The sequence below is a fragment of the Sapajus apella genome, unplaced genomic scaffold (genome assembly GCF_009761245.1).
Source record: "Sapajus apella isolate SASKATOON/1434 unplaced genomic scaffold, GSC_monkey_1.0 scaffold20, whole genome shotgun sequence".
Classification (NCBI taxonomy): domain Eukaryota; kingdom Metazoa; phylum Chordata; class Mammalia; order Primates; family Cebidae; genus Sapajus; species Sapajus apella.
In genome coordinates, this window is record NW_022436960.1 from 22,662,691 (window position 1) to 22,734,779 (window position 72,089).

Consider the following 72,089-nt stretch of genomic DNA (forward strand, 5'->3'; position numbering starts at 1 on the left):
GAAAAATACAACTTCTAAAACTGACCCAAGAAGACTACATGGGATGAAAAATAGTTATTAGGAAACTTGAATTAGAAATTAAAAATCTTCCCACAAAGGAAGCATCAATCTCAGATGGCTTTATTGGAAAGTTTTACTAAATTTTCCATGAAAAGATAATTCTAAACTATGCTAACTCTTGAAGAGTACATACAATATTCCGTAGTTCATCTTGAGATGAATATTACCTTAATATTGAATACTAGACAAGTTTCATTAGTAAACATGAATACAAATGATATTATTGTTAGTTAACATAATATCAAATATAATTAAGTGATGTAAAAAAGAGATAATTATGACCACCGTGGGTTTATTTCAATGATTATCTAATATCAATTAAATAAATTATTGCATTAACAGATTAAAGGAGAAAGTCAAATTAGTTAATAGGTTTAAAAGCATTTAGTAAAACTCCTATCCGTTTAAAACAAAAACTCATAACAAATAGGGAATAAATGGCACTTTCCTTAATCTAACGTAGCTATCTATAAAAATCCTATAGTAAGCATTATATTTAAATGTAAAATGTTGGATATATTTCCTTTTATACAGGATAAAGTCAAGGATTGCTTACTTTGAAAATTCTAATGATTCTATACATATTTTATACAATTAATATGAATTTGGCAACATTGCCAGATACGAAAGTTAGTATATTAAACTTTATTGTTATGTATAATCATGTAACTACATCATGAAGTCTATGAGGATTAAAAGCAATAATATATAAAGCACTTATCCCTTGGAGCTTAAATAGTGGAGTTGTTGTTGATATGAAAGAGTCAATTGCACTCTATACATCAGCAACAACTAGAAAATATAATTTAAAAATAGAGTCTTAGCTTGGGTCCCCTCAGAGGCAGAGCCTGAAACAAAGGCTTTTTTGCAGTTAGGTAATTCAATGATGTGATTATAGGTAATAATTCTGAGGAATGGGGGGATACACAGGAAAGAAAAGAAAGCCAAGATAAATCTGTATTATTGATCTAACCATGGGCCTTCTAAAAGCTATGGAAGGCCTCTCAGAAATGTCCTTCTGTGGTAGGAAAGGAGGACGCATCTATCCATATGCTCTTGTTGCTCAGTGCTCAGGGATGGGATCCCAAGTGCTAACTCCCTTGCACCTCCAGGTTGCATAAAGATGAATGTGGATGAGCTTCCATGGGTGTCTCCCACGTGCTAGAGAGGCTCAGGGGCAGGCACTAGAAGACATATTAGATTGACACAAAAGTTATTTCGGTTTTTGCAATTTAAAAGTAATAAAATTAATAGTATATGATCAAAGGTACCACACTGTAAGGGTGCATGGAATAGAGCTGGACAAATCTGTTAGACAGGATCACAGCAGCAGAGCTGGAAAAAGGGCTGAAGCCTAGAGTTTGTGAAATGATACATAAGAGATATTGGATACAAAAGTCCTATTTTAAAACATCAACAACAAAAGAAATGAAAGTAAAGAAATCAAAAAAAGGATGTTCTAAATTTCTATGATAAAACATGTTAAGGTTATTGAAAAATAGTATATCAAATAAATCAAAACACTTCAGTAATGTTCTTGGTTAGAAAGAAGGGTCCATGGTATAAAGTTGTCAGTTTTCTTCAACCTGATCTATACATTACAAGGAATTCTCTACAAAATCTCCATAAGGTATTTCTTGCATTGCATTGTTTTGCTTTTACGGAACTAGATAAATTGGTTCTAACATGGATATGACAGAGCAAATGCCCTAGGAACTAAATTCCACACTTCTAAAGAATAAAGCTGTTGTGTGTGTGTGTGTGTGTGTGTGTGTGAGAGAGAGAGAGAGAGAGAGAGTATATCTTGCTCTGCCACATGCCAAGACTAAAAAAGACTGTAACAAGAAAATATAATCTATACAGCATTCCTCATAAATATTGTGGATTCGGTTCCAGACTACCATAATAAAGCAAATATTGGAATAATGCAAAAGTCACACATTTTTTTTTAGTTTCCCAGTGCATACAAAAGTTTTATTTACACTGTACTGTAGTCTATTTAGTATGCAAAAGCATTGCATTACATCTAAAAAAAGCAATGTACATACTTTAACTAAAAATACTTTGTTGCTAAAAAATGATAATGATCATTTTTGAGCCTCCAGCAAGTCCTAATCTTTTTGCTGGTGGAGGATCTTGCCTCAGTGTTTGCTGGTGGAGCGTTGATGGCTGCTGACTGAGCAGGGTGGTGATTGCTGAAGGTTGAGGTAGCTGTGGCAATTTCTTAAAATAAGACATTAATGAAGGCTGCCACAGTGACTATTTCTGTCATGAAAGATTTCTCTATAGTATGCAATGCTGTTTGATAGCATTACAGTAGAACTTCTTTCAAAGTAGAAATCAATCCCCACAAACCCTGCTGCTGTTTTAGCAACTAAAGTTATGTAATAGCCCAAATCTTTTGTTGACATTTCAACAATGTTTATAGTATCTTCACCAGGAGTAGGTTGCATCTCAAGAAACTACTTTCTTTTCTTATCCATAGGAAACTACTTCTCTTCCATTCAAGTGTTATTACGAGATCACAGCAATCCAGTCACATCTTCAAGCTCCACTCCTAACTCTAGTTCTCTTGCCATTTCCATCACATCCACAGTGACTTCTTTCATTAAGGCCTTGAACCCCTCAAAGTCTTCTATGAGAATTAGAATCAACTTCTCCCAAACTCTTTTAAATGTTGACATTTTTATCTTCTTCCATGAATCACAAATGTTCTTAATCTAATCTAGAATGGTGAATCATTTCTAGAAGATTTTCAATGTACTTTGTCCAGATCCATCTGAGGAATCAGTATCTGTGACAGTTACAGTCTTATGAAATGTATTTCTTAAATAACAAGACTTGAAAGTCAACGTTACTCCTTGACTTATAGGCTTACAGAATGGATGCTATGTTAAGAGGTATGAAAACAACATTAATCTCTGTACATTTCCATCAGAGCTTTGGGGTGATCGGGCGTATTGTGAATCAGTGCTTTTTTGAAATCTTTTTTTTCTGAAGACTAGGTCTCAACAGTGGGCTTAAAATATTTTAGTAAGTCATACTAGAAACAGATACACTGCCATCCAGGTTTTGTTTTTCATTTAGAGAGTACAGGCAGAGTAGATTTAGTGTAATTCTTACAAGCCCTAAGATTTTGGAATGGTAAAATGGTAAATGAGCATTGACTTCAATTTAAAGTCACCAACTACATTAGCCCCTACAGAAGAGTCAGCCTGTCCTTTGAAGTTCTAAAGCCAGGCATTGATTTCTCCTCTCTAGTTATGAAAATTTGAGATAGCATCTTCTACTGTAAGGATTTTCATCTACATTGAAAATCTATTGTGTTGTGTACACATCAATGATCTTAGCTAGATCTTCTGGAAACTTGCTGCAGCTTCTGCATCAGAACTTGTTTCACTTTGCACTTTTATGTTATGGAAATGGCTTTTTTCCTTAAACCTCATGAACAAACCTCTACTACCTTCCCACTTTTCTTCTGTAGTTTCCTTACCTCTCTCAGCCTTCATAGAATTAGAGAGTATGGCATTGCTCTGGGTTAGGCTTTGGCTTAAGGGAAGCTTATGACTGGTTTGATCATCAGTTCAGACCCCTAAAACTTTCATTAATCAAGCTGTTTCACTTTCTTATCATTTGTGTGTTCACTGGGGCAGGAATTGTAATTTTCTTTAAGAAGTTTTCCTTTACATTTACAACTGGCTATTTGGTGCAAGAGGCCTAGCTTTTGGCCTATCTCATCTTTCAACATGCCCTCCTCACTAAGCTAAATTGTTTCCAGCTTTTGATATAAAAGGAGAGATATGTGACTCTTCCTTTCACCTGAACACTTAGAGGCCATTTTAGGGTTATTAATTGGCCTAATTTTAAAATTCTTGTGTCTCAGGGAACAGAGAGGCCAGAGAAGAGGGAGAAAGAAGGGGAGTGGGAAAGATCATTGCTGTGTGGAACAGTCAGAACACACTGAACATTTATTAATTAAGTTTGCCATCTTATGTGGATGTACTTTATGGCACCTCAAAAGAAAACAAAAAAATGGTAATAGAACCATCAGAGATCGCTGATCACAAATTATCCTAAAAAAATAACAATTTGAAAAATTTCAAATGTTATGAGAATTACCAAAATGTGACACAAATACTTTAAGTGAGCATAGGCTGTTGAAAAAATGGTGCTCATAGACTTTCTGGAAGCATGATTGCAACAAACCTTCAATTTGTAAAATGTCCAATGTCTCTGAACACAATATATGAAGCACAACAAAACAAGGTATAACTGTATGCAGGGATAGATTTACTGACAAACAGAAAGGAGAGTCCCCACATAACCTCATGCATGGATAGAAACAATTCATTCAATGATGAACCTTTATGTCAGTGATTTTTATGTGAAAATGATACAATGAATTGAATCCCTACATTATACCTTATACAATAAAAAAAAAAGAAAGACAAATGCCCATGTAAAACTAGAGAATTTATTCACCATCAGGAAAGCAGCATGGGGGTGTAACCAGCCCCATGATTCAGTTACCTCCAATTAGGTCCCACCCACAACACATAGGAATCATGGGAAGTACAGTTCAAGATGAGATTTGGGTGGGGGCACAACCGAACTATATCAGACCCATTCCTACATGCCTCAGCATGGATCAACACAAAACTTCACATTGAGAGGAAAATAAGCATAAGCCAGAATAACATGTGCAGCATGATTCACTCATATAAACTTTAACACTAAACAATGTATTATTTAGGGAAACCTACATAGGCAGTAAAACTATAAGAGAAACAAAGATATGATTAATATGAATTCAAGATATTTCTATCCCATAGGAACTTCTGAAATACTGCTAATTCTTAATTTCTTAACTTTAGTGCTAAGTGCATAAGACTTATTAGTGTTGTTTAAAATAATGAGTTGTGTTTAATCTACCAATTTATTAAATTTCAACCTAACAATAAAAGAGTTTCAGCGACAGGAAGTTCTCATGCATCACCCATTGTAACTTTGGATGTGTTTGCCTTATAATCTGTTTCTTCATGTTAAGGTGAAATATTCAGCATGTCTTTATTAGGACTATAAAGTTTCATAGAAAATCTAATCCCTTTTACATGAGAGCCTTTTAAGAACTCAAAGACAGTTGTCTTGTCTCCCTTTGGGTTTCTTCTTTTCCAAGAATCAACCATCCCCAACCTTAAATCATGGTTTCCAGACACTTCACCATTTTGGCAGCCTTCCCCTGGAGCTGCAAACAGAACCAAGCTCAACATTCCAGTTTGTTCTGGCCAGTGAAATGTCTGATGGGACTATTAACTTTTCTGTTCAAAACATTGCATTTATTGATATAGCCCAAAATTGACCTAAGATTTCGTAGCCTTGTACACCACATTAATTTGTATGGGGCTCCTCATGATTTCAGTCCTTTAAGGCTTTTTCACACAGAGGTATATCTCATCATAGACTTGAGAGGCTAGTTTTTCTAAACTATGTTTGGGACCTTACATTTACTCTTAATGTTTCATCTTGAAATTTGGTTATAAGGTTTTAGCCTGTTGAGATATTTTCAGTCTGGATTTGATGTACTGACTTTTCTTCCTTGATTTTTATCACTAGGAAATCTGCATTTATTTGACTAAACAAACATTTCCAAACTACCATGTATAAATATGTTAGGTAATGTGTGTTCATCTCAATAATTAGTAAAAATATTAAAATGGAGAGATTCAAAAGTTTTCTTTCTAAATAGTCAATACACTCACAATCAAAGATATGTGAAGGTTGATGTAAATTGGAACTTACATTTACATTTCATATTTCCTCAATATTTTCCTTTAAATTTTTCCCCACTTGGAGTAAACTGTTACATCTTTGGCAAGTTTGCAATAGCAAAATATGTACTTTCAGCCTTGACTGACTTTTCATTTCTGATTGACCCCTATTTTGCTACCTTGATCTCCACAAAGCTAAGCTATATGCAGGATTTTATTTTTGCCAAAATGTGCCCTTTCCCCTTTATTGTTATCCATGTTAATTCATGGCTTTAACATCTTCTCAGACTTTTAGTCCTTACAAATTTGAAGTAGCTCTTCTTTAATTTAAAAATCATATTGCTTCTTAGTATAGAGGAATGCAGACAAGTGTGATTTTTTGAAAGAGAAAAATTAAAAGTATAAAGATAAAAGTTAATAAAATAACCCCTAACCTCAACATCCAGAAGTCTTTATTTTATAAATTGTTTATCCTTCCAGTCACCGTTCTCTGAACTAGAGAAAGAAACCCAGTTACTATCCGCTTATCTGAATGAGCAAAAGTTTTTATGGTTAATGTGCATGTGTATAACTAAACGAGTAATCACAAACCAAACATCTATACAACCATCACTCATATCAAGAAACTGATTATTGCAAACACCCAGGTGACCCTTCTATATATCTTCTTCGTAACTATCTTCTCTCACCTCTTGAAGCACTGCTACTGTGGCTTAGAATGTTACAGTTTTGTTTTGCTTATTTAAAAAATTACTTAAATGAAATAATATATGTATTTTCCACATTCGGCAAATTCTTTTCTTCTGCGTTATGTTTGTGAGGTATAATCCTATTTTCATTATTGTATAATATTATATTGAGTTAATATTCTACACATGATTTATCCATTCTACTGATGACAAGAATTTGTGTTTCGCAGGTTTATGGAAAACAACACACATTTGTTGGATCATTATAAATAGTGCTGCTGTAAATATTACTGTGTATATGTGCATGTATTTCTTTTTGAAATATACCTAAACATGGAATTCATTAATAGGAAATGTGTATACTTAACTTTAGCATACAACGTAGTTCTTCCAATGTGTATATTCAACTTTAGCATGTAATGTAGTTCTTCCAATTTACAGCCTACCTGCAGTGTATGAGAATTTTAGGCATCCCACATTTTCACCAACATTTAATATTATCAGCCTTGTTATTTTAGTCACTCCAACTTTTGTTGATATCTTTTTGTGATTTTGACTTACATTTTCCTGATGTGTCGTAGTCCCTGGCATCTTTTCACCTGGAGATCTTTTTTATGTTATATCTATCTAAGTCTCTGAAAACATCTTCTTTCAGCTAGTAGCTTCCCTTTTCACTCAAAGTGTCTTTGATAATTAGATATGCTTCTTTTTAATGTCTTCTCTTTTGCCACGAGTCCTTTATATATACTGGTTAAGAAATTTTTGCCTACCTCAAAGTTCTGAAAATATTCCTCTATAGTTTCTTTTGGAAGCCTCATTGTTTTATTTTTCACATTTAGATCTATCGTATACACATAATTAATTTTGTGTATTATATGAGGAATATGTTCTTTTACAATATGCCTATCTAGATGACCCATCTAGACTGGTTATTGGAATGACCATCCCTTTGTCATGAATCAAATGTTTGTACATGCAAAGATGTTACTGAATTGCCTCTTACGTTCTATTTGTCTAGGCATATGTTCTGTTGAAAATACCATGCTCTGTTAATTACTGGAGTTTTAAAATAACTATTGACATCTGTTAAGTCTTTTAATTCTGTTCTTCTTCAGTGTTGTCTTGGCAAATTTTTGCCCATTTAGTTTTTCTTGCATTTCAGAATTAGCTTGTCAATGTTTACCAAAATACAAACAAATAAAAAAAAATAAAGAACCCCACGAACATCTTCTAGATTTGACTGTGAAGAATTTGAATTAAAAAATCAATTTGGGGAGAATAGATATTGTATATTTACGACATAATATTTATGTCATAAAATTGACAAAATTATGATAATATATTTTATTTCTCTGATTATTTAGATCAAGGATTACAGTCTATGGGCTAAATATGGTCCTTTGCCTTTGAAAATAAAGTTTTATGGGAACACAGTCATACCTATTGGTTTTCACATTGTCTATTTCTGTGTTTGCATTATAATGCAGAATCGGGCAGTTATAATACAGACCAGCAATATAAAATATTTATTGCTTGATCCTTACAGAAAAAGTTGGCTAGACCCTGATTTGGATGCTTATTTCTTTCCATAATGTTTTATATTGTTCTGAATAGAGATACTTTACATGCTTTCTTAGATTAATTCCTAGAAATGTAATATATTTGGGTGCTATTATAGATGATGTCATTTAAAATTTCATTTTTTGTTTATCAATGTGTAGAAAAATACTACTGATTTTTGCATATTGACCTTATATCCAATCTGGAAGTTATTTTTTGATTTTCTATGTGCAAATTCTATCCATCTGTGTTTCTTCCTTGCTATTTATCATAGATTTTATTAAATTGTGACTGAGTCAAACTAAAGCAGCAACCAAACTGTCACCCTGCTCAATTAATGATTAGTTCAAAAATAGCCAGCCATCCACCCTGCATGCTTGATAAAGGACAAGGGATGCTTTTTATGAAGGAACATAACATTTACTATAGTCCCTATCGTTCTTTCTGGAATAAATGAAACAATAAGGAGACATATGAAGAAGGTGAAAAATGTGATCCATAATTAAAGGTAAATATATAGCCCAATCCCCAGATAATCTAGATATTGGAATTAGCAGCAAAGATAATAAAATGAATATAAAATTTGTTAAAGCAGAAAAAAATCACAATCTTGATAAAAAGAGGGCAATTTCAACAGATAAATACAGCCTATAAAAAATTTCCAAGTGAATATTATGTATATGAAAAGAAAAGCAATATCTAAAATTAAGGACTCATTGGAATGGTTTAACATTAGATTGTACCTACTGGATAACGTTGAGGAACTCAAAGACAAGTGAATATAAATTACTGAAACAGAGAAAAATATGAATGAGTATGGAATTCAATAAACTAGATATATGATGGCTGTCTGAGAAGATTATAATATAGTACTGTAACTATCTTTTCTATGTTTAGATACAAAAATATCATTGTGTTGCAGTGGCCTGCAGTACTCAGTACAGTAAAATGCTATACAGCTTTGTAGCCTAGAAGCAATAGGCTATACCATATAACCTAAGTGTGCAATAGGTTATATCATTTAGGCTTGCACAAATATACTATATAATGTTTACACAATGGTGAAATTATGTGATAATGAAATTTTCAAAACATGTTTTCCTTTTGTTAAGTGATGCATGACAATATATATAAATGAAGTCTCAGAAAGAAAGGAGAAAGAGTGAGACTTAAGCAACAATTGTAGAGATAATAGGCAAGAGATAGAAGAGGTTCAGCTAACTCCAAGCAAAATAAATATAAAGAAAAATTATGAAAATCAGACATTGAGAAAATCCTAAATGAATCATAAGGGAAAAAATTAAAAAAAAAAGTTTAAATCACATTCTGTTTCCTTCACTTAGTGAGACCATTAAGCTCTATTTTGGTGCCCCGTTCTGTATTACAGCTTTGAAATTGCCTCTAAACACAAGCTGGTACAAGCATAAGGTTTACCTTGTTTGTATATTTGTTGTCTTTTAATTCAGGATGATAGCCCTACATCGCCTGTTCCTCAACACCTGAAAATCAATTTATATATATATATATAATATATATATAAATTTATATATATTATATATATTAAATATATCTATACACTTTTTGCTTTCCATTTGTTTATGGTACAGCGGTACAGCGGTAAATCTGGTTCTTATTTCTGTATCTTGGATAGAAACAAAAGTTGTTATTGTTTCCTCTTCAAATATACTGCTTGAGCTCATAAGCTATGACATTTTCATCAGGTTTAGAATGTTCTTAGCTCATTATTTGTCCCCTTATTCTAGGAGTCCAAATGTGTCAGGCCCTCTTAGTGTATCTTTTAAATATTTTGTTCTTTTACTTTTTTGTATTTTTTTATGCTTTTAATAATATATGCTTATCCTGAACACTCTTTTCCTATCTACTTGTCTTCCAAATCACCAATTCTGTCTTCAGCTGCTTTGAGATATAGGGAAATTAAGCATTAGGATACAAGAAAAAAAAGTATTTTTTTTCTCACATACCACTTAGCACAGAATACTTTTGTGGCCTCTGGTCACCAAAATATGTGGGGATTTCTCCCTACCAGCAACCAATTGATTGTGTAGTATATTCTTCAGCAGACAATAGCTGGTACCTTCTTATTCAATTCAATTCTTATGCTATCTACCTGTAGATAGCATCAGATCCTATAGGTTGACGACTTAGTCCTACAAGACCTCCCTGGCTGCAGGTACTAGTTGCAAGTAGTAGTTTGTAACCAGGGCATCTGATGACCAGCTATAAACTGGGGGTTCCCATGACCTCCTTTTCTGGGAAACTATTTACATTTACCAATTTATTATAAAGGATATTTCAAAGATTAACAGCCAGATGGAGGTACATAGGGCAAGGCATGTAAGAAGGGATGTGAAGTTGCTATACTCTCTCTGAGTACCCATCTTCCAGGAACTTGCCTATGTTCCACTGTTTCAAAGCTCATCTGAACCAAGTAACTTTAGGTTTTGATGGAGGCTTCGTTGCATATGGATGATAGATTACATCACTGGCCATTAGTGATAAACTCAATCTTTAGCCGCTTGTACCTCTGCAGAGGTTAGGAGGTGGGTCTGAATGTTCCATCTTTTAATCACATGGTGAATTGCCTCTGGCAACCAGCCCCTATCTTAAGGCTATCCAAAAGCCCACCAAGAATTGCTTCATTAGAAGAAAAGATGCTCCAATCACCCAGGATATTCCAAGAGATTGGAAGGAGCTCTATGTCGGGAACCAGGGGGCAAAGGCCAAATGTTAGAACAGAAGGTTCTCCCAGCACAAAGGTATCAGGAGCTATGTCTCAGGAACCAGAACAGAGATCCAACATTAGAACAAATAATTCTAGCACCTCTATTGCTCAGGACATTATAAGAGTTTTAAGAACTATTTGCCAGGGACTTTGGACAGAGACTGCTATGTATATTTGTTATTATTTTACAGTTGTAACTTAATCTAAATATGATATTTAGATTAATACAAATTTGTCCTTAAATTTATCTGTTAGATTCTTAATTTTGATTATTGTATTTTTGCTCTTCAGAATTTTGATCCGATTCACTTCTTTTGTGATTTCTGAGAATTTTTTAGGAAAATATTTTTGATTTTGATTAATTTCCTTCTACCTATTTGGCATAGTTTTCAATAAGTCTACTATCTATCTAGTTAGCTGGTTCAACACTTAGTTTTGATAACTTTATTATCCTGATATTTGATTCCTTTTTTTCTATTATCTAATTTCTCTCTTTCTTTCTCTCTCTCTTTCTCTTCTTCTTCCTTTCCCTGTCTCTCTCTTTCTCTTTTCTGTCTGTCTTGTTACAATTGTCTGTCTCTGTTTTGTCTCTATTGTTTTTGGTTGAGCACAAGATATTGTATATAAACAATTCTGGAATAATAAACTAAGATAATATTTTTCTTCAGTGAAGCTTTATATTTGCATCTGGCAAGTGGCTAGGAGCACAAACAATTGAGATAGCCTTAATTTCAGGGCTTGAGATTATTGAACTTTCTTCATTTTTTTTTGAGGGGTGGTATATTACTGAGTTATCCTTGCTCTTAAGGTACAGCTTGTTGGGTTCCTAATATAAAGCACTGGAATCTTGGATTTCAAGTTTTGTCTTGAAAACTGCCAGGACAGTGTAAAAGGGAACTGTGACAAATCACCTGGTATTGTGACAGTAAGGTACAGAACAATAGGACTAAGAAATGTACAGGAAAAATAAGGTTAAAAATGTATAAAATCAGAAGCTCATTACTGGAAAATCCAGACTTACAATTCTTATATGAAAGAAAATGTAACAATCATAATAAAATTTTACATTGCCTTATTGCCTTTAATGGGTTGCAGAGTTGAAATGAAGTCTCCTAAACAGTCAGTAAGAAGAACATTATTCCTATTTGCAGATTTACAGAAAATGCTATTATCTTTTTGTTCTTTCTATAGAAGATGATATGACAATATTATTGTATTATGAAGAGGTGATTGAAGAAAATACAGTCAAAAATTTAAGAAATGTATAGGTAATTAATTTAAAAATATTGTGTGATTTTTTTTTTCTGGGCTTCGTGATGTTTGTGGTACTTCCCAGGATTTTAAAATTTGTGAATAACTATACACTTTGTACCTAATTTTTGTATTTATAAGTGTATAATGCTTTTTTTTCTTAAAGAAGGTCCCCAAATTATAGAAGGTCTAGGCCACAGAAAATCTGGATTTTCCTCTATGTTCTTCCATCTTTTATGTTATTTAGGAATCATTGGTGGAGGAACTCCAATTTGTAAACCAAAATCCTCAGATCTGCAAAGTAAACAAAACTCAGAGCCCCTGAGAATTTTACACTCAGTAAGAGTAGTGCTCCTCACTTACTTTTTGGGCAGGATGGGAAGAGGAGGAGCAATCCTAGCATTGTGGCAGGTGAAACTGCTTGCTTGAGCCTTGCAATGACAAAGATTGCTTGCCTCTAAGGCTGGGACAGTCTCATTAATCAACCAGTGCTTGAACTATTAGCACTGTCAGCTTCCACTTAAGAGACAATAATTCAAGGGTAGCTTCCCTCATCCACTGAAACTCCCTCCATCAGAAGAACAATACCCTTAATCAGAAGGAGGGTCAGGAATGCCTATCTCTGGCAAAAAGAACTGGTCCCGCCTACTTTTGTCTACACGTCTTGAACTTATTTTTGCATGTCTCTGAATAAGATCCTCAGTAGAAGCCCTTGACTTGCTGGTACAGGAGTTGAGGCAGGGTTCACATCCTTTGCTTGCAAGGGAGTGGCTGTGATGCCATGAACAGGAAGGTTACAATATTGCCTGTATGATGTCTGATGAAAAGGAATAATCATGAACACATAGATATATATATATATATCTATATATATATGGATAGATAGATATATATATCTATATATACATAGATAGATAGATAGATAGATAGGTAGATAGATAGATATATTTGCGCATGCATTATCCTTGTAGCATTGGCAGAAATGAATTGCTGGCTGAGTGTATCAGAAATGAAAGTCAGCCATTAAGCTTTGCCTTCACTTGGTAGCAGGAAGAAAGACTGTAATTGGCTGTCTTTGGGAGTTGTGAGGACTATTTAGATCTGAAAGTAGGGTTGTAATTTTTTGACTCTAAAATAAATGGAATATACATCTAGAGAGTATCATGTAACCCCTGGTATTATTAAAAAAATATCAAGAATTTACATAATTTGAAGAGAAATCACAATGCAAGCAGACACTTCATAGTGTCCCAGCCACTAAGATGGCTGTCATTTCTACAAATATTCCCAGAGATTTATGCCACTGATGGATAATTTTTTTAAAAAATTGGGTGCTTATATAGTTTTTAAATTTATTTTGAAAATAAAGGGCTGAAAATCTGTTTCCCAAGTTTCTATTTCTCTTAAAGGTTATGGTATCTTATTGTAATGGAGCGCCCCATGACCAATGTCACTGAGTTTCATCTCTGTAGAAAAAACAGAGATTTCTCTTTTGGGGTGAAAACAGGGGAAAGGCAAATCAGTTGGCCTCTTTCTAAGTCCTTTTCTCTTACCTCCACTCCTAGATCACCCAGGGAATTAAAATTCTGCCTGTTGACCACTTAAATTAATGAAATTGCTCATGTCTAATACAGAAACGTTGCCTCTGTGTGCTCTAGATACATATATGAATAGCACTTCTGTGCATTCCTCCCTGCCCTGGGCATTGTGGTAATCCATGTAAATCACAGATTGGCTTTAAAATTTTCATCACCAGAAACCCACAGTGAGAACTGATGAAGAGATATAAAACATGAGCAGGCTATCCTTTGGCTACAAAATTGGCTGATTGAAAATAAACTCCCAATTATTCTTTTTAAAAAAGCCTGTCTTTTATGTGAGGAGGGGTCCTTGTTGGCCTGCTTTACAACTTCATTGTTTTCTTTAAAGCAAGACCAATGTAACAGAGAGTTTAGTCCCCTGCTTTTTTTTCTTAATTTATCCCATTTCAGCCAATTTGTTGTACTAATTAGTATTAATATGTATTCCAAATGATGGGGATAATTTTGTTCACCAGGGGACACCTGACAATATTGGAGACATTTGTGATGGTCGTAACTGGGTCAGGGAGGGGTGGTGCTACTTACTGGCATCTAGGGAAGAGAGACCAGGGATGCTGCTAGACATTCTGCAATGTACAAGACAGCCTCAGATTATCCAGCCCAATATGTCAATAGTGCCTAGTTAGAGAAACCTGCCAAAAAATAGTGTACATGAAGTAGAAAGAGTGAAATCTTTTTGATAATAATATGTTGAAAAAGTTTTACAGGCAATTGAAAGCATAGCTTTTCTACTATGAGTTCCTAGGTCTCTTGTGTCATTGTTAATTGTGGATATATCAACTGGCTTGAGTGAAACAGGTTCTGATTGTGGAATCCTATTTTTATTTTTACTTAAGAAAGAGAAATGAGTTGAATGGACAGCCTCACCTCTCTTGGCTATCCTAGGATGGAGTAATACAGTTGTGTTGTAGTAATCAATATAAAATCTGCCAGAGCTTAGAGCATGGAACAGTATCTGTAATTTTCATACCTTTTTTAAATAGACTAGAAGTCATGGTGTCCTCTGCACGTGTTGTTATGCAAAAGTCCTGTTTATTCTCCCTTAGGAAATATTTGTTGTTTCAGTTTGTTATACAACCTTATAGATTAAATTCTAAATATAGAAGTCACAGATGATTATTTAATAATTCCTCGAGAATCTGGATGACTAAAAGCTACTTCATGGGCTTGCTAGGAATGCATCTGGAACATATAACCACTCGTGATAGATTTTGATGAAATTAAGTGTTTTTTTAAGTTGAAGATTCAATACTAATCTTGAAAATCAAATAACCACATCCACCTCATTCAATATATATCTTAGTCTCTCCATTATATACATGTCTTGAAAAAATCAGTTTATGCAAATCTTGGGACCATTCCTGAGTTTCATAACTATAGTGGGATATCAGAGGAATACTAGAAAGATGATTGTAATGCCGGAAATCGGTCTTGTAAGAAAGAGACCAAATGAAGGAGCATTATTCAGCCTGTGAAATGTAACAGGGATTGGAAAGGGCAAAACCAAACTAATACCTACTTCTGAAGAGGGCAGGGCAAAAGGAAATGGATAATTTATTAATTAGAAGAAATATTTCTCTAGAGTGAGGTGGTCAAATGTTGTTGTGTGTGATAGTTAATACTGAGTGTCAACCTGAGTGGATTGAAGGATGCAAAGTATTGTTCCTGGGTGTGTCTGTGAGTGTGCTACCAAAGGAGATTAACATTTGAGTTGGTGGGCTGGGAAAGTCAGATTCACCCTTATTCTGGTGTGCATCATCTAATCATCTGCCAGCAAATATAAAATGGGCAGAAAAACATGAAAAGGTGAGACTGGCCTAGATTCCCAGACTACATCTGTCTCCTGTGCTGCATGCTTCCTGCTCTCAAACACTGGACTCCGAGTTCTTCAGTTTTCACACTCAGACTGGCTCTCCTTGCTCCTCAAGCTTGCAGACAGCCTATTGTGGGACCTTGTGGTCATGTAAGTTAATACTTAATAAACTCCCCTTTATATACATATGGGGAGTATATTGTGTATACTGAGTATATTGAGAGTGTGTGTGTGTGTATATATATATACTCAATACACTCAGTATACACAACATGCTTCCTTTTAATATATATGTGTGTGTGTGTATGTGTGTATATATATATATATATATATATATATACCAATGAAAGAACTCCATTCTTAATATCCTGTTCCTTTAGAATCACACCGGGTACCAAAATCTATATTAGTCAGGGTTCCATAGAGGGACATAACTAATTGTGTGTGTGTGTGTGTGTGTGTGTGTGTGTATACACATATATGTGTGTCTATTATTCTGTCTACTACAATATGTGAGAGACCGAATAGTGCACTGTTACTGTTTTAGTGTTCCACACCAGTTGTGTGTTTAAAGTGAATAAAAATTAAAATGTGAAAAATATATATGTATGTGATACACACACACACACACACACACACACACACACACACACAATTAGTTATGTCCCTCTATGGAACCCTGACTAATATAGATTTTGGTACCTGGTGTGATTCTAAAGGAACAGAATATTAAGAATGGAGTTCTTTCGTTGGTTTGGGGGTTTCTGGAGTTGGCTGCTTAATATGATTAGAACTAAAAATGCTAAGTACTCGACTTCTAATAGTATGGAGAGCATTGATAGTCCTTGGCATGAACTGTTTAGAGAGTTATGCCAAATAAATGCATTTGACACTCCTGATTCATGGCTCGTGAGAGTCAAGAGTTTAGTGACTCTTTACATAATACCTTTGACCATATATGGAGAACCAAGGAACATAATAAAGCTGGTTGGTTGCTCCTAAGTTCAGTGGACAAAGTGATGAAAGAAAATAATGAACTCAGGGATTCTAACCCTCAGCAACAGAAGCAGATACTGAGACTCGAATCTGCTAAGATGGCCCTGAGTGAGAGTCTTATCTCTTCTAGAGAAAGAGCTGAAATTGAAGAAAAACAGACACAAGCTCTTATTATACAAGTGGCTGACCTGCAATGAAAGGTGCATGCGCAGCCTCGCCAGGTGTCTACTGTTAAAGTGAGGGCATTGATTGGAAAATAAAGGGACCCTGCAACTTGGAATGGGGATGGTGGGAGGACCCTGTGATGCTGGGGGCACTGAGTTTGTAAACTCTGATGAAGCTTTTTTGCCAGAAAGAACAGCTTCCCCATCCCCAGTAGTGGCAACCTCCCCTCCCTGACCTATGCTGCTATTAGCCTTTCTACCTTTGTCTGAAAAGAGAAACTCTGTGCTACTTAAGGCAACAGTGATGGCCTCCTCTGAGGCAGCTGGCAGGCAAAATAACATTGATTCTCCTCAGGAGCCACCCCCAACACCCCTGTTTTTTTCTAGACCTACAAATAGACTCAGAGGGCCGCTAGAGGTGAGGTTGAGAGTGTGACCTATGAGGAAGTACACTATATTAAAAAAGAACAGTTTTAGTTCTCTAATTTATGTAACCATCAATCTGAAGAACAGGCATGGGAATGGATATTAATGGTATGAGATAATGGGGGAAGGAACGTAAGAATTGGATCAGGCTGAATTTATTGATATGTGTCCACTAAGTAAGGACTCTGCATTTAATGTTGCAGCTCAGGGAGTTTTAAAAGGTTCTCCTAGTTTATTGGCTTGGTTAGATGAAATGTGGATTAAAAAAAGACCCACTGTGAGTGAGCTGGAAATACCTGATCTCCCTTGGTTTAATGTAAAGAAAGGGATCCAAAGGCTTAGGGAGATTGGGATGGTGGAGTGGATTAGTCACTTTAGACCTACTCATTCCAGGTGGGAGGGTCCAGAAGATATACCTTGCAAAACAGATTTGTGACAGCAGCACCTGCATCTTTGAAGAGCCCTATAATTGCTGTTCTCCATATGTCAGGTCTAACAGTGGGAACCATAGTCACTCAGCTACAAAATTTAAGTACATTGGGAATAATTGGATCCTGAGGTGGCAGGGGCCAAGTGGCAGCACTCGGCCATCAAAGACAAGGTGGGCATAGCTATTGTAATGGGCAGCAGAGACAAAGCACCAATCAGAATAGTCTGATTTTTGTAGAGCTCTGGCATTGGCTAATTAATCACAGTATTTCTAGAAGTGAAATTGGTAGGAAGCCTACTGCCTTCCTATTTAATTTATACAAGCAGAAAATTTCTAGGTCGATGGGACAAAGGACTAATTTGAATGATAAAATAGACAATCACAGCCCCTCAATCAATTTCCAGATTTGAGCCAAAACCCCCTGAATGAAGGGGAGGCTGGGTCCCCTTGAGGGAGGACCCCACTACATTACCAACAATTTATGCAGTGAATCTTTCTCCCATCCTTCCCCAAGGAAACCTCCAGTCTTTTATCAGGGTAACTCCGCACTGGGGAAAGGGAAATGGTCAGACATTTTGGGGACTGCTGGACACTGCATCTGAACTGATGTTGATTCCAGGGAACCCAAAATGTCATTCTGGTCCTCCAGTTAAAATAGGATTTTATTGAGGTCGGGCAATTAATGGAGTTTTATCTCAAGTTCAACTTACAGTGGGTTCAGTGGGTCCCCTAACTCATCCTGTGGTCATTTCCCCAGCGCCAGATTACATAATTGGCATACACATACTTAGCAGCTGGTGGAACCACCACACTGGCTCCCTGACTGGTAGGGTGAGGGCTATTATGGTGGGAAAGGCCAAATGGAAGCCAGGGGAGCTGCCTCTACATAGAAAAATAGTAAATCAAAAACAATGTTACATCTCTGGAGAGATTGTGGAGACAAGTGCCACCATCAAGTACTTGAAAGACAAAAGGGTGGTGATTCCCACCACATCCCTGCTCAACTCTCCCATTTGATCTGTGCAGAAGACGTGGATCTTGGAGAATGACAGCGGATTATCATAAGCTTAACCAAGTGGTGACCTCAAACGCAGCTGGTGTACCAGATGTGGTTTAATTGCTTGAGCATATCAACACATTTCCTGGTACCTGGTATGCAGCCACTGATTTGGCAAATGTGTTTTTCTCCATTACTGTTCATAAAGCCCACCAGAAGCAATTTGCTTTTAGCTAGCAAGGCAAGCAATATGCCTTTACTGTCTTACCTCAGTGGTATATCAACTCTCTGGTTTTTTGTGTCACAACCTTATTCAGAGAGACCTTGATTGCCTTTTGCTTCTGAAAAATATCACACTGGTCCATCACTGGACTTATTGGTGAGACATTTGTGTGTTAGAGGATGGGAAATAAATCTGACTAAAATTCAGGGACCTTTTTACTTCAGTAAAATTTCTAGGGGTCCATTGGTGTGGTGCCTGTAGATATATTCCTTCTAAGGTAAAGGATAAGTTACTGCATTTGGCCCCACCTATATCCAAGAAAGAGGCACAATACCTAGGGGGCCTATTTGGATTTTGGAGGCAACACATTCCTCATTTGGGTGTGTTACTCCAGCCCATTTATCAAGTGACCCGAAAGGCCAAGTGGGGTCCAGAACAGGAGAAGGCTCTGCAACAGGTCCAGGCTGCTGTGCAAGCTGCTCTGCTGCTTGGACCATATGACCCAGCAGATCTAACGGTGTCTGAGGTGTCAGTGGCAGATGAGGATGCTGTTTAGAGGCCCCCACAGGTGAATCACAGCGGAGGCCTCTAGGATTTTGGAGCACAGCGCTGCCATCTTCTGTAGATAACTACTCTCCTTTTGAGAGACAGCTCAAAGTTAGTGGGCTTTGGTGGAAATTGAACGTTTGACCATGGGTCAAGTCACCATCTGACCTGAATTGCCTATCATGAACTGGGTGCTTTCTGACCCATCCAGCCATAAAGTGGGTGGAGCACAGCAGCATTCCATCATCAAATGGAAATGGTATATACGTGATCAGGCTGAGCAGGTCCTTTAGGCACAAGTAAGTTACATGAGAAAGTGGCTCGAATGCCCATGGTCTTCACTCCTGCCACTCTGCCTTCTCTCCCCGAGCCTGCACTGATGGCCTCATGGGGAGTTCCCTATGATCAGTTGACAGAGAAGAGAAGACTAGGGCCTGGTTCATAGATGGTTCTGCACCATATGCAGGTACCACCCGAAAGTGGACAGCTGCAGCACCACAGCCCCTTTCTAGGACATCGCTGAAGGACAGCAGTGAAGGAAAATCTTCCCAATGGGTATAACTTCAAGCAGTGAACCTGGTTGTGCACTTTGCTTGGAAGGAGAAATGGCCAGATGTGCGATTATAAACTTATTCATTGGCTGTAGACAATCATTTGGTTGGACAGTGAGGGACTTGGATGAAACATGATTGGAAAATCAGTGAAAAGAAACTTGGGGAAGAGGTATGTGGATGGAACTCTCTGAGTGGTCAAAAACTGTGAAGTATTCCATACGAGTGCTCACCAATGGGTGACCTCAGCAGAGGAGGATATTAATAATCAAGTGGAGAGGATGACCCATTCTGTGGACACCATTCAGCCTCTTTCTTCAATCACCCCTGTCATCTTCCAATGGGCACATGAACAAAGTGGCCATGGTGGCATGGACGGAGGTTATGCATGTCCTCAGCAGCATGAACTTCCACTCACCAAGGATGACTTGGCTACAGCCACTGCTGAGCTCCCAGTTTGCCAGCAGCAGAGACCAACACTGAGATCTTGATATGGCACCATTCCTTCGGGTGGTCAGCCACCTACCTGGTGGCAGGTATTATCTTGGACCTCTTCCATCCTGGAAAGGGCAGAGAGGTTTGTCCTCACTGGAAAGACACTTACTCCAGAGATGGATTTGTCTATCCTGCATGCAATGCTTCTGCCAAGACTACCCATCCATGAGCTCACAGAATGCCTTATCCACCATCATGGTATTCCACACAGCATTGCCTCTGACCAAGGCACTACCTTTATGGCTAAAGAAGTGTAGTGGTAGTCTCATGCTCGTGGAATTCACTGGTCTTAACATGTTCTCCATCATCCTGAAACAGGTGGGTGGATAGAATGGTGGAATGGCCTTTTGAAGTCACAATTACAGTGCCAACTAGGTGATCACACTTTGCAGGGCTGGGGCAAAGTTCTCCAGAAGACCATGTGTGCTCTGAAAAAGCATCCAATATATAGTAGAACTGTTTCTCCCATAGCCAAGGTAGTCATCAGTACCTACTATGACCAAGTGACTAGCTGCAGAAATGAGGACTGTAAATGTCATGAGTATTTCCTCCTTCTTTTGTTAAAAATGTCTGTGCATGTATACACTTGTACTTCGATAATATCTTCATTTTATTTCCTTTTCCTTTATCATGTGACATAAGATTTATTGACTTCATATCAGCATTTAAGTATTGCTAACTTCATGTAGTAGTATTTGGTTTGGGGATTGGTGCATGTCCAGTTGTACAAAGGAGAGTTGTATTATGTTTGGCGTAATTATGACCTTATTGTTGTCTTCATTTGAAGGCTGTGTATAATCTCAGGAGATGTGTGTGGATTCAAGTTGGCAAGGGGTGGATTTGTGATGGTTAACGCTGAGTGTCAACCTGATTGGATTGAAGGATACAAAGTATTGTTCCTGATGTGCCTGTGAGGGTGCTGCCAAAAGAGATTAACATTAGAGTCAGGGGGCTGGGGAACGCCGATCCACCCTTAACAAGGTGGACACAATCTAGCCAGCTGCCAGTAAATATAAAGCAGGCAGAAAAACTTGAAAAGGTGAGACTGGCCTAGCCTCCCAGCCTACATCTTTCTCCTGTGCTACGTGCTTCCTGCCCTCAAACATCAGACTGCAAGTTCTTTTTTTTTTGTTTTTTTTTTGAGTTAGAGTCTCACTCTGTCACGAGGCTGGAGTGCAGTGTTGCGATCTTGGCTCACTGCAACCTCTGCCTCCCAAGTTCAAGTGATTCTCCTGCCTTAGCCTCCCAGGTAGCTGGGACTACAGGTGCATGCTACCACTCCCAGCTAACTTTTTGTGTTTTTAGTAGAGATGGGGTTTCACTGTGTTAGCCAGGATGGTCTTGAACTCCTGACCTCATGATCCACCCACTTCAGTCTCCCAAAGTGTTGTGATAACGGGTGTCAGCCACAGAGCCCAGCCTGGACTCCCAAGTTCTTGTTTTGAGACTCAGACTGGCTCTCCTTGCTCCTCAGCTTGCAGACAGCTTATTGTGGGACCTTGTGATCATGTAAGTTAATACTTAGCTCCTCTTTATACACATCTATCCTATTCTGACCCTCTAGGGAACCCTGAGTAATACATAGTACATTGCCAAAGGAAAAAAATCTAAACTCTCCTCTTTAGCTTTTACGAAACAGGAATGCTTAGCTTGTGTTCAACAGTTTAAATATTCTTCAGATTGCATCCTGTATTAGTTTCCTGTGGCTGCTGTAACAGATTATTAAAAATTGAAGAGCTAAAGATCCTAAATATATATGCACCCAATACAGGAATACCCAGATATATAAGACTTATAAAGAGACTTAGACTCCCACACAATAATAGGGGGAGACTTCAACATCAATATTGACAGATCATTGAGATAGAAAGTTAACATCGATATCCAGGACTTGAACTCAGATCTGGAAGAAATAGACTTAATTAACATTTATAGAACTCTCCACTTTAAATACACAAAACATACACTCTTATCAGTACCACATCACATTTATTTACAGGTTTAAAGAAATATTGGTTGGCTGCTTGTTAGTTATTTTCTTCCTTCCTTTTTTTTTTTTTTATCATGTCTCTATTATTAAACACAATTACAGGCATATGCATTTTTAGATTGCATTCTAGCCTGGGCAATAAAGCAACACCCCTGTTCTCTCTCCCTCTCCCTCTTCCTCTTTCTTCCTCTTCTTCATTCTTTTTTTTCTTTTTCTCTTTCTCTCTCTTTCTTTCTTTCTTTCTTTCTTCTTCTAAAAAAAAAAAAAAAAAAAAAAAAAAAAAAAAAAGAAGCATTCTATCTCAAGGGAAAAACATGACCCAGGGCACTGGCCCCCAGACAGCTGTTTGTTGAATGTCTGATGGAGTTCAGTAGCGTTTGTAAAAAAAAAGAAAAAGAAGAAGAAAAATTGATTGGCTTAAAAAACAATGAAAATGTATTCACAGTTCTGGAGGCCAGAAGTCTGAAATCAGCATCACTGGGCCAAAAGTGGTTTTCAAGTCTCATTGTGTTCCATCTTCTCATTGTGTCATGTGTCTCTTATCTCTCTACCTGCATTTTATAAAGACACATGAGATGGCATTTAAGGACCTTGAGATAATCTAGGAGAAGTTTCCTTTTTCAAGATTCTTAACATAATCACATCTGCAAAACAGTCTTTTTCCAAATAAGACAACATTTGTAGGTTCCAGAGGTTAGGATTTAGTATCTTTTGGTTGGAACTGGTGGAATTTTTTAGCCTTTCACACAAATTGAGAAATAAACTAATTGATTGCTTCATGGCCACTTCCAGCATAAGAATTATGTTATTCAAAGATTGTGACCTTTGGCAATTTGCTTCACCCTTTCCTGAGTCTTGTATATATTTCTCATTTATAAAATGAGCCTAATAAGCGTAGTTAGGCCATAAGATTGTTAAGATTACATGACTTAACGCTGCTAAAATATTTAGACAAGTGGCAGGTATATAATAAGTTCTCTCTGAAAGTCAGCAATCATTACCTGTTGGTGTCGTTTGTGTTGATATCATTATTATACATGGAGGATTATGTGAGAAGATAATTGGGCACTTGCTCCGTGGCCTGTGATATAATCCTTATTTCTTTACTGTTACTTTGTTTTGATACATTTAATCAAGATGGGTCACAAAAGTGATTAAAGTAGTGACTTGGTGTCTAAACAATGTGTTTAATCTGCTTTGTGGATTTTATTTAACTTTGTCTACAACAGGGACAGGCTAAGCCAATCCCCAAATTGAGAAGGTGACTTAGAAACCAAGTCTTACAAAAGATTCCCTTAAGAATAGTAGCCTTAGGAGTCGCAGACATATGCTGTTCCCTCAGAGAAGAAATTACACTCTACTCTGAAAATGTGTAATTTGCCTTTTCAACTTTTTATAAATATAAATAAGAGCTCAAACTTTTAGATTGTATCAGAATTCCTTTCCTGCTGACCTGAACGCCATACCTAATATAAATTTAGTTAAGTTCGTCCCTGGTTAAGATTGCCTTTCTACCTCTAAAACTTTAAATTATCCCTTTCCTCCCATTACTGTTGTAGTATAATTCACTCACATTTGTTAATAACAACACAATATATTGCCTACAAAATCTTTTCTAGCCAGAAGTTCTACTGAGCTTTAACATGCTATGTTCTAACATATATTTTAAGTGTAGTCATTTTGAAGAAGGCACTATTGTGCCTGACATACACACTAATTGGTAAGGTCTGTAACTTCATCCAGGGACTATATATTAAGCCAATGACACAGTCATTGATGGGTGAGACTGAAAATATTATTAATGGGTTTTTCACTATTAGTATGATACAATTTTTAAAAAATAACATTTCAAATAACAATGTCAAACACATACCAATGGAAACAGTATTTCCAGGCTGGGCATGATGGATTATGCCTATAATCTCAGCAGTTTGGGTGGCAGAGGTGGGAGGATCTTGTGAGCCCAGGAATTCGAGACCAGCCTGGGCAACAAAGTGACAGCCCATCAGTATAAAAAATAAAATAATTAGCCAGACATGGTGGTGTGCCTCAGTAATCCCAGGTACTCAAGAGGCTGAGGCAGGAGGATTGCTTGAGTCCAGGAGTTTGAGGCTACAATGAGCTAAGATTGTGCCATTGCACTATATGAATCCTGGACAATGAAGCAAGACCCTGTCTCAAAAAAACAAAACAAAACAAAACAAAAAGAAAGAAATAATACTTCATTTTTCCTCTGTGCATTTCACCAATAAATAATCATATATAGCTCAAGTAAAATGGCAATCTGTAGACCTTTTTCTATTTAAAATTAGCAAATAGTTAAGCCATATGAAATTGCTGTTTTTGTAGGTTAAGAAAAATTCAAATGTGGTGGTTTCATATGGTACAAGGTAAACAGCATCCCTGTAAAGAGATTCAATTTTTCAGAGCTATTAAATGAAAGTCACTAAATAAAACATTCAAGTATATAGGAAATTTTTGCATTTTTTAGTTACTTATATTTCTCCCAATAAATACAAACCTAGTCTTGCTTCCTGTCCTTTAATGTCAATGATTATGGGAACACACATTATTAAAAGAAGGAAAATAAGCAAAAGAAATTCATAGTGGGGAAGGTTAGGTAAATGGAAAACAACGGAAAATGCAGATTGTTACAAACTTCGTAATCATTTCTGTTTGACAGTGTTTATCTCTTTCAATGTTTATTTTCTTACCCATTTTTATTTCATTTTTATGTGTCTCATAAAGTTGGATATCACTCAATGTTTAGCTCTTTGGTGTCTGATCATAGAAAGCAGATAGCCCTGGCATTTTTATGTATTGTAGGAAAAGAAAGTCATTTTCATGTATTGAGATTTATTATTTGAATATGTTTTTCAATATAGCAAAGCACACCTACAAAATGTAATGTACATGCATATGCAAGCGTGCTATACTTGTAGAGAGCATCAGGTAAAATTTTATACCTCCATTGGAGAGAATGCAGAGAATCAAATAGTTGCACACGCTTCCCCTCTCCCACCTTCCACCTCTCTTTTAGTGATCGGTGATATGGGCAAGGGTATTACATTTTCCATAAAAACCTCTGAAGCATCCATTCATCACTTTTGGGCTTGGGGTTGTTCTGGAATGGTAAGTAGTTGAGAAGATGACAGATCACTGATGAAAGAGATTATTACTTGTAGGACGAGGTCAATGACTCAAGGAAGGGGGATGACTTTAGAGAATAAGGTGCACAGATCTATTATGAGTTGCACTAAGAAGTTAAGTTTATAGTCCTACAATATTTGTTTTTATGGTAAATTGCTTGTTTTTCGTAGCAATGAAGTTTCATTATGAGAAACTCCTCCTTAAGAAACACATTGGTTAGGTATTGATTACCTCCATCAATTCTTATCGTCTACTTCTGTTTTATCACATTTGTCGGATTCTTATGACCAGGCTGGCAATTTCTTGTCATACCTTGTAGCACATTGTGTTTTGGGATTAGATGTAAATGAATAAACTGAGACCACCTCATAATTTAAAAAGCAGTCTTACTCTGAGTCAGCATGTGTACTGCATACCATTAAAAATGAATGGGGGGAAAAAGGAAATGACTGTGGTTCAATCATTTATGAAAATGTTATGGTTTTATTATCTGTCCCTGCCTTTTTAAAAATACCTATCACTGTAGCGCGAAGGTGCTCAGGCAAAACATTGGTTTCTAGCTCAGAAATGATGGAGAAAAATTTGTTTCCCATATATTTCTTAGTAGCTTGACAGATGATTGTCAAAGAGTGAGCAAAAGGTAGATATAAGAGAAAAAATCAATTAGCTAGTTAATTGATTTGATGCTTTCTGTAGGCAATAATACCATTGTAGATGTTTTGGAAAAACCAAAAGCTTCACTGGAACTTTCTTCAGGTTACATAGGAAACAAGAAGTGAGTAGGGGTTGTAAACATGGACACAAGATTGGTTAGGAGCTTATGCTGAGTGATTCCTTATACACATCACTCTACTTTTGCATATGTTTGAATTTTTCCATGATAGAAAGTTTTTAAAAAAATCTTAGGATTTAACTGTTTCCCAGCAAGTATTTATATTCTGAATATGGATATAAGAATATTCATTGTGCACATATATGACAGGCTCTGTGTTTCATAAATGTTTTCTATTTTTGTAAAATCTTAATTTCTACCTCTTTCTCGAGATGGCCCATGCAATTCCACTATCAGTAAACATCCTCAGAGTCTCCAGCCCTGCCTTGGTGTACTGTCCAGGTGACTTGACATGAGAGGGCAGAGGTAATAAACACCACAAATAAAGAAGCAAGAGAAATTTCCTGAGGTTTAGACTGAGGAGAACTGGAAGAATGGAAGTTTGAAGTAAAGTCATTTTTAGTTATAAGCACATTCTCCCTGCCCCCACAGCAGCATTAATATTAGTTATTATATTAGCATTAATATTTATACTAAGATTAGTTCCAAAGGCTCTCATATTATCTAGTCACGAATTTGGAATGTCAATATATTTTAGGAAAATGTCGGCTGGGCATGGTAGCTCACACCTGTAATCCCAGCACTTTGGGAGGCCGAGGTGGGCGGATCACGAGGTCTCTTCCTAGTTTCCATGCGTTATAACACTTCCTACTTATATGCGTTATAACTACTTCCTAGTTTCCATGCGTTATAACATCTAGATGCTAAGACTCATTGGGCTTGTATCTACTAATTTTCGGTTAGTTGAAAAGGAGACAAAGGATATACCCGGGTCCCTGTTCCTTGCTGATACTGATAGGGTCTGTCAAGAACAAATATTTTAACAAACTTCTTTCATTTTATTGATCTATATCAACTTTATTCTTATCAAGAGGTTATCCAAACCTAATTATGTTCTAACGTCAAAAAATACCATGTAAGTTCCTATAATCCTGATTTATAATAAAATGTTACAAACGTGATGCATATGAAACAATTGTTTTAAATTTGTTCCATTATCAAATACCACATGAATGAATTTCATTTTGCAATACTGTATTTAGCTGGGCCTGTGCCTGTGCATTTTCTTCATTAACCCTTTGTTGACTCTGACTTCGCACAGATCTTAGTAATTCTTTTTTTATAATCTACTGTATGATGCAGTTCTATTATAGCACGTATAATATCGTGTTGCCTTCTTTAGTTTATATGTCTCCCCCTACTGGACTCTAAATTTTTTTGAGACCCAGGATCATTTTCAACACCCAGCACAAGGACGAACTTTGTAGCTTTCAACAAATGTTTGTTGTAAGTGGATGAGTAACTTGATTTAAAAAATGGATTATAGTTGTCAATCCTTTGAGTGATTTTGAGTAGATTTTCTAATGTAAGCAGATGTCTCTTGGCTTTTTCCTATTCCTTTTCTCACATACCCCATGTCCTTTCACTGGGGCTACAGATAGAAAAGGGAAATATGTTGCGTGCTGACTTTCAATTTCATATCCTTTCCTTGAACTAACCTCTACATTCTTTATATTTCTCAACTTTTCTGATATTTAGCATCTATTGTGATCAAGGCAGTCAAATGCTATTTATTATTGCACTGCCCTCAAATTCCTTATGACATCCATTCATCTAAATCCAGCCCTACTGTCCATCTTTCTGCTTTGTCATTTGCCTTTTCCAACCAACCACTGGTGCCTTCTAACTCCTTCTAGAAGAGTGACTCTGTCATATAAAAAGACCATCTTTTGAGATCCATAGTTTTCAGGTCCCAGGACAGTAGGGAAACATCTGTGTAGGATGATTTAAATGATCTCTTAAAGTGGATGCAAAGTAGTACCTAAAGTATTGGGAGACATTTAATTTTTTTTTTTTCTTTTTGAGACAGAGTCTTGCTCTGTGGCCCAGGTTGGAGTGCAGTGGCCCAACCTGGGCTCACTGCAACCTCCACCTCCTGGATCCAAGTGATTCTCATGCCTCAGCCTCCTGAATAGCTGAGATTACAGGCATGTGCCACCACACCAGGCTAATTTTTATATTTTAAGTACAGATGGCATTTCATCATGTTGGCCAGGCTGGTCTCAAATTCCTGGCCTCAAGTGATCAACCGGTCTTGGCCTCCCAGAGTGCTGGTATTACAGGCATGAACCACCATGTCAGGCCAAACATTGCATTTTGTTGAGACTTGACTTTGATAAGCACATTGTCCATTAAAATGTCAGTGATTTTTCTCCTATGTTTTTAAAAGTTTTTCTACTTCTTTCTGGTCCAGGAAACTTAGAGAGCATTTGTTTTCCAGGGTCAGAAATATTTGGCCAGCTTTTCTTTCTACTTTCCCTTGAATCTTGGAAAATAAAGGGAATGTCATGTGGTGAGTAATTTAGAGGTAAGGAACATCCCTCTCTCAGGGGCTCCCCATCAGGTTCAGTTTAGGGTTGAATTTAAGAAAAGATTTAGGTTGATTATTATTCTTTAGGCAAAAAACCCACCCATGAAGTTCCCAGTTACAAGTAACTTTTTCTATTTTCTACTACATCCACAGTTTCCATTAAGGTAGGTAGAGCAGGTTGGTATTTCAAACTAAAAATCTTATGTGGCCTGCCTGCCAGTATCTGTGTGTGTGTGTGTGTGTGTGTGTGTGTGTGTGTGTGTGTGTGTGTATGTGTGTTTACAAAGAAGGTATTATTAGAAGGAATCTACTGACTTAGGTAGATCTGAAAAAACTTGTCAATTTTTAAAATATTTTTATATTGAATATTTTTAGAATAAAGCTAAGTTTCTTATAAACTTGAATATACTACCCATCAACATGGTATAAATGTGAGAAAATACTTTAACCTACCTTTTGCAGGTAGAAAAATAAAACCAGAGATTTGTTTCTGGTCATAGGCCCTGTATGGCCCCAGAAATAGATTCTGTGACTTATGATTGAAGTCCACCAGAACATGACATCTCATGATAAAAGGTGAATGCCAAATTGCTGAGTGAATTGGTATTATTTAACATTTATCAGAAAGCAGTAGAGATATTTGCTTCTAGAAGTTCCAGGTCTTAGATTTGTCTATCATTTAGCTCATTATTGATACAAAAATCATAAAATGTATTATTTGGTAAGGGCGGATATAGAATCTTTAAAACATGACAGACAATTCCCCTGACATAGTAAAGCATGACTAGTTGGAAATGTGTTTATTCATCTGTTTTGAAAATAATCACTTAGCAAAGCGGTCACATCTTGATAAAAGATTCCCAGTGTCCATCTCATAAATGAGACTGGATATAAAAATAGATTCGAATTTCATGTCTTATATTTTGTCCTTGGAAGACACACTAATGCTATCCTATCTACCGCCTCTTAGACAAGCATCAGGATTCACTTAATCTAACAAAAAAATTAGTCTTCCAAGTTGAAATGGAAACAGAACAATAATTTATGAGTTGTGTTCTGCTGTTCAGTTGTGTTGAAGTGAATGTTGTTCAGTTGTGTTGTTTATGTAATGTTTACAGTAAACTATTCTGAACCATTCTTTTAAGAGTACCACAGGATTAAAAAGGTTTTGAGAGATAATTTTATTAGCCTTCCTCCCTACATTGAGAATGAGTCCACCGATAACATATTAATAACTCCCCTTGGTAACACACTTATTATACAATCACCCTCATTGCAGGTATTTTATCCTTTTACCAAACAGGAATTTTTCATGCTACAGGTAATTCTATTAGCTTCCTCATTTCCACGGAGGTTAGAATAGAATACCTAGTTTATTTCCTTTGAGGCTTGCTTAGGTACTGATTCTTGAGAGAGGAGGTGTGGCATTCTTTGCTCTCAGTGGGAACAAACTGCACCATTAGCTCTGAAATGGCATGAGCCAGCATGTTTCTTAATATATTTTGTCATGCTCTGTGTTCACATATTCAGCATAAGAGGGAGGTGATGGATAAGTGACTTTTTTAAAAAGCTGCTATAAAGCCATTTATAAAGAATGACCTATTTTATTTTAAAGCTTCATATCATCCGGCAGTTTCCTATGAGCTGTGGAATGAAACAAAGGAAAGGAAAAGTTTTTCCAAAGATGATGGCTATTTTTGATCATTTTCCTTTGTTTCTTTTGGTCTACTGCATTGGGTCAAGGATTTAGGGAGAAAGAAGAGATTGAGTCATATTTTTAGAAAAGAAAGGGTGGATTCAATTTCCTCATTTTGAGCTTTTTCTTTCTGTTTTTGGTCCAGAATGAATTCACCATGTATAACTTTACAGAGTCTTCTTCTCGATCCCCCTGCCACCCCTCCTGTCACACCATCCCCAACCCTGGGCGTCTCTAGAGGCTGATAAATGGTTTTCAAAGCCAAATAACATTCAAGGCACCTGGAGAGGTTTGCACAGTGGTGGGGGAGGGGACTGGCTATCAACGTGCATCTCCACCAGGCCAATAGCAAGTGAAGAGTATCGTTGTCTCCTAACAGCTGTTCTGTGGCCTCTGTGAAATGCAGTGGTGGCTTCCATCCAGACACTGGACAGCTGTTACCTCACAAAAGGCATTGCCACATTTGGCAATTCATTGAGCCTTTTCCTTCCCCGCCTTTCTCCTACCATCTTTATCACGTCTTTTCATTTTTGCTTTCCCTGTCCTTTTTATTATGTTCCCGTCTGTCTTACCAGTAGGAAGCCTAGAAAAAAAAAAAAAAAAAAAAAAAAGAGCAGCAACAGTTCCTGAGGGACATGCATCAACACCTCAGGCGCTGTCAGGCAGAGCTGCAGAGGAACCTGTCGCGAGGGCTGCTGGGAGAGAACGCTCATACCTCCCAGGGTGTCAGCCTGCCCTCCCGCCCCCAAGTTGCTTTGGTCAAGGTGTGTCAGAGTTTACTCTGGGATTGTGTATTTTATCCATTGAGCTCCTCCTTTCATCACAGGGCAGAGAACAAGGCTGTGTTTGTGGAATGGATGGACCCACAGGGAATTTTGAGTGATTCAGTAGTTGTGGTGTAAGCCCTTCATCATAACTCCCTGGCAGGCACAGAGTCACTAGAGACAGAAGGTTACATAGTTTGTGATTCCCTGCTCTGATAGGAGCAGCACTGTTTTGAGGGTTATGTATGGCAACCATATTCTCAAATCCAAAATCGGCATGCCTCCTGTTTCCAGACATTTTTAGATTTATAATATATTTATTTGACATGTTTTTAATAAAGTAAAAATGAAATGCCATTTTTTTATTAGGCACTTGACAAATCACTTGAATTAGAAAGAATAAAATACCATGAAACCGAGGCAGCTTGAAAGTCGATGGTATCAATTGTGAATGTCACAGAACTGTCTGGACGCTCTTCTCCTCTTTCAAATAAGAATAAGGAAATAGTAGTGGCAACTGCATGCTTAAAATGTCCAGGCCTGCTTTCAGATTATCCAACTTTATTTTCTCAATCTCAATTTTAGAGTCAAGAAGAGGACTAAAGAAAGACTTGTGACTCATCTACTTATTATTTTCCAACCAGAAGGAGGAAACAGTAGGACAAGATGCTCTTATTATGGGAATGTAAAAGAAGTTAAACAATTTGACAAAGGTTTTTTTTTCTTTTTGGAAAAAGCTCAAAGCATTTTGCCCTAGGCTGCTTTTCCTTGGAATTTAAAACCTTTGCACAACATCTTATGGGGAAATGCAGCCAACATGCCACTCATTGGTTTGCATTTCACTCATTACATTGGTAAGAACTCATTGATTGCTAAGAACATATACATGACCAAGAAGATATCCAAGCCCTTTGAAAGAACACATGAAATCTAAATAAGGAGCCTGATTCAGGACAGTCTTAAACAGATGTGAAGTCCTGACAGCCTTTGCCATTTAGAAGATTAAATTACTAGCAAACCACTTTCGATAAGAGTTTTGGTTCTCAGAGTAATGACCAGGAGCCATAAGAGACATTAAAGAAAAAAAAAATTGGAGTGAGGGAAAATATCCCAACACCAACTTGGACTTCCTAACTTTGGTAATCTGCTTTTTCTCATCTATATGATGGGAAAAATCATATTCTATCACCTTATGATTATATTGTTACTTAATGAGTAAAAAATTACTTGAAAATGAATGTGATAAATATTCTTAATAACTGGAACAAGAAATCGTGGACCATGCATAAAAAAAGAAATACCTTTGGAGAAATGTAATTTCTTGGATGGACAGATATTCTATCTGCTAGAGGAATAGCTCTCAGTTTTGTGATTTGTTTATTCATTCATTTAGAATGATGACAGAAGAAATGTAAGAAAAGACATAACCAGATTGGCTGTGTATTTTTTGATGTCTTATTTTTTAAAAATTTCCTCTCAAACACTTCTAACCTCTAAAAATCAAAAGAAACAAAAGCCCCCAGTGGAGTCCTAATTCTAATTTATAAACATTTAAAGTCTGATGTGCTTTGAACTTCACATTTAAAAGAAAGCTTTTTGATTTTCTATCCATCCCTCTCCTTAGCGTGCCATTTCCAAACATACTTCCTCCTTCAGAGCAAAACCAAGTGAGAGAGAATTGGTTTAAAGCGGCTGAAGTCTTCACTGCAGAGGAGCATTGGTTTAATCCAATCGAGGTGGAATGAAGGTCTTGGAATGAAAGTCTGAGAAGGGGAGAGACTTTAAGGCTTGGGCAATGAGCCAAAGCAGCATTTCCTGTGTCCACACCTCCTTCTGCAATTGTTGGCGGGAACTATGGCAATGTAGCTTTCACACCTCCACCAGTTAAAATACCGCGTTTTCTGCAGGGTGCAATGGCTCATGCTTGTAATCCCAGCACTTTGGGAGGCAGAGGCGGGCAGATCATGAGGTCAAGAGATCGAGATCATCCTGGCCAACATGGTGAAACCCCGTCTCTACTAAAAATACAAAAATTAGCTGGGAGTGGTGGCGCGGGACTGTAGTCCCAGCTACTCGGGAGGCTGAGGCAGGAGAATTGCTTGAGCCCAGGAGGAGGAGGTTGCAGTGAGCTGAGATCGCACCACTTCACTCCAGCCTGGTGCCTGGCGACGGAGCAAGACTGTCTCAAAAAAAAAAACAAAACAAAACAAAAAAAAACCGCGTTGTCACCTCCCTGCCTTTGTTCTTTCTTTTTTCCCATAAGAACATTGAGCGGTTTGAGAAGATACATGCAGTAAATGTACATTGTCTATATTAGTAATATTCTTTTGCTAACATTATTGCTAGTCATAGGGAAAATATAATTTTTCTCTATAGTTTATTTTTCTAAGCTTCGAAGTCTATAACAATTTAATCCATGAGATGCAAATTCAAAACTCATCAGAGGCCAAACTAGGGATAAAAATGAAAGAATTTGTAGGGAATGCTGAGGGTTGTGTCACAAGAGAGGGCATTGCGCAAGGCCACCACGTTTTACAATGCCAGGGCACCCCGTTCACTTCATATTGTATGTGAATGGCGCCCCCTAGTGTAGAGCAATGCAGAGGCCCACTAGATGCCCTGTTCATTCATTCATTCATTCAGAACATCCTCATTGAGCTTATTGTGTGCCAAGCTTGGTTCTAGGTGCTGGAGAGGTAGCAGTAAACAAAGTGGACAAGAATCTCTGTCTCACAGAACCTAAAGATATTCTCTTTTGATTATTTTTTTAAAGGCAAAAAGCAACCTGCCAACCAAACAAGATGCATTAATATACAGAATTCAGCTCACAGGCCTACAAATTAATGACTCCTGTCCAGACTTTTAAATTATTTCTGTGATCATGAAGGTTTTAGCCACATGGAAAAAAATACAGCAATATACTAACCACAAGCTTGCACCTACTGCTTAGCTTATGCTTAATGAGAGCTCTGGCAACATAGAAAACTCAGCTAATTAATTTTCAGTTACAATTTTATACCCCACCCCAAAGACTGTGCTTGCTACACCTTCCAAGAAAACATAATTCCTAGAGGTGATGTGTTCGGTAACACCGAGAGAAAAAGTAGAATAAGGCAGGGGTCATGGCATTCTGCCGAAGCATTGTCTGCCTAAATACCTGTCCTAAAGACTCATGGGAAAGACAAGTCATTGAACAATGGTCAATGTGGCACTTTGAACCAATTCAGTCTGCTCTTAACCCCCCTATACATTTAATTAAATTTTTTTTTCAAACAAAAAGAAAAATTTCTTGAAGTATCGGGTCTCTTAGGGATTATGCTAACAGAAGAGGTGAAACATAAATAATTTCTCAGCCTTATGGCATCTCAATGTTATTCAATGGAAAGTTTTAATTTTATCTGCTAAATGAAGCTAAATGAATGTCACCTAGCTCTTTTTTTTTCATTGGAAGCTTGGGTAAAACTAAAAAGAAACCTGTATTCAAGTTTCTGCAAGAAGCTTTAAAGAAATGCTGTGATGGTACTGAAATAGTTTAAAAGTTTTCCACCTACAACTCACTTTGCATTTTCTTAAATAAGATCATGACTCAAAAAATTTAAAGGACCTAGGTCACATATCTTATGAAGAGTTGGAGTCATGGTATAAAGATATAAAGATTGTATATAAATGTTCACATGTTCTAAGAAACAGAGCTAAGACCACCTGTGATAACTCTTTCTCTTTTCTACCTGCCTTCCAGGATCCTTTCTTTCCAAAATCCCTCAGAAATTAATGATAATGATAATCGGAAGAGAGAGTGTTGGCCATGTCAATCAACACATTATATTAAATTACTTTTCCCAAAGTTTGGAAGCATTTCCTGAAAGCTGTCAAGGGTATTAGTTTTTCTCTCTCTCTTTAAATCACAAAGCAAAATTCCACTGTCTCTCCCCCACCCCTTCTAAAAAAAAAAAAAAAAAAAAAAGTTGTCGAGTTTTGCTTTTCTATTCACTGCAGTCCTGGCCAAAGTAAAGCCCTGTTTCTCAATGACGTCAAGATCTTTACCAAGATTAGGCTTTCATTTCTCTATTGCAGCAATTAGCCAGGGAATGTATAAAAGGCTTCAGGGAGACTCACTGGGCTGCAGAGAGAGGCGCTTTGCACCACAGACAGATAGCAGGAAGGAAAGACAGAGACTGAGAAAAAAGAGGAGTCGGTCGGTCCTGGGGAAGGAGAGAGTGAGACTGGGAGAACGAGAGACACAGAAAGTGTGTGTAAAACGGAGTAAAGCAAGAAAAAAAAAGCTACCCTTAAAGCACATTTAAAAAACAACTCTGGCATTTCAAGAAAGAAACAGGCTACGTTTAAAGAGACAATGAAAGGCTAAAGAAAAGTTTAAAATCTCTGCCACAGTCTCATAGGTGCTTGGAAATGAAAGTAGAACTGCCTGTCTTTAACGGACTCTGACAGGGGTAACTGGATTAGGGACGGGTACGCCAGTGGTTTTTTTTTTTTTTTTTTTTTAACATCTTAAATCCTGAAAAAAAAAAAAAAAAAAAAAAAGCAGCAGCTCCGAATTGAATGAATTGATGGGCACACTCCAACTGCTGGGCTGGAGAGACTGGAGTTGGTCTTGCCATTTCTGCTTCTTTGAAAGAGGAGACAACTTGGGCTTCCTTTTAATTTAGTTTTTTCCCCCCCTTCTACCCCCACCCCCAACCTTTCCCCTTACCTCCCCCACCCCCCTTTATCACCACCCCCCTTTTAAATAAGAGGGTGAAGGGGAGCCAGAGCGCACAAGGGAACTGACTCAGGAGGCAGAGAAGATGGGCATCCTCAGCGTAGACTTGCTGATCACACTGCAAATTCTGCCAGTTTTTTTCTCCAACTGCCTCTTCCTGGCGCTCTATGACTCGGTCATTCTGCTCAAGCACGTGGTGCTGCTGCTGAGCCGCTCCAAGTCCACTCGCGGAGAGTGGCGGCGCATGCTGACCTCAGAGGGACTGCGCTGCGTCTGGAAGAGCTTCCTCCTCGATGCCTACAAACAGGTGAGCTGAGCTGAGAATGACTTCTCCTTCGGTCTACAGGGGCAGGGGCTCACGTGCTGGGGACCAGAGGCCAACGGGAGCATTGGGGTGAAAGCTGTGAAGCCCTATTTGTGGGGCTGCCCACTGAGCCTCTAAGTTTACTTTCCACGCCTGTTGCACAGGTTAGATCGGGAGACAGCTGTTAAACCGTAATGATTCTGTGTGACCTAATAAGGAGTCTTTCTACCAAGGGTTATTAATATCTTACTGTGGCTATGGAGTAGAGTGCTGGTACAATAACTTGGGAAAAGTGAGAAAATGATGGGGAAGAGAGACCACTGCATTGATTCTGCTCTTGCCATAAACTAGAATTTTGATTTTTTGCTTGGTGGGAGGAGGCTGTGTGAGGTGCACTGAGGAAGTGTGTTTGAGGGGTGGGTACTGAAAAGCAAAAAAGAGAAATGCTACTTAAAACTCTCAGAGAGTTGACAAGATAACAAAACGGTCATAGCAAGTGTGATTTGGCATCGTAGCTGCTTGGTTTCTGGTAGAGGTAAGAGTTAATGAAAGCAAGCAACTGTGTGCCACCTCCTCTACAGTGATTCCAATTTGAACCCTTTGGAAGCAATTTTCAGGCAGTGAGTCCTGAGTTACTAGATAGCAACTTGCAAAAGAAAAATCTGAAAACTGGCTGTCAGAAATTCAGCATTTGCAAGGGAAGCCTCTTTTACTTCGTTTCTCAAAAATAAACTAAGTGGCCCTAGAATGAGATGATGGGTCTGGGGTTCATTAAATCTCAGAGCTGTTGTGAGCATTAGAGCAGTGGTCTCCCTTACCTGCACAGGTAGTGTCCAGGGGCTGCTCTCTCAAAATCAGAGGTGATGATCTCAGTGTCTAAATGAAAAATACTGATGTTCCAGGCTTTTTGCTGGTTGGAGATGTTGATAGAGTATTTTCAACTGAGATCTGCAGGGGCACAGAGGAAGATTTTGGCCCTGGTCTTTTGTCAGTTCCCCCCACCTGCTATGCCCATATGACTCCTAAAAGTCCCCCCAGACTCCCCACCCAGGCTTGAGAAGAATGAACCATTTTGGCAAAAGTAGTTATCAAAACAGACAATCTTGGTTTCTCTAACAGTGTTGCCCAAGATGCCAGAAAAAGGAACTGTACCTCTGGATTTTAGAGGAATATAGAAGCCAGGTGTTCAGTGAAGTGGTATGCTTCAGGCCGGCAGCCCCTTAGAACCAGAGACAGGGAACTTGAAATAATAGAGGCAGAAGTGAATGCGTCCTCCATAAATAAACACTAGAAAAATAAAATCATGCACCAGGAAAAGAAAAGAAGTAACTTGTAATTACAAAGAATCCAGGACAGGATTGTTCCTCTGAAAATCAGATGTTCAAGAAGAAAATATCTGTTGTGAACTAGGGAAGTTTCCCCACCTGTCTTTATTATTGATAGTAACCGCAAGAGGATTTGTGTCTATTGTTGTTAAAAAATGTGAATTGCAAGAGCTCTTATTAGTAGATGGAAATTTCTTTATGCGAATATAAATTGATGCTCAAAGCTCTAACAGTAAAACCTCATGTATATTGTGCATGTGAGGCATAATGGGGGAGTTAGAAAAGTAGATATTGAATTGATCATCTCATTTCCACAAATGTACACATTGAATGGGAAGTTTTTATGTTTTGTTTTAGGGGAAGGCAATTTGGAGGCAGGTGTGGGAGTACACGGGTATGTCAGACATACGATTAATTAGGAAATTCCCTCATCAACATCATATTTCATATGTGTTAGCAGATACCATGGAAGTATTAGTGGTTTGACCTCAGTATATTAAACTCTTACTGTTTGGAAGACAACTGCATTTTGCCTATAAAAAAAAACCACTTATTGGAAGAATTTTACTTACATACATATATTTCTTTTATAAATGTCATGTTTCATTAAGAAAAACATGAAAAAAGTCATCTCCCATATACACAATGGGGGCTATAATGTTACCCACAATTATTAAGTGAGGTTGTTTTTCCCATTAAGCAGCTTATTGAACATAAAATGGAAAAGCAAGCAAATACCTCTTTAGTAAAGTTTATTTATTTTTTTTTTCACTAATGTATAATGTTCCATTGTGTTGCAATATTTTGTTATTCCTATTCCAGGAAACGGGAGGATGAGTGATTTGTTTTTTCTTTTTGCATATGGTTTGTGTATTTATCTTCTATATTTCTTTGTTCCTGCCTACTGATTTGATTAATGACCAAGTTCACGACTGGTGTTATTACGTTTGATTTTGATAATTTATATAATAGCTACCATGTGCAGAAGTAATCCCAGGAACCATATATCCAGAGACAAGACTGGACTGGGTGTGTGATGAATGGAAACATTATGAACACAGCTGGAGCTGAATGATGGTCTCTTTCTGCCTTCAAGTATAGCAAGGGTGGTGCTTTCCGTGGTGGCATTTGAGGGTCACTCAGAACCTCTCAATCAAGTTCAATCACTTCCCTGAATGCTCTTGTCATCTGTGCCACTGTCTTTGGGTGTAGTCATTTCTAGAGACATTGTAGGAGGTTCTGTTTGAGATGGCATCACACTATTTCATAATCCTGACTTGCATTATTTTGAGCTGCCCATCCCCAGAAGCGAAGGTTTCCAGGATGAGAGGGGCGTGTACCCATGTGATACAACTAGACATGTGAGTTGCCCTTGTTAATTCTCCTTGTTGCTGCATGTCAGATGCCTAGAAAGATACGTAGGGAAAATATGGCAAAAGTATTATCCCTGTGTTTTGACCCCACAAGAGGCAACACAGAAATAAAGAAAGAACAAAATAAAAAACTTTTTAAAAATCTCTTAAAATATTGAAAAGGATTTGAATTAACTTTATGGAGAACCATTTAAAGACAATGTGAGTTTGATAAGAGATGGGTTCTATGCACAATTTTGATTGAAAGTCTATAGACACTCATGAGAGACCCTGAGGTGAATAAATGATATTTGTTATTTAAGTTTCTTTAGTCAGTGTCATTGCATCTGAACAGTATATCCTTGTGCTGGTGCTCAGAGACTAAAAACATGCAACCAATAAGCAAACTGCTCTGTCTGGGAGCCTGGCTTTTACCTAAATGAAGTGTAAAAATAAACACACAGTATAGATGCTGACAGGCAGTTTAGCTTCCGCACGGTTAAGATTGCAGAGGTACAGAAAACATATTCATTTGAACATATAATTTTGGTTTTGAAAGGGTCTCTTTAACAGTCTCCTCCTCCTCTTCATTCACCTCGAGCCTTTGACACTAGTTTCCACAATGGAAAAAGGCCCTTTTAAGAGAGAAACAGTCAAAAAAGTACATAAAGCAGGCCACAGCCAGAGCTTGTCCATCATTTGGATAAAACATTGGGGAATGATAGAGCTTAGAGCTACATTTTCAAGGTACAAATTAAAAGGAGAATAGCTAAAAGGGAACTGAGCTCAGAGGAAGGAGTAGGTAGCCTATTCTTCAACTCTGATTTATTTGGCCAATCTGAATATAAATGGTTAAATCTCTGCTTAATGATTGTTTGGCCATGTTTCTAAGGACATTGATTTAGCCTGGTCATTATGTCAAAGAATTTGAAACTTCCTGATAGTTAATAAAGCCATGTCCAGGGCTTTGGATAGCAAGAAGTTTGTGTGAAAATTCTGCTACCACCTCCCTCCCCTTCATTTTTATCATTTGCTTTACTTTCTATTATGAGATTATGTGATATATTGTCCACAAACCTTTCTCAGGCTGTAGAAAAGAAAAAGAAAAAAAAAAATGCCAAAGCAAAAAACAAGGTTAGTAGTATATGCTCTATTTTCTGCTTCTCCTTGATGAATGGTTCTTTCTTCCCCTTTGCCCCGGGTTTCACAGTCCACACGCTAAAGCAGCATTTCCTTTACGCCCATGCACTGAACACAAAACATCATCAAGGAAATCACGTTTTTATATATGCTATGTATGTACGTTCATGTTCATATTCATAAAGATGTCCATTGCAGCATTTGAACTTGGCCCAGAGTTGTCTTCTGTTGTGAAAATGCAAATCCTGTTTAATTTGTTGGTGTTGTGTGGATGCTGCTTGCAAAAACATAAGAAAAAACCACTGTAATGGTGCAGATGAGAGAGATAAAAGTCAGCGATGACAATGTCACATTTTACGTGTGTCCCTTCTGATCCTTGCAAAATAAAGGGACCCTTTGGGAACATCGGAACTTCAAGACCAATTAGTAGAAATGATGCTTCTTGTGTTTGGGCATTAAATACTGGGCAGGGTTCTCTTTAGAGCGGCTAATGCTGGCAGGGAAAGAGGTACCGACCTAATTACTCTTCCGCAAGAGTAAAAAATGCCTTTTGAATGCCTCTTTGGCAAATATGTCTCATTAAGGACAAAAACCAAACACAAACCCTCTAAGAAGGAGAAATTAAGATGATAGGTAACTTGTGGCCAGGAGACTTTCTGTGCCACTGTGGGAAATTAAAACAAAGTTTGGGAGTACCGAGGGATAACTTGTTTTTGTTGAGTTTCTTTCCTGCAGCCTAAATGTTATTATGGGACCAACTTTATTTTCTTCATCATTTTGGCCCTGTGTCAAGGAATGCTTTGCTCCTGGGGAGAGCAGAGAATCTTCCATCATTGAAGACAATGGTGATTCTCCCAGCCTGTCTCAGCAGGGTGCATAACCCAGCAAACCAAGAAGTTCTCCATTTGAAACTCTGGTCTATTAGGAATTTAAATTTATGGTGACCAAATGGGGAGTTGACAATGACCAGTAATATCCTTTTAGAATATTTTCTTTAAAGGAAACTTTCATATCTAAAAAAGGGTTTTTTTTTCTTTATTTTAGCTAAATAGTCCTCCATCAACTTTTAGGAATGATGGGCACATTTTATGACTAGTATATGAAGCTTATAAAAGCAGACTACTGGTCTACTCACATTTGGATTTATGGATGGTGGGTGTGTGTTTTTCCTTCTTAGCTTGATTAATAATATGAATTTTATCTATGCATTTTCTCTTGCCTAGGCACCTCCACGAATAAGAATATCCGTTTGTGGCATTATAATATTCAGGAAGGGACCCTGGCTGCTCAACAAAATAAAAAGAATAGACCACATTTGTTTTGTGCACTGACCAGATGAAACAGTCAAGGACAGATCAATAACACTGAGTGTTGATTACAGTAGTATTCTATAAGAGGGCTCCAGGATTCTTATTTCTGAATGTATCTGTTTCAGTGAGCTTATCCATCACCAAATATGGTTACGTTCATTGCAGATCAGGGTTATCATTAAGTGTAAAATTCTTCACTGAGCTAGGATTATAATAATTAGCATTCATTCATTCAGCGAAATAAATACTTCCCAGTCTAACCCTAATCCTAACAAAATGCTGAATCCCCCACATAAAGAGCATTATGGATTTTGTAACTTTCCTAATTTTTTATTTTAGAGTGACAGTGTGGTATTTACTCTAAATTTCCCAAGGCAAACTAGTCTGTGTTTTGGAAAGAATTCTGGAGCTGAAGTATACCTTGTCTCTAAGAAGGAGGAGGTGTGTTAACTTTCCAGGAAAATTTACTTCAGGTAACAGGAGAGTCTCCTGTGACAAAAGCATCAGATTAGATTATTCAGTTGAATAATCAGAAATAATGAAAGGATCAACAGGCCTGCTTGGGTAAGTCAAGGGGTTAGAGGCCCATTTATCAAGGCTACGTAATTGTTTATAGAGTTCAAAAATGATTCCAAAATGCAGATGAATGTTTTTACCTACCAAGAACCCACGTGTACGGGTTGCTTACTTAACAGGAAGTCACTACGACAGACTAATCTGAATGCATTTCGGTCTTCTTATCACAGTGTGTTCGGGCACACAGCACACATGATATCGTTAAAACAACCCTCCTGGAATCATTACTACTCTTTCAAATGAGAAAGATCTAAAGAGAAGAGACTGCTACCCACTACCGAGATCTACAAAATAAAAGTAAAAATAAAAAATAAGAAGTCCAAAAAGAACCCATGGATTAAAGGATTTACAATACCTTTAAGATGTATATCTTTAATTTTGATGTATATTTTCATGCCTTCAAGACTAGCATAGTTCATATGAAAGAATCCAGGTATACGTGCTTATTTGATTTCTCCATCTAGTGTCACTTGTAAACTAACTGAGAAAGTTAGCGTAAGTAAAATAACTTTCTCCGTGGTGGCGACTTAAAACAAATTTACTTACTTAAGTCACACCAACAGCTTCCTTTCTGAGAAGGGAGATTATTACTGTAAGATTTCTCTTAGAAAACTAATAGTGCTTATTTCAAACCTGCCCTGCTGGGATTTTTCAGAAGGGAGAGAAAGAACTTTAATTCTTTCTCTACAGTTAAAATGAGTTATGCATTAACATTAGATAGAAGCTTCTGAACAAAAGCCCTTGAGTGTATTATATTGGTTTGGATTGTTACATCTTTAACAATTCACTTCTACGTGACTTCAATTAACACTAGTTTTATGTGTGGCTATATGTATGTGAGGGAAATAAGTCGATCCAGTTGGAAGTATATTGTAATATTAAGGATAGTGTATACAAACCAATGTACTGTCGTAAGTCATCCTTAATGTTATTGGCTTTGATTAAGCCATTCTGAAGAAGATCTAATTGTATTAATTCAAACTGAAGTAATTGGCTCTTTTATTATTGCCTGCTTTTTAATTATCAGTTTACAGATTCAAAGCCTGCAAACTTTCCTTCATTCTGTTTTCCACTATTTAAACCATGCACAAAGGGAGCACATGAAACAATTTTTATCTCTACCTCTTCTGCCCCAATATTTTATAATTCCGAGGAGCTTGTTAATAAATTGTGGGGTAGAAAAGTACTTTTTAATGTGGCTTCCTAGATAAAAAGAGGGAAACAGGCACATATGCAAAATGAGAAATTAAAGTAGAATTCAGGAGTAGCCTTTTTTTTTTTAATTTAATAGAAATTGTGAGGTTGGAGTGGTAAGAGCCACCCCGTGAGCAGTGGCAGTAGAAGCCTCCGGGGAGTATGCCAAATTGAGGAGAGTGAAAAGCTTTGCTCAGGATATATATATTTTTAAAGCACAGAATTGCCCAAGAAAGACTATGTTCTGTTTCACATGGTGGGGTAGCATCTAATAAGGACAACACACACCCACCTAGTTACAGTCTACAAAGAACTCTTTTGCTCATGTTGTCTTCCAATTGCCATATGTGGAAGACGGGCATTATTACCTCCATTTTACAGATGGAAAAGCTGAATCACTAAGGTGGTTAAGTGCAAGTAACCCTTCTTATAAATGGTAGACCTCAGGTTTTCTAGGTCTGGCCAAGAATAGAGCCCACTGGTATCACTGGCCATTGGTTGGGATTAAATGACTTAGTATTGTGCAAGGAAATAAAGGTCCTGACTGGTGTTTCAGAATGCAGAAAGAGGCACCGTGTCCCAAGACCCTGATAATTCATCTTAAAGGAGACCATTTGCTTCTAACTTTTAAAATGAAGTCAATTAATCATTTGTTATAGAATGCATGCTAAGCATTGACAGCAAAATAAAGATAGGAAAGAATACCAGCCTCGGCTTAATTATAAAAAGAGTTAACTCCAGTGCCTTCAATGAGGAAAATAATTACCTTCAGTGACTATACAGAATGAAAAAGACTTTTACTTTCTTTTGGGCCATTCTTTACATTACCTGCCATGATGTCTCTTTACTCAAATCAATAAATGTTTACCACATGCTCTGAAGAATATACCACACTCTATTAGAGCCAAATTGTAACTATTTAACATGAATTGAAGTGGCAATGTGTTTAATGTGATGTTCTCTCCTTTTTTTGTTGTTGTTGTTTTTTACCATCAGGTGAAATTGGGTGAGGATGCCCCCAATTCCAGTGTGGTGCATGTGTCCGGTGCAGAAGGAGGTGACAACAGTGGCAATGGTCCCCAGGAGAAGATAGCTGAGGGAGCCGCATGTCACCTTCTTGACTTTGCCAGCCCTGAGCGCCCACTGGTGGTCAACTTTGGCTCAGCTACTTGACCTCCTTTCACGAGCCAGCTGCCAGCCTTCTGCAAACTGGTGGAAGAGTTCTCCTCAGTGGCTGACTTCCTGCTGGTCTACATTGATGAGGCTCATCCGTCAGATGGCTGGGCGATACCTGGGGACTCCTCTTGGTCTTTCGAGGTGAAGAAGCACCAGAACCAGGAAGATCGATGTGCAGCAGCCCAGAAGCTTCTGGAGCGTTTCTCCTTGCCGCCCCAGTGCCGAGTTGTGGCTGACTGCATGGACAATAATGCCAACGTAGCTTACGGGGTAGCCTTTGAACGTGTGTGCATTGTGCAGAGACAGAAAATTGCTTATCTGGGAGGAAAGGGCCCCTTCTCCTACAACCTTCAAGAAGTCCGGCATTGGCTGGAGAAGAATTTCAGCAAGAGATGAAAGAAAACTAGATTAGCTGGATAAAGGTATGATTTTTAAGAGAGCTTATTGTTTTTAAAAAGCATATAAAGGCAAGGACATTAAGAACTGGATCCGTATTTCAACAGAGTCCCGTTGCCTTACCGAAAGACAGGAGTCTGCCTTTCAGAAGAACATGAATCTCTGACAGCTCCATACTTTCTTCACTACTCAAATGGCATTGGGCTAAGTAGTAGCCCCATCACCTCTCTTCTGGTGAAAAGCCTTATGTGAAAAGATCCCAAGATGGAGAGGAAGAAACCCTGATTCAGCATGTGTTCATTCTGCATTGGGAAGGAGCTGATACAGGGGATGCATGCTTTGAGACCAGAAGAAAAGACTTATCAGAATAATTACATTAGGAAGCTACTGTCTACGTTAAGATAAGGGGTATTGTCTTTGCTCTATTTGGCATGGATGAAGCCTAATTGGAAATTCCTCAAATTTATAACAAGTCCTTGAACCCAGCCATGTGGTTAGACATTGGTGTCAGGGTAGACCTTAGAATCGTTTCTGATGTTGCTTTTAGTTGTGTAGTGCTCTCAGTCTTCATAGCCCAGAACTTACAGGTATGTTTGTAGATACCAAGAATAATCCCTCCATCGAGGAGGTTAGAATGATCATCTGAAATGTGAGGGTTACTTCCTAGGCAGGTAGAGAGAGTGCTAGGAAAGAAATCAAATTGACAAGCTAGGAAAGAGGAGGCAGAAAGATTTGGAAAATTCACAGAGTTTCACCTTGAAGCTGTAGAGAGTAGAACTCATTTGTTAGCCACAGAAATACAGAAACACACACAAGACCAGAAAACGACGCAGCAGTGCCGCTAAAGGTGGCATAGAGAATACACATATAAAAATAATATATTTGTCATATGTTCCTAGATAGAAGGAGAAAGGAGGGATTGAAAGGAAAAAAAATTCTTAAATATTTGTAGTTGTGAGGGGTTTCTGTTGGAAATAATTACTTTTGAAACATGTATGTGGTATGTATATTTTCAGTGGGTTAATTACACCCCATAATACCGTTAAAGGAAAACCAGTGCGTCTGCTGATGCTGGTCTTTTCCTCTCCATTCCTGCAGTTATTATGTGGCCAAGTCATTCCTAATCTCAGTCTCTATAGCAGTGTTCTCTCTGAATGCTGCGCTGAAGAAATTATACGTACATACATACATGCAGATGTATATATATTCTCAGCTGCTGTGGGGGGTAGGTACCATGGCCATTCAGCACAGCCTTGATTTCCTCCCAAAGTAGGTGAACTATAATGAAGGATAGGTGCAAACAAACAAGCTTACTTCCATTGCAAAATAGAAGAAGAGGAAGTTATAGATAATTCCGATCAATAATTTTGGAGGCTTTGTTATAAGGCAACCCCCGGTATCGTGGAATTTCCATTGACATTTAAATTTGGACATGGATCTTCCTTTTTTCCATTAGTTGAGTTTTAGTAATCTAAAGTCCCTATAGTATATGATTATAATGCTATTTTAATATATATAAAATAGTTTTTTCTTTTTAAAATGGACACTATAGTTTTACCCATCAGTAATATTTAAAGATCATAGCCCCCAAAAGAATAGATGAACCAATTTTGTATCATATTTTTTTGATAAATAAGAGACTATTATAAAATCATAGTATATGATTGTATTTAAAGGTACAATCAAAGGATCTTTTGTTTATTCCATTAATAACTGAATAAAAATAAATTAATAGAAAAAACTAAAGTTGAAAATGCATTCTTAAACTAGTTGTCTGAAATGAGAAAAGAGTGGGAACTAGGTGTGCAAGAATCAAAAGTATTTTCTTATTTTAAAATGGGAGCAACATATCAGTCATATCACTAGCTGGTATGTTGTGTAAATATTAAAGCTCCATTGTGACAAATATTTTTTTTTATGGCAGCATCAGCTTTCTAATGTTTTAAATTCTATAAAAACCACCCACAAAGAAACAAGGCAAATTTCAAAAATGTGATGTTTTCTAATGAATTGCTGGAAAATCATATTGAGAATAATTATTTCAGATTCCTCGGTTGTTAACCTCTACATTCAAGACTTGTCTCTGCCCTCATTGATTTTTTTATCTTCAAAACGGTGTCGAGATTTACGTGGGACCCTAAAACAGTAAAATAAAAAATCTGGTTGCAGCACATTCACACTGTTGTCCTTAAGCTTCCCCTTTATTCAATGTGTACGGTGATGTAACAGTATGTCAGATAAGCCGGTGGGGGGATGAGATTTGGCTAAGGCAGTGCCAGTCGACTGGGGAAAAGGATGATGGAAAAATCACCCAGTTGTGCTATATTTTTAAAGAAAGAGGTCGTTTATGTGTGCAGACCTATTCTCCCTGAGGATAGCCCAATGGAGAAATGAAGCAGAGGAAGGAAACATAGAAAGACACAGGCTATCAGGGAGGAAGATGCTCAATAGAATATGTAAGAATTTCTGGAAGAAAGGCTGTGGAAGGGCCAATGGAGAAAATGAATGGACAAAGCTCAGGAATCCTACACTATGTAGAATGTCTTGGTGTTATCAGGGTAAAGCCTATAATTATGTAACCTATTTATCTCAACATAAATTTTTGTGATTTCTTGTGATGCATTCTTTTATGAAATTAACAAGAACTCATTATTTGAGGTAGAGGAAAATCAATGCTTTAGCTGATATGCTGAGAAATTATTAGATTGCCAATACTCACGTGCCTATCATGTGTTTTATAAGGTATGTGTTCCTTTGAGGAATTGTAATTCTTATTCTCACAGGGAAAAGTGTATCTATTTATATATCATAGCATAAATCTATGATATATTTATATCATATATAAAAGTCTGAGTTATCTTTCTTAGTCCCTGATCATGTTTCTCCCATAGGCTGTGTTTACACGGAGCTATCAGTTTAGCCTTTTAAGCTGCATTAGCTTGTCTATTATTAAAATAGTTTCCAAGAAATTTTAAATATTATCATAGCATCTGGTTTTATTCAAACCCTTATTGTTTGAATGACTTATGTCTTGGAACTATTAAAAACTGACTTTATTTATTGCTTAGTGAAAATACTAGTGGGATCAACAATGACTTTCTTGAATGGGCATGAATGGAAATGTCTGCTCAGTAATTTAGAAGTGTTTCATACAGTTATTAAAATGTAACTGACCTCCTTAGAGGTAGATTAGTAACTGTTTCTGCTTTGTAAAGCTAAGTGACAGCCACTTAAGTTACATGACTTTCTATTTTCATGTGTGGTCTCTGGTCCTGTGTCTTCAACTCATTTATAGAAGTCCCCTTGGTTTTTGGTAATATCAACTTCCCAGTGTCTATCTAGTTAAATTATTCTCCCATTAACCAGGAAGTGCTTATTCTTTCATCAAGGTGGGAAGAATAGCCTATTGTCTTTCATTTTGCCTGAGTGTATTTTACTATTTGGGTTCTTAAGTAAAAATTATGACATATGGTGAGGTCACATGATGGTGCTACCTTACTAGAGGGCAGGTTAAAGACAATATGTATGCCTTTGGGAAAATTCCCAGGTGGATTACAAGGCGTCCTCAGATTCCCTAAAGGGGATGGATTGATCTGGACATTTGTTCCACCTGAACTCTGACTGATGGTTTGGAAAATAAGCTTAATTAGTATCATATGACCATTGAAAAAGAAAAAATGTAGACCCTGACTTCTGTCCCACTGAAGGATTAATGAAAACCTTTACTAGCATTTAGAGCTTTTCAGAACATGCCCAATGTCATGTGTCTCAGCAGTGGGGACTGAAAGTAAGGCTTTTAATTTTAGGAGCTTTTTTTTTTTTTTTCCTAAATGGTATCGCCAAAAATCAGAGTTAATATATATATAGTTAGATTCCAACTTCCTTCTTCACTCCAAAACTAGAATCCAAACCCACTCTTCATATATACTCCCAGAATGAGGCTTACGTACCAATCTCTTTGCAATTGGCACAATCTTAGTCATTTCCTGAAGCTCTCTAAGAAAAGAGGGGATCTAGGGTGGGAGAGGTAGAAAGTTGCTAACTGGGAAAGATGAGGCCCTGAGGGCTTGATCTACAAATCCGGGAAGATTTGAAAACAAACTTCTCACGAAGGAAGGCTGAAGGCTTCTGCAAGTCATTGAGTGACTTTAGGATGAGCAAAACATCGGGCCACTTCCTAATGCCCTATGTGTATAAGCAACAGAAGCAAGGTCTCAGACTTAACAGACCCCTCTCTGTTCCAAGGTGAGTCTGAACCAATAGAAAGCAAACATGTGCAGATATCCAAACAAGACTGCTCATGCAAGTCAGGGCTGGCTGCCCGTCTTAGGCAGCAACAGCAGAGCTCCAGGGAGTTTATTCAATATTTACTGAGACTTCGAAGACCCAGCAGATGTTTAATGAAGTCACTATTTTGGCTCAAACCCTCCATTTCTCCCCCTCCCCTGAAAAAGCAAACAGGTAAACACACAAATGAAAGAAACCCACAGAAGGGGATGGGAAATAAAATTCTCTCAAGACTTCTCCAGGCCCATGTCGCTGGTTAGTGTGGTTTTTATGTGTGTTAGCATTGGGGAATGTGAAGAAATAAGTATCCAGTACTTTATAACCAAAGCAATTAAATGATATTGGGTAGGGAATGTTGGCCAGTTTTGTTTAGTTTTGCATCACATTATCCCCAGACTCACTAGCCCAAGTAATCGGGTACCCGAAGAGGGAGACAGAGATGTGCAGAGTTGACCAGTGTGCGGATGATAACTACTGACGAAAGAGTTGTCGACTCAGTCAGTGGTTGGATGTAGTCACATTAGTTGGCCTCTCCCCATCTTTGTATCCCTGGCAAGGAGAATATTCGGGACATGATGCCGAGAGTACTGGGTAAATGTGGTGAGAATGCATGTGTGCAGATGCTACTCATATGTGCTTCTCAGTTGCAGAAAAAGAACTGCTTTGGAGATTCTCAGTAGAAAGGGTGTTATCATATTGGTGCTGAGTGGTATGTGTGCTTATACAATTTGTTCCTGTATTTTAATAAACTTTGAATAAAAGAATAAAGCTACTCTTTGGTTCTATTTGTTTATTTTAACATTTCTCCCTAGACCTTGCCCCAGGCTGGAACATATTGATGGTTGACAAGGGAAAGAGAATCCATCATTCTAATATTTATTCCTTGGTGTTTGTGGGCAAAGTAGCCAGCAATGCCAGATTATTTTAATCTCATGCTGCGTGCCAGAGTCTTCAAGGAAATCAAGACAAGTAAAAAGAAAATCTTCAGATACTTTCCATATTCATGAACAAGTTGCACACAGAATTCATAGAAAGGTGTCTGTTTAAGAGACTGTGGAGCAAACTTTTACTTTGTTATATTTACATCTTGGGTTTTCTAAGTGCAATTAATATACTTTCCAGAAACTTGGTTAAAATCACACACACACACACACACACACACACACTATATACATATATCTATATTATTTGTTATATGATTGTTTATGTATTAATGTGTAATAAATTTGAATACATTTCTAACAAGCACTTTCACTATGAGGAGGTATAAAGAATATGTTATATGGAGGCAATGGACAGTTAATGAAAAAGAATATGTTTGCAGCATGGTTAAACACGTGCATTTTTTTTTTTTGGAAAACGGGCAACTTAAAGTATGAGTATCTCTTGAGACTCTGAACTTACTCATGATTTCCTACACATAATAATTTTATGAATATTAGCATCTTACACACTATTCCAGAATTTCAAATAGAAATTTTAAAAAATCATTACTTTGACAACTATCTGTTGAGTTTCTATTCTTTGCAGGTCCTTGTGCTAAGTACAATGTAATGTGTAAAGACAGCATAGCCAAACTCATGCAAACATCACTTCGTGCCATGGTTTGAATATTCCCTCTAAAACTCATGTTGAAATTTAATTGCCGATGTAACAGTACTAAGAAGTGGGGCCTTTAAGAGGTGATTAGGTCATGAAGGCTGTCCCATCTTGAATAGATTAATGCCATTATGGAGGGAGTGGGTTAGTTAATGAAAGAGTAGGCTTCTAATTAAAGGATGAGGTTTGGACCCCATTTCTCTGTTTTGTGCATTCTCGCCCTCTCACCATGTGATGACTTCTGTCACGTTATGACACAGCAAGAGGCTCTCACCAGATGTGGCCCTGAGATCTTAGACTTCCCAGCTTCCAGAAATGTGAGCCAAACACATTTCTATTGTTTAAAAATTACCCTGTCTGTGGTATTCTGTTATAGCAACAGAAAATAAACTAAGACACTCCCTTAAGGAGTCTGTTGTGGATTCATTAAGACCATGCAAGTGACCAAGTCAATCTTAAAAAAAAAAAAAATTGGAACTTATTGGCTGAAATAACCAAACTCTGCAAATGATTGGGATAAAACTTGCCTTAGTAACAACTGGATTCAGGAACATAGAAGCCTTTAGTGCTTTCCAGGTCTTTTGTCTTTCTTCTTTTTTGGGTGTCAGCTTTTTCACCCAGACCAGCTTCTCTGTATGTTGGGTGATCTGGCTAGCGGAGGCCTCTGATTTACGATTTCATTATAAAGCGGTACAGATGGTGTTTGACTGTATTCCCAGGGAAGAACTTGGATTGGACCAATTTGTGTAACAAATTGCCCACGCTGTTGAATGGGGGTAGGATCTGTTACTGAAAAAAAGAGAGCAAGAAGGGCTCTGAATACATAGATAAGATGTTAACTCAGTGACTTTATTTCTTTTTTTTTTGGGGGGGGAAAGAGACTTCTTATTTTTAAGAGCAGTGTTACATTTCCAACAACATTCAGAAGAAGGTATGGAGATTTTCCAAATACCTCCTGCTCCACACAGGAATACCCCTCCTCTATTAACAACATCTCTCACCACAATAGTATATTTATTACAGTTGATGAACATACATTGACACATCATTATCACCCAAAGCTTGCATTATGCTTTGATTTATGCATTCCATGGCTTTGGAAAAACTGTACAATGATATGTTTTATATATATCATTATAAAATTAAACAAGGTATTTTTATTTTCATTGCTCTAAACATACTCTGTGCTCTGCCTGTCTATCCTTGGCCACTCCTAACCCCTGGCTACCACTGATCTTTCTATTGTCTCCATAGTTTTATCTTTCTAGAATGTCATATTGGAATTGTATAGTACCTAGCCTTTCAGATTGACGTCTTTCACTTAGTAATATGCATTTAAGGATTCTCCGTGCCTTTTCATGGACTGATAGTTCATTTCCTTGTAGTGCTGAGGAATATTCCATTACTTGGATATACCAGATTTTATTTATCCATGTACCTACTGAAGGACATCTTTGTTGTTTCCAAGTTTTGGTCATTATGAATAAAACTGTTATTAACATCTGTCTGCAGGTTTCTGTATAGACATAAGTTTTTCACTCCTTTGGGTAAATACTGAAGAACATGATTGCTTAATTGTATGGTAAGAGTATTTTAAAGTTTTGTAAGACATTGCCAAACTATCTTCCAGAGTGGCTTTTTGCATTCCCGCTGACAATGGGTCAGAATTCCTGACGTTCCACACCCTCACTAACATTTGGTGTTGTCAGTGTTCTGGATTTTGGACTCTCCAATAGGTATGAGATGGTATCTTGTTGTTGTTTTAATTATTTCACAGCCTATTTCTTGTCTGTATTTGTTCTTATGTTGTTTGATTTAGTCTTCATGTCTGAAATGATTTTTACTTTTTTAAAAAAATAAAATTTTTATTTTAGAACAATTTTAGACTTACACAAAAATTAAGAAAATAGTAGAGAGAGTTCCTGTAAGTCCCATACCAATTTTCCCCTATTAACATGTTATGCTAATTTGTATGCTTGTTATAGCTAATGGGTCAATAATGATATGATATTATTATTAACTAAAGTCCATACTCCATGTTCTAATGTCCCTTTTCTGTTCCAGGATCCCCTCCAGGATATCATATTATAATTAATGTTCATTTCCTTGATAATATATGATGTGGAACATCTTTTCATTATGCTTATTTTTCTATTTGTACATTTTCTCTGATGAGGTGAATGTTAAGGTCTTCGGTCCATATTTGAACCTGGTTGTTTGTTGTGTTATAAGAGTTTCTTGTATATTTTGGATAACAGTCCCTTTTTATATGTTTCTTTTGAAAATATTTTCTCCCGGTCTGTGGCTTGTCATCTCTTTCATCTCTTTTTTTTGACATTGTCTTTCACAGAGTAGTTTTTCATTTAATGAAATCTAACATCAGTTATTTTCTTCATGAATGAGAACTTTGGTAATGTATCTAAAAACTTATCATCACCATACCCAAGATCATCTATGTTTTCACTAACATTATCTTCTAAAAGCTGTATGGTTTTGTATTTTACATTTAAGTCTATGATCTGCTTTGAGTTAATTTTTGCAAAGGCTGTAAGGTCTGTATTCCAGAATGATTTATTAAAAAGATTGTATTGCCTTTGCTTCATTGTCAAGGCAAGTAGTCTGTATTTTTGTGAATCTACTTTTAGGCTCTCTATTCTGTTTCATGGACCTTTTTGTCCATTCTTTTACACCGTCTTGACTACTGTAGCTTTATGATAAGTCTTGAGGTCAGGTAAGATCAATTATCTCAGCCTGTACTTTGCCCTCAGTATTGTGTTGGCTGTTGTGTGTCTTTTCCCTTCTCATAATTAGAATCAGTTTTTTGGTATCCACAAAATAACTTGCTGGGATTTTGATTTGGATTGCATTGAATCAATAGATCACATTGGGAAGAACTGATATCTTGACAATATTGAGTATTCCTATCCATAAACATGGAATATCTCAGTTTATTTAGTTATTCTTTGATATATTTTGTCAAAGTTTTATCATTTTTTCCACATAGAACTTATATATATGGTTAGATTTATATGTAAGTATTCATTTTTGGGGGACCTAATTTGATACATTTTGTTTTCAATTTCTAATTCCTCTTGTTTATTTCTAGTATATAGGGAAATGATCGACTTTTGTATATTAACCTTCTTTCATGCAACCTTTCTATTAATATAATTGCTTTTAGTCCCAGAAGGTTTTTTTTCAAAAGCAGTATTATTTTGTATTTTCTACAAAGACAATCATGTAATAGGCATCCAAAGACAGCTTTATTTTTTCCTTCTAAGTCTGTATTTCTTTTCTTTCTTCCTTTTATTGTCTTACTGTATTAGCCAGGACTTCTAGTACAATGTTAAAAAGAAGTGGAGAGGGGACATTTTTGCCTTGTTTCTGATCATAGTAGGAAAGTTTTCAGTTTCTCATCAAGCATGACATTAACTCTAGGATTTTTGTAGATGCTCTTTAACAGATGATTGACAAAATTACCTTCATTCCTAGTGTACTGAGTGTTTTTATCATGCCTTGGTGTTGGATTTTGTCAAATGCCTTTTCTGTATTTATTGATTTAATCATGTGTTTTTTTTTTTTTTTCAGTTTGTTGATGTGATGAATTAATTTTTGAATTTGGGACCAGATTTTAGCCCTGTATACATGGGATAAACTTCACTCAGAATGGTGTATAATTCTGCTTATGCACATTGAATTAAATTTGCTAATATTTTGTTGAGGATATTTGCATCTATGTTTATGAGAGATATGGGTCTTTTTCTTCTAACACCTTTAGTTTGGTAGGGTAATGGTGGCCTCATAAAATGAGTTACAAAGTATTTCCTGTACTTCTGTCTTCGTCAAGAGATTATAGATAATTGGTATAATTTCTTCTTTAAATATTTGGTAGAATTCAGCAGCAAACTCATCTGAACCTGGTGCTCTCTGTTTTGGAAGGTGATTTAATTGTTGATTCAATTTCTTTGATAGATGTAGAACCATTCACACTGTCTTTTATTCCTTGTTTGAGTTTTGGGAGATGGTGTCTTTCAGGAAATTGGCCCATGACACCTAGGGTATCACATTTGTGGGCATGTAGTTATTTATACTATTCCTTTATTATTCTGTTAATGTTCATGGGATCTATAGTGATGCCCCTATCTCATTTCTGATATTTGTAATTTGTGTCCTCTCTCTTTTTCTTCTTGGTTAGCCTGGCTAGAGGCTTATCAATTTTTTAAAAAACCAGCTTTTCATTTTATTGATTTTTCTCTTGATTTCCTGTTTTCAATTTTATTGATTTCTTCTTGCTTCTTTTCCTCTGCTTACTCTGGATTGAACTTACTCTTCTTTTTCTAGTTTTGTGAGGTAAAAGTTTATTGATTTAAGCAAACCACTATGGCAGGTATATGCCTATGTAACAAACCTGCACATTCTGCACATGTATCTCAGAACTTAAAGTATAATAATAATAAAAAAATTTTGTTCTTTTCTAATATATGCATTCAATGCTATAAATCTCTCTCTAGGCAGTACTTTCACATCCCACACATTTTTATGTGTTTTCACTTTCTTTTAGGTCAAATATTTTAAAATTTCTATTGAGATTTTTTTATTTGACTCGTGTTGTTTAGAAGTGAGTTTAATCTTCACATATTTTGGGATTTTCCAGTGGTTGCTGTAAAGTTTGCAATATATAATCACAACTAATCTAGGTTTACTGTCAACACTACACTGCTTCATAGGTAGTGTGAGTACCTGACAATAACAAAATAATTCTTATTTCTCCCTCCTATCTCTTCTATTATTGGTGTCATTCATTTTACTTACACGTGTACATAAACCTTATATACATAAGACGTATACATAAGCGTACATAGTTAAATACACTGTTGCTATTATTATTTTGGACAAACTCTTATCGGTTAGATCAGTTAAGTACAGGAAAAATGAAAGTTTTTACTTTACCTCCACTTATTCTTTCTTCAGTGCTCTTTCTTTTTTCCAGACCTCAGTTTCTGACTTATGTTCCTTCCTCTTTCTAAATAGTTTCTTTTAACGTTTCTTGCAGGGCAGGTTAACTGACAACAAATTTCCTCAAATTTTGTGTTTCTAAGAAAGTATTCCTTCTTCACTTTTGAAGGATAATTTCACAGGCTACAGAATTCAGATAACTGGCTCCTTTCTTTCAACACTTTAAGCATTTCACTTTACTTCCTTCTTGCTTTCAAGGTTTCTGAAAAGAAGGATGTTATTCTGTAGGTAAGGTTTATTTTTTTTTTTCCTCCCTCTGATTTCTTTCAGGACTTTGTTTTTGATCTTTTGTAATTTGAAAATAACATGTCTAGGTGTAGTTGTTTTTGTTTGTTTGGGTTTCTTTCTTTTTCTTTTCCTTTCTTTCCTTTTTTATTTTGGCATTTATCCTGCTTGGTGTTCTCTGAGCTTCCGGAATTTTTGGCTTGGTGTCTGACATTAGTTTGGAGAAATTCTCAGTTATTAGCCTAAAATGCTTTTTCTTTCCTTTGTCTTTTTTTTTTTTTCCTTTTGGTATTTCTATTACACATACATTAGATTTTTTGTAGTCGTCCCAGTCGTTGGATATTTGGTTTTGGTTTGGTTTTCTTTTCAGTATTTATTTTCTTTGCTTTTCTGTGTTGGAGGTTTCTGTTGGTATATCCTCAAGCTCAGCGATTCTTTTCTCAGCTGTATTCAGTCTACTAATAAGCCTATTAAGAACATTATTTTTGTTATAGTGTTTTTGATCTCTAGAATTTCTTTTTAGTTCTTTCTTAGGATTTCTGACTGTGTGCCACATTGTCCACGTGTCCTTGCATCCTGTCTACTGTATCCATTTAGACCTTTAAACTATTAATCATACTTGTTTTAAATCCTGATAATTCCAAGATCCCTGGGATATTTGCTTCTGATGCTTGTTCTGTCTTTTCAGGTTGTGTTTTTGCCTTTTAGTATGCTTAGTAATTTTTTTTTTGATAGCTAAAGTACCAGATAAATGGAATTGTTGTAACTAGGCCTTTAGTAATGTGATGACAAGGTGTTGGGAGAGGAAAAGTGTCTTATATTCTTAAGATTAGGTCTCTACTGAGCCCAGGCCCCTGGATAGTGATTTTCACAAGTGTTTTTCAGTATTTTTCTTCTTTCTCAGGTAGAACAGGATGGCTACAATTGGATAGAGTTGAATATTTCCCTTCTCTCACGTGGAAGGCTACAGCTGGCTGGAGTTAGGCATTTCTCTTCTCTCAGGTCATTTAGGCTTTGATTATACCCCAGCAGGTTACTTTCTGGTTAACTAGTTTCTCCTGAGGACAGGCCTTGTTAAAAGATTAGAGTGCTCTGGTATATTTCAAAAGGTTTTCTTTCCCCCTTTCCCTGCAGGAAGCTGGATGGAATTTTTCTCCCGCACTTACCCTGAGAAGAATCTGGTCAAGCTCCTGGAAGCAAAACTCAAAAAAATACGAAAGTCTCCCACGACTGGGTCCTTCTGGAATTTTTAACTCTCAGACTTGCTCACACAGAGCCTCTAGCAATTTGTTAATTACAGTTCAGATATTTTTCGACTCGGGCAATGGTTCGTTCCTGCAGTGGTTTCCACTTGTGAGTTTCTTTTCTGGTAAGCTTGGCTCCCTGTATTTGCCTATCTCTTCAAGCTTAAAAACAGTGTTTTCTCCTGTTTTAACCTTTCTTATTGACCTAAGAGGAGTTACTGGAATCTAGAAGTCTTAGTAGCCATTATTTTTAACTTCCCTAATAAGAAACGTTAAAAAAGAATACAAGAATACCTTGATTAGTATTACGTATATACAAATAAGGACATGTTCAGAGGAAGGAAGGGCCCTATGGGTAGAGCTCTCAAAGGTGAGTGTTTAAAGGGACTTGTGGAGTTTAAAGTGACTTGGATTGACCTAGAAGGACGAGCAAGCTTTAGATAGAGAAAACGGGCGGTTTTTTGTTTAGAAAGTCAATTATTTACTAAGTGTCTATTGTTGTGACTAAAGAGGACAAATCAGTCAAAATACAAAGACACCAAACTATGTCAATCATCCTGACAAGGGAGAATTCAGTTCAATTCAGTAAAAGTTAAATAAACGAGGGTATGAGCTCTGTTTTAATTTTTTTTTTTTGTATTTCTCCCTCTTGAGTGAACAGACGTTTTAATAACTAAAATACAACCAATGATGAGTATTCTGAGCACCCGTTAGTTCACAAATAAGCCGCTAGTCCCTGTATGGCACTACTATAATTATAATGTGTATAAACAAATAATATAAAATATGGTTTCTCACAATGTAAGATTTTAGTGTAGTTGATAAGAAATCCAAACACGAAGATATCTAATATTCCTGATAGTTTAGTGTAGTTGATAAATAAGAAATCCAAACATAAAGATATCTAATGTTTCTGATTTTTAAAAATGTACTGAAAGTCTTGAAGGTTTGCTCTTTAACTCTATCTACAAGAATCTTGAGAAAAAAATTGGAGGAGAAACAGAAAAAAAATGTCATGTTTATAAAATAAGGGAGTCTTCTAGTTAGCATTCAGCCCTTAATAAATTTCAGGAAGTTATATAATAAAATTGCCTGGAGTAAGGCATTCTATTGTGACTTTCTGTAAAGGTATTCACGGTTCTTTTCTGGATTCACATGGGTGAGGATTCACTGTGGCTTCATCACCTTAGTCAACTGTAATGGCCTTCACTTGTGCAAGAGCCAAAAGGAAAATAAGCTAGAGTCAGAGACACAGAATAGATCCGCACCGTAGACTAGTCCAAAAAGTTGAAAACTTTCCATTGGGAAAGTGCGGGCGATCATTGTGAGGTTAATGAGGTATCCACATCTAGACATTGGGTCAAGGGGTCTACCTGTAGGAGACAAATCAGATCACCGCTGCAGGGTTCCACTTGGAGCACATGATGATGTTTGAATTTTGTGGTTCAAATATTCAGGGGGAACAATTCTGGGTCATGAAGCTGCCTAGGTCTTCTGGAGTAGTGGCAGAGATTCCAGGTATCTCTTGATAAATTGGGGTTACATTAACTGGTCCAAACCAGGGAGATTTGGCTGAGAGAATTCTATGACACCATGATCCCATCCCCTTTCATTCCTGCTTCAGAAAAGGGTATTTGACTTCTGTTTTCTCTCCTGGCTTTGACCCTCACCCTACTACCTATTTTTCCTTTTCCTTCAAAAAATGTGACTTTTTTTTCAGGGAGCGTAGAGATGGAATGGCATGGAGTGCACTATATAGTCAACATAATTTTTGTAATCAGGCAAAACTCTTGATTTATCCACTTTAGAAATGTGTGAGCCTATTTAGATGATTTATTAACACGTGTGCAAACCCTATGTCTACATGCCCACTTCATAGGTGTTCACTGCCATGGAAGGCAGCATCCTCACCTAATGTGTCAGGAAAGTTACTCATTAGGCATTTTTGCTTCAGCCACCAGGCTGGTGTTACTGCCTTTTGTGTTTGTGTTTCTGTTTTATAGCTTACAGGTTACCTTTGTTACCTTCACTGTTTGAGGTTTAAGTGCTCTACTAATTCTAAGGGAAGAAGGGATGCACTGTAAACATTTGACATAGTAAAGTTTCTGTAAAGTGAAGTAAATTCTAAGGGGAATTTTAGAAATTCCTATCCTCTGATGGCAATAGGGGAACCTAGTCCCCTATTTCCAATAAGATCATCTTATGGAGACAAACTTCCCCTGCTTTTGTAATAGCTACGTTTTTCTTCATCAAACCAACACTATTTTTTTTTAATTTTTTGGCAGCTCTACTATTGAATCTACCAAATTAAGTATGCTTCTTTTTAAATTTTTTATTTTTTTAACTTTTTTTTTTTTTAGGCATTCTCACTTGGTCACCCAGGCTAGAGTGCAGTGGCACGATCTCAGCTGACTGCAACCTCTGCCTCAAAGGAGCGATTCTCCTGTCTTAGCCTCCCAGGTAGCTGGGGCTACAGGCATGTGCCACCACGCCTGGCTAATTTTTTGGATTTTTAGTAGAGACGGCGTTTCACTATGTTAACCAGGTTGGTCTTGATCTTCTGACCTTGTGATCCACCCACCTTGGCCTCCCAAAGTGCTGGGATTACAGGTGTGAGCCACCATGCCTGGATTGCTTCTTTTTAAAATTTATTTTTAATTAATTATTCTTTTTTTCTAAGTATGCTTCTAATTATACTTTAAGGATATATGAATATAGGCTGTTATATGTTGCAATGACTGAAATCCCCTAAATTCATTCTTTATCAATACTTCTTAAGGAAAGTTTTCTTCTAGTATATGTGTTCTTAATTCATGCACACATTTTCAAAAGCAACTCCCTTGAGTATGTCAAAGAATGTCTACTCACAATTTGCAAAGTTCCACTCTCTGGCCTGCATTCCCTTCCGTTTCCCTTGTTCTGGGGCTCAGGGCCTCTGTACAGAAATTAGTGAATGATATATGGCTCATATTCTTGCTATACCCTTGCAAGTTTTGTCACTTTCCATTACATATAAACACTTACAGACACATGCACAAATATATTGCCAATAATAGTCTTTATAGTTCATTCCATGAACTATAACCATTTCATGGTTACCTTCTAAAGCCTAGAGAAAAAAGAGGATTCCTTCATATAGTTGAGGAGAGAGATAAGATAGATGAAACTCCAATTGAACTGGCAGTTGCCATTCTAATGACCAGATAGAGTAGACCAGGCATGCTCCTACTAGGTGTGTGCCATGATTATGAAAAAGACATCAAAAATCTATCAAGGGTAAGGAGTATTTCTGCGTTTTGATGATTCTGGTATACTTAGTTACACCTGTAGCTCAGAGACACTAAACATGTCTGTATCCTGGTTTTGTGTAGAGCTGGGAGGCCTCCAAATAATGTGTACATGGCGATAATCCCGCGAGTGCTGTGTTGCCTCATTGGCTTTTTGGTCACTATTTGGAAACAACTCTCTGAAATCACCAGTGACGTTGTAATCTAGACAAATGCAGGAGTTATTTATTTATTTTTTTTTAGTCTTTACTCTTCCCATTTCAATTGCAATTGGCATTTCCAACTCTTGCAGCTTATTTTCTCTCTTTTATTATTCTTTCTTCTCATCTAGTATATTAAAAATGAATGCTTCTATAAAACTATTTTTATGTATTCTGCTTTTCTCTCTTGCAGTTATTTTGAAATAAGGAGACTGGAAATCAGAATTCCAGGTTTTAAAAAAAGAAAATAAAATAAGAGAAGAAATGTCATTGCAGATTGCACAAGTTAGCATTCAGTTTCACTGTGAGGAACAGAGACTTAAAATAATAGTGACTTAAACAAGTCAAAAGCTTATTTTTTCTCTCATGTGAAAGTCTCAAAGCAGGCAATCTAGAGTGGCATGGGTTCTTCTCCACACAGTCCTCGGAGATCTAGGCTCTCTTAAGCTCTCCGTCTAATCTTATGATGCCTTATTGCCTCTTATGTATAAGGGTAGACAAAGGAACAGGAAAAAAAAAGGACAAAGTGTGCATGTACAAAGTGTCTTTTAAGGAGGTCCTTGGGAGGCTGAAGTGGGTAGATCACCTGAGGTCAGGAGTTCCAGACCATACTTGTCAACATGATGAAACCCCATCTGTACTAAAAATACAAAAATTAGTTGAGTATGGTGGCACACACCTGTAAATCCCAGCTACTCGGGAGGCTGAGGTAGGAGAATCACTTGAGCCTGGGAGATGGAGGTTATAGTGAGTTGAGATTTCCCCACTGTACTCCAGCCTGGATGACAGGATGAGAGTCTGTCTCAAAAAAATAAAAAAATCCAAAATGATGAACAAAGGTTAGATTTTCTTTTATTTACTCTTATTGGTGTTTGTTGTACTTTCTGAATTGAAGATACATGTCATGGAGACTGAAAAATTCAAACCCTTTTTCTTTTCTTTTCTTTTTTTCCTCTCTCTCTCTCTCTCATAGGATGTTGCTCTTTCTTTTCCTTTTCTTTCTTTTTTGGGATGGAGTCTGTCTCCATCACCCACACGGGAATGCAGTGATGCTATCTCAGCTCACTGCAACCTCTGCCTCCTTGGTTCCAGCGATTCTCTTGCCTCAGCCTCCTGGGTAGCTGAGACTACAGGCATGTGCCACCATGCCCAGGTAATTTTGTATTTTCAGTAGAGAAGGGATTTCACCATGTTGACCAGGCTGGTCTTGAACTCCTGACTTCAGATGATCCACTCACCTCAGCTTCCTAAAGTGCTGGGATTACAGGTGTGAGCCACCATGCCTGGCCATCACTCTTTTGCTTGGATTGGAGTGCAGGGGTGCCATCTCAGCTCACTGGAACCTCCTCCTCCTGGGCTCAAGTGACCTCCTGCCTCAGCCTACCAAGTAGCTGGGACTACAGCATGTGCTATTGCACCTGGCTAATTTTGTTTTGTTTTTTTTTTTGTACAGACAGGGTCTTACCATGTTGCCTAGATTAGTCTCAAATGCCGGGGCTCAAGTGATCTGCATGCCTCAGTTTAACAAAGTGCTGGGATTATAGGCATGAACCACCACAACCAGCTTCAAAGCTAATATTTCTTTGAATGCCAGCTCCATTTCTCTGTGTGTTTTTTTTTTTTTTTTAAATTCCAAATAGCTGTATGTGTGTCCTGATCATTCTGTTCTCAGAGTCTCTTATACTTTTTAAAATTTCAAAACTGTTGCATTCTTTGTAGTTTCTTCAGCTCTTTCTTACTAGTTCTTCAATTCACTTTTCAGCTGTGTTGAATCCATTGTTTAACCAATCTGCTGAATTTTGAAGATGTAAATTTACATTGTTAATTTATGCAAGTTATTTTGACTTCTTTTTCAAATGTGCCTGGTTAATTCTTGAAAGCACCTTGTTCTTTTGTTCTTATTTTTAATTATCATTTTTCCCAAAAACATTAAAAGCATACTTAAAATAATTTGTACCTGATTCTTCAATATCTGAAGACCATAGGTTATTTTTCTACTGACTCATATTTTTAGTACATTATTTAATTGAGTTTTTGGTAATTTTCTATTATATGCTTCCTATTATATGCTTGGCTGATGAATTTATGGAGATCCTGAGGAACTTAGGTTAAGAAAATGTATCTCTGCATAGGATTTGTGTTTCTTTCTTCCAGGTTTCCTGGAATGCTAACAGCCTGGAAATCCTTAAACATTAATTTTGCTTGTGGTCTACTAGAATGCAAAGATAACAAATGTTTAAATTTCCAACCCATGTGAAGGCGGGTTTATCATTATGAATTATTTTTTTGACATCAAGTTTTGCTCCTTTTGCTCATGCTGGAGTTCAATGGCACAACCCTGGCCTACTGCAACTTTTGCCTCTCAGGTTCAAGTTATTTTCCTGCCTCAGCCTCCTGAATAGCTGGGATTACAGGCGTGTGCCACCATGCCTGGCCTCATTATGAATTTTTAAGGGAAACTAATTTTTTATTTCTACCAAGACCTAAGGCACATTGATTCCTCTGTTGCTCTCTTTCCCAGTGGTTGATGTCTTTTCTGGCTTACATTTTTTGTTGAGTGAACATTGCTTCAAGTAATCCAGCTTTCTACAGAAGTCTCAGATTTGACTTATTACCTTCCACCAGATTGAAGGCTTTCTCACTTTCCCTGGTTGTAAACATTAAAAAGCCTAAGCATCTAGATTCCTGCTCCCAGGAGATGCCCTTGGTCAGTCTGTGACTTTAGAATTTGCTCACATTAAGTTTCAGGCTCTTTTTAGCCTTTTCAAATGTGCGAATTTCTTTCACTTTCTTTGTAGCTCATTAATGCATTTTAAAGTCTATTTATTTTATTGTATCCAGAATTTCTTAGGGTTTATGGTAGGTTTTTTCCGGAATATGTAGCCAGTCATATTGACGAAAACTGGCTTTCATTCATTTGGAATGGTATTCATTCTAATGATGAGCTTCATCATTTCATGCTCATGACAGTGAATCCTGCTCCATACTGTCAGACTTAAACTCTCATCTGCTTTCTACTTCCCAAGGCATTTGGAAATATGAACTAGCAACTTGAATATTTTATTAGGTATTAAAACTCTCAAGGTATCCAAAATAAAATTTATCTTCTTCCACAAATTGATTCTTCCATCAAACATTGCTTTTTTGTTATTATAACATGTCAACATTATTCCTGGTTTTTTCAAATGTAAACCTTGAAAATACTATAAATGATTACTGAACTTTAATATATTTTGTGCAATCTGTCACTGACTTTTCTTTGTCCCAGTGCCTGTATTATAAATGATCATTTCTAATTCCCACCCGGAATACAAGGTCCTAACTATCTCAATTAAGATTAATTCCCTATAATTTCAATGCAACTGGTATGTATTGAACATCTGCTTTGTGAAAGGCAATATGCAAGCTGCTACAGATTATACAAAAGACATACACAATTTGATCCTTTCCATAATGTTCTTAGTTTCACAGGGCTAACAAAAATTGGTATTACTGGGCACAGTGGCTCATACCTGTAATCTCGGCACTTTGGGAGGCTGAGGCAGGTGGATCACTTGAGGTCAGGAGTTGAGACCAGCCTGGCCAACATGGTGAAACTCCATCTCTGCTAAAAATACAAAAATTGTTCTGGCCTGGAAGTGGGCCCCCATAACCCCAGTTACATGGGAGGTGGAGGCAGGAGAATTGCTTGAACCTGAGAGGCAGAGGTTGCAGTGAGCCAAGATAGTGCCATTGCACTCCAGCCTGAGCAACAGAGCAAGACTCCATCAAAAAAAAAAAAAAAAAAAAAGATATCTACTACATCTATCTATTATTATATTTAAGTGGGTATTTACTAAATATAATCAATTGCCTAAATATATGAGTCAGATAATAAACATATGGATGAGGAAAAGAAAGGAGAGATTTCATTGTCGGCTGAATTTAGGGAATGAAATGAAAGACAACACACAAAAAAGCAGAGCTGAGAGCTGAGAGAGAGGGTTTTCTGATGACATTATCTCAGTACCTAAATTGGGTCATACTTAAATACAGCCTAGCTAACTAAGCCACTAAATTCCCCTTCTTTTCTTTATTTTTCTTTAGTTTCTTTTGGTTAACTTCATTTTTTATATTTTTAAAACAAATTGGTTATTTATCCTAGCCACCTTTCTTTCCCTTTTGGGGGTATAGTGTGGTTTAATTTCTATAATTAAAAAAATCTTAGTTCTCTATGTCTGGTGAGGTTTCAATCTTGCAGTGCTCTGAGATATTCACTCCTTCCTCTGCAGTTACTGCTGGTTCCTCAATGCTCATTAAGCCCTTGAAGCCCACCTTGACTTTTATCACTGTTTTCTTCCATTTTAAGGTATATATTACATTTATTTTCTCTTCTTTTTAGTAACATAAATACAACACGTAGCTAAGCATTAACTATTTTCTATCTGTCTTAATTCCTGTCTTTGATGAACATTTAATATAGGAAAGCAAAAATCTTGTAGTCATCTTTCTATTCTTCCAGTGATAAACACAATGCCTGATTAATAATTAGTGCTTAATACATGTTTATTAGAGTAAATTTTGTGGAGAGAGGGCTGTTCTCTGGGAGACAAAAACAAAAACAAAAAATACCTCATCTTTCCTACAGCTGCCACCAACTGCAGTGAATTCTGATTCATCATTCATATTTAGAAGACAGTTTATCCGAGGATTTATAGGTGGCCAATTTTTTTTTCAAATATTAATATCTTGCATCAGAGGCAGGCTTTAAAATTAACCTTCAAACAGAGAAACTAATTATTGACTAGAAATTTAAATGATTAAAAGTTAGTGTTTTAACTCAGTTCCAGAGAATTTGTTTTATCATTGGATTCATTAATTTACAGACTTTGAGTCTCTGATTCTAATTTGCCACTGGTAATATTGTGTTTTTTAAAAATCGAGGATTATGTGTGTTATATTTGCTGTCCTCTATGAACTATAAAGAAATACTGCTTTAGATCTGGAGAAGCACATGTTTAGTTTACTCACTGTTGGTGATTCTGTGACTATGGTGCTGCTAATCTGTGACTATGGAGGCAGAGATCTTATTTGTCTTGTTCATTCTTTTTATCTTTAGTGAGTTTCCAATATAGTTCCCTGCACATGATAGGTGCTTAGTAAATATTTGTTGAACAAGTGAACAAATTAATGTATACTTATATTAAGGACCAACACTTAGGTTTATACAATCTGGATCTTGTACAATTTATCTTGTACAATATATTTACTTGTGTGACCATATCTCATCATCATTTCAGAATGATATTGATATATGGTCACACAAGTAAATTGACATTGCTATTGCAAAGTGTTTATTTGTTGTTCAATAAGGTAATGCACTAACGCAAATAGAGAAATATGAGAGGCCAAAGAAACATGAGAGTAGCAGGCAGATGTTTTATCATACACTTCATTTTTAAATTACTAAATAATGTAATTTCATGAGAGATCCTTGTTTCTTTATAAAGTTTGTTGATAAACAGAATGATGACCTGAGTGGTTTAGCTCTTTGTTGTAGCTCTGCTGTTCACCACCTTATGTGACCCTGGGTTATATCATAGCACCTTTCTGACCCAATTTCCTTATTTATAATAAAAAGGCTGAATTAATTTTGCTAAGATCTCCTCCAACCTTAATTCTCTATATTTGGTATTTGCTTCACATATGCTGTATGCTCCAAACTCACTGGCCCATAGTTGGAGGGACTAGCCATCCCTTCTGCTACTCAACTTAAAATGGGGAAATAAAATATAACCAGTAGATAGTTTTCATGCAGGAATGCAACTTCAGTGAGATCAGATCTTCGTATTAAAAAATAAGCCAGAAATCTGATTTTTCTTTGAATTTTAAACTTTTAAATGTTGGCTATAAAGTCAAATAGCTTTAAAATACTGTTCACTCCAAAGAAAACATAGCAGCAAGTTGGACTTGGCCCATGAGCTGTCAGTTTATGCTTTAAAGGAATTTTTATGCCCTTAACATCCTCAATTCCTACTTTTCTGGTCAGTGAACAACGGTTGTGGTACAATAGTTTTCTTCTGACTTTATAAAATATAGATCAAGCCTAATAGAGCTGGGTTGCAACATGTGCAGGTTTAGGGTTCAAGGATGACATTGTAGTTGTGACATGAAGAAAACAGTATTCTTGAGCGTATTTGACTTCAGGTTTTCAAGGTATAGTATGGGTAAGTTATTTTATTTAGCTTATAATCAGATAATTGTCAAATTATTTAGGAAAGAAAAGAGATATCTAGGAAGGGTGTCAGAAATAGGATACCAAGCAATTCAGTAGAAATCTTGGGGTCTATTCCCCATTTTTAATCAACGAGAGAGCCTATAAAGTGGACTCAGTGAGGGAAGGAATGTTTCATATCTAACCCCATTACATTCCTTCTACAAGTTTTCTGCCTGGTGAGGCCATCCCAACTTAATTAACATTTAATTGAATCAGAATGGCGTGGCAGAAAATCACATGGACCGTGGAATCAGACTTGGGTGTGAGTCCCGTTTCAGTCACTAACTGGATGACTTTAAAGTTATTAATCTTGTCTGTGCCTCAGATACCTCTTTTACAAAAAGAAATAATACTTAACTCTGAGATTTGTTGAATGGACTAGAAATACCATATATATTGATATGGTGCATATAATAGATGACAGCCAAACTTACCCTAAACTTACACTTCTTTTTGGAGCCCTTGCTATGTAGAAGTTTCTGTTTGTGCCTTGTAGATGAAATAAACATGAGCAAAGCATTATTCCTGTTCTCAAGGACTGAACTTTGTAATTGAGGAAATAAAATATAACCATATATGGCTATCAGTCATGGTAGATTTTAATGTACATGAACAAACAGTGTGAGAACACACATGGAGAGAGTTTTATATTACCTCATTCATGAACACTTTTGTTAATGCTCTAGTTGAAAATTGCTTGTGTTTTGGTTATTTTCATAGCAAGAGGTGGGTTAAGAAGAAATGTTAGGAATGAATTTCCTGGAGCAAAGCACAGCTTGAGGAAATGCATATTTCCCAGAAAGCATAGGATATATAGTAAAGATATTGATGGAAGATTATGGAGGAGATAAAAGATTGGAAAGCAAGGTTTTAAAAAGTTGGCGGCATTCACAGAGGTACACAACTTCCCTGTCACCAGATTCCAATAGGTTAAGGTCATGCAAAAATGTGGTAAAACTAGAAATTATGAGATCTACCTTCTAAAAACATCAAGAAATTTCAGCTAAAGTTCAAAGAAGGACAGATGAAATAAAGCATAGAAGAATGACCTGAAATTTCACTTCTGGGAAGAACAGGTACTATGTCCTTGGGGAGGCAGAGATTAAAGGACAACTTGGCAGAACATACTGATGGGACTCCAATTTAGAGGAAAGGCCAATTTAGGTGAGAAGTTATAAGAAGGGAAAATAATCAGAAGATTAAAAGTTTTTATCTTAGGGACATGGAAGAAGTGCTATCTCCTTTGGCTTCTACTGTTCTAGCAGAGGTCAAGTATGATTGACTTTTTTTCTTCAGCTATGAGGACATATAAATAAGGACATAAGGCCATGCACATAAAAAATAATGCTGTAATTCAAAAGGATGGTGCTATCTTTTCTCGAGTGGAAGAAAAAAATAAGTATTCTCATTCCTATTATTGACATGATTCAGTAAGTTGTCACAGGTATAAATATTGAGCATCAGTTGTGAAAAATCAATATTCTGAAATCAAGAAAGATTTCATAAGAATTTAAAAAAAGTGAATACTTAAAAGGAGACAGTGAAAATTTGATTGAATACTCTGAAAACTGTTTCAGATGTTTGAAACTAAACATTTCTCCAAGAACCAAGGGAATTAAAAAATTGGAATTCTTGAGAGACAAAAAAAGTAAAGATTAAATACAAATTTAGAAAAAAAATCCGCATGTAAATGAAAATGTAGAAAAAAATCCACACATAAAATGCACAGTAGCAAAACAGAAAGAATAAGCAAAGAATTAAAAGAAAAAAACTGACAGCTAAAGTCTTTGAGAGGATTCACCCATTATTCAGATAATTTTAATAGAAATATAACAACACCTATTTATAGTTTGTTGAATTTTTAAAAATCAAAAATGAAGTAAACTTAAAAGCATAGAAGCTAATTGGAACAAGTTAGGTTAAAAACTACCTAAGATGAGACTGGTATTGCACTTCTCCAGAATACTAAAGATAATAGAAATGGAGAATAAGCAAGCGTGTTTTGAAATTTAAAGAATTGTTAGACAAGACTACGTATATATTTATATATATATTCATATATATATATACCTATTTGGGCAAGGAAAATATATTTCAAATTTTCACGGGTTAGGAGAATAAGTTATAAGTGTATACTTCTTGAAAAAAGAAATTACTTGCACATAAATTCTGGGAAGGAAAGTGAAAGTTAAGACAAAATCATGAACTCAACAATAAGAGCGCTGGGAGGGAGGCCAAGGCAGGCAGATCACTTGAGCACAGAAGTTTGAGACCAGCCTGGCCACATAATGAGACCCTGTCTCTACAAAAATACAAAAATTAGCCAGGCGTGGTGGCATGCACCTATAGTCCCACCTACTTGGGAGGCTGAGGTGGGAGAATCACCTGAGCCGGGGAAGTCATTGTTGCAATGAGCTGTGATCACACCTCTGCACTCCAGCCTGAGTATCTGAGTGAGACCTTGTCTCAAAAGAAAAAAAAAAGAAATTGGTATTGAGCTATAAAACTATTCAGCAGTAATTTGGGGGTGATAAAACATTTTGCATATAAAAATAATTTTTAAAATAGAAGTTACATGATAAAAGTGATAGTAATTTGGTTTAAAAACTCAACTGAGATTATGTAATAAAAACTGGGAAATTGATGAAGAAATGAAAGTAATAAAATCATGTCATGTAATACAGTGGGGGAATTTAAGGATACTTTTCATTCTCCATTCTAATAACTAGTGAAACTAGATTCTAATATCTTTTTTTAAGATAAGAAGTTAATTAGTTCATCATTGCTAGAAAGAAAATATTACGTAAACCTTCCAAATCACTAGAGGAAAAAAAGAGAAAAGATAACCTCAGATTAATCTTATGATATAGTATTTAAAAAATAGCAGTAACTTTATATACTAAAATGTCAACAGTGGTTAGTTCTATGTTATCTAAGTGTGAAATACATTGACTTATTAATGTATTCTTGTTCGTATCTTACATTTTACAATAAGTGCAGATTAATTATATAATAAAAACAAGCAATTTATTTTTGCATCATGTAGCAAATGATATAAAACAAGCAAAAATTATTTTTCAATACAGAAAAATGCTACTGTGGTATACTCTTGATATACTATCAAACGAAAGAAACCAGGATGTTTCCACTTTTGTAAATAAGGACACAGGTAGATAGAACAACATATCTCTGAATAGAGAAAGCAGCAATGAGATTTATATCATTTATTGTAATTTTATGCATAAATTTCCTACAATTACCTGGGATTGCTTAAAAAATAACAACAACAATAACAACAACAAAAAACCAGTCTCCATTACAAAAAAGTGTCATGGAGAGGGTTTAGCAAAGCCTGCAGTGGGAAGGACTTGAATACCAGGGTTTTGGGTGCATTCTTTAGTCAATGGGGAGCCACTGAAACTTTTAAGATTAAGACAGAAGTATTGTTATTGTTTGGGTTGGACTTGAGCGGAAAATTGACGGGAATTTATTGTAATTGTCTAGACAGGAAGTAATAAGGGTCAGAGCTGTATCTTGCAGAAGGGATAGGAAAAAGTGACATATGATGAGAGAAAGGAACAATCAAAGGGACTTGGTGACAGTATTCAATGACAGAGAGTACCGGAAAGAGAGAAGCATAGGGAATCAAAGTTATTGAGATAAATTGGTACTCACCGCAGAGGTGGGATAGTGAAGGAAAGCAAGAAGAGGGGAAGGTTTAGAAAAAAGGATCATGAATTTGATTTTAAATATATTTTTGTTGCTGAAGACGTATCACACTGTTGGGATTTTTTACGAGATAATGGGTGCACATCATGTCTTGTGTTTTAACTTAACTGTACCTAAAAAGTCTGCTTTGGGACTTGTAATGGTCTCATTGGATCATCCTTCCCTTCTTTGACAGCAAATGGGCAGAAGAAATAGAGAATCCCCAGTCTTCTATGATCAGTGACCCACACCGTGCCTGCTTCCTTCCCTGCCAAGAGATTGGAAGCATAGCTCCAATTCCAATGTGAAAGATCCCACTGAGGTCCAAGAGTCACTAGGTGATTTCTGACATTTCCAGCCAGAACTGCTTTTAGACCCTAGCAACTAAGGTCCCTGCTCTGAGCTTGAAACTTTAGAGGGTTGACCTTTCCCATAGGGTGTGCGGAGTCTGCGGAGTGCTCCCCTACCCTAGAGCTGCCCCACTTCTACACTGCTCTTGGAAGCTGAGATGCTGAGGCCAGTTCTCAAGGCTTGGTTAGCCCTCTTCCCCAGTTGGTCCTTCCAAGAGTGTGCTGTGCTGTTGCTGTGTTTTTCTTGACCCAAGTAATGGTTAAGAAGTGATTGTTTTGGAGGAGAAATATGGATTGAGATAGGTTTCAGTGTCCACTTTATTGGCCTAAGGCTCTTTGTGGTGAAAAATGACAGTGTGGGAAAAGAAAATGGGCAGGCCACAATATGAAGTTTTCTTTATACTTTTGCTATGAATCATGCAGTCCATAGGGGCCATTCAACCCCATGTAGAGCGCAAGCTGAGGAAACAAGCAGAGGAATTAAAGGTAGATTAAAATCAAGAAATGCCTTAATATTTTAGTTACTGGTCCTAGTATGCTGAACATACTGGCTGGTAAGGGAAAAATTAGGCACAGATTTTTAACAAGGCTTTCTCCCAAACCACAATTAGAGACCCATTTGAGGAATCTTCCTATCCCTTTGTGACTCACAGTAGACTCTAATCACCCTTTTCTTTAGCAGCCTGTCATGGGAAACACCAAGAAAAGGGAGGAGATGTATCACACTTTGGCTTTCCCCAGTTTTCTGCTTTATTGGTGTGGTTCTTAAATGAAGAAGAGCACTGTCCTCATGCTCTTCCTTAACCTTGCCTTTTCCCACAACCTCAGCACCACTCATAGGCCCAGAATGGCCCTCAAAGGGTAGATTTAACCACTTAGGTGACTTTTGTACCTCTGGCTCTACACAGAACTTTTCTGCCTTCTTTTTTTATATGACCCTGTGTATTATGGCCATAACTTATTGGATCAAAGGGGAGGTAAATGAACCAGTGTTTCCAGGCACTAGAGCAGCGGTGTTCAACCTTTTGGCTTCCATGGGCCGGGTTGGAATAAGAAGAATTGTCTTGGGCCAGACATAAAATACACTAACACTAATGATAGCAATGAGCTAAAAAAAAATTTTTTAAAAAATAATGTTTTAAGAAAGTTTACGAATTTGTGTTGGGCTGCATTCAAAGCCATCCTGGGCTGGCTGCATGCGGCCCATAGGCCATGGATTAGACCAGCTTGCACTAGAGAGTAGTGATGATGCATTGTCTTAAATGCCATATGGGACCATATGTGAACAAAGGAGGCCAATCAAAATAC

General features: G+C 37.0%; 1 protein-coding gene across 1 annotated transcript; it reads left to right on the forward strand.

The window, feature by feature from the left end:
* Positions 1–34,908: 34,908 nt before the first annotated feature.
* On the forward strand, positions 34,909–49,668 carry DIO2 (iodothyronine deiodinase 2). The gene is made up of 2 exons (XM_032287729.1): positions 34,909–36,143; positions 44,034–49,668. Exons 1-2 carry the CDS (start codon positions 35,922–35,924, stop codon positions 44,208–44,210), a joined length of 399 nt encoding a protein of 132 aa, XP_032143620.1. The 5' UTR covers positions 34,909–35,921; the 3' UTR covers positions 44,211–49,668.
* Positions 49,669–72,089: the final 22,421 nt, after the last annotated feature.

Coding starts and splice junctions, on each gene's coding strand:
- DIO2 (XM_032287729.1), top strand. CDS start 35,922: ATGGGCATCCTCAGCGTAGACTTGCTGATCACACTGCAAATTCTGCCA. Junction 36,144..44,033: donor TCCTCGATGCCTACAAACAG/GTGAGCTGAGCT, acceptor TTTTACCATCAG/GTGAAATTGGGTGAGGATGC.